The sequence below is a fragment of the Bombyx mori genome, chromosome 22 (assembly GCF_030269925.1).
Source record: "Bombyx mori chromosome 22, ASM3026992v2".
Lineage (NCBI taxonomy): Eukaryota > Metazoa > Arthropoda > Insecta > Lepidoptera > Bombycidae > Bombyx > Bombyx mori.
Window position 1 is genome coordinate 16,603,326 of NC_085128.1, and position 60,948 is coordinate 16,664,273.

General features: G+C 36.8%; 2 protein-coding genes across 4 annotated transcripts; both read right to left on the bottom strand.

Moving 5' to 3' along the window:
- Window positions 1–31,091: 31,091 nt before the first annotated feature.
- On the bottom strand, window positions 31,092–48,642 carry LOC101736173 (netrin receptor UNC5C). 3 transcript variants are annotated; one of them, XM_062675054.1, is made up of 14 exons: window positions 48,473–48,642; window positions 47,747–48,022; window positions 45,101–45,444; window positions 44,384–44,594; window positions 43,876–44,075; window positions 43,053–43,131; window positions 42,610–42,783; window positions 41,873–41,929; window positions 40,903–41,061; window positions 39,316–39,447; window positions 37,722–37,887; window positions 36,200–36,300; window positions 35,136–35,384; window positions 31,092–34,149 (listed from the first exon to the last, which is right to left on the bottom strand). In XM_062675054.1, the coding sequence occupies exons 2-14, from the start codon at window positions 47,823–47,825 to the stop codon at window positions 33,008–33,010; spliced, it is 3,093 nt and encodes a 1,030-aa protein (XP_062531038.1). In that variant the 5' UTR covers window positions 47,826–48,022; window positions 48,473–48,642; the 3' UTR covers window positions 31,092–33,007. The 3 variants fall into 3 exon arrangements, with proteins under 3 accessions (XP_062531038.1, XP_062531041.1, XP_062531040.1); XM_062675057.1 differs by having other exon boundaries at window positions 32,904–34,149; window positions 47,747–47,892; XM_062675056.1 differs by having other exon boundaries at window positions 32,904–34,149; window positions 47,747–47,939.
- Window positions 48,643–49,654: 1,012 nt separating this feature from the next.
- Window positions 49,655–60,387, bottom strand: LOC134201036 (antichymotrypsin-2-like). Its single transcript, XM_062675103.1, has 9 exons — window positions 60,369–60,387; window positions 59,696–59,823; window positions 59,236–59,379; window positions 58,310–58,513; window positions 57,537–57,635; window positions 55,215–55,346; window positions 52,577–52,789; window positions 51,845–51,986; window positions 49,655–49,869 (listed from the first exon to the last, which is right to left on the bottom strand). The coding sequence occupies exons 1-9, from the start codon at window positions 60,385–60,387 to the stop codon at window positions 49,742–49,744; spliced, it is 1,209 nt and encodes a 402-aa protein (XP_062531087.1). The 3' UTR covers window positions 49,655–49,741.
- Window positions 60,388–60,948: the final 561 nt, after the last annotated feature.

Here is a 60,948-nt window from a genome sequence, read left to right on the forward strand (position 1 = left end):
GTTGTTAGTCTTAAAGTTATACGATTGTATTATTTTATTATTTCCGGTCTTACGAATAGTTCACAGTTTTCAACGAACGACTGTGGCAGAGTCGAAGTGAAAATAATAAACGAGAGACTAATCCGTAGATTTATTAGGTAGGTAATATTAGGTTTTGAGATATGGTGCTGGAGGAAAATGCTGCGGACTCCCTGGACGGCGCATCGGATAAACGCATCAATCCTGGTAGAACTAGGCGTCTTCTCAAGACTCTCCGCCATTTGCTTACGTAGGATTTTAGAGTTTTTCGGTCACGTTGTGAGAAAAAAGGGTGACAGTCTCGAAAGACTTCTCATCACCGGCAAGTGGAAGGAAAGAGGCCTAGCGGGCGTAGTCCCATGCGCTGGTCCGATCAGATTAAAACGACTTTGGAATCCAGCATCAATGTCGCTATCCACTGTGCGGAGAACAGGAGTGAATGGAGGACCATAGTCCTAACAAAAGTGCTCCGTAAAGGTCACGACCTTCAGCACTGAGGAAAACGACGCACGGAGGAGGAATATTAGGTAGATTTAATTAGGTTGAACTCGTGAATCGATATTAATCTGTCTGTCCATTATCAGAGGACACGAATAAATGACAGCTTTTTTTTTTTTTTTTTTTTTTTTTTTTTTTTTTTTTTTCCCTACCTATGCTGATAGCCTTGAGAGGCTATTTCAGCGTACCCTAGCTTGTGTAGGTGAGCTCGCGGGGCTCAAACCGGAGAATTGCTAACACCGCCCTAGCAAGAGCAGTGCTTCGCAGAATCTACCACCGGATCGGAAGCGCGACCCACTGAGAAGATCCGGCGAGAAACTCAGTGGGCTGTGTCTGTGGGTTAATTCGCTCGTCGAGCCCTTCGTCGCAAGCGACGGGTTCGGCGGGGACGGTGACCGGTGCTTGTATTGCCTAAAAGCACCGTTAATGGATCAGGAGGATCCGTGATGACGTGCTTTGGGCGACGTCGACGGTTTACCAAACGGTCTACAGGATCGGGTATGTAGTTTCCGGCGGCCACGACAAGAGGGTTCTCATGTCGTGCCGCCTTCTCAAAGTGGCGCAGCGATGCCGACTGTAGATACTTACTGACGGGGTCGAGCTCCAGGTCATCGTGGAGGTCCACGTTCCTCTGGAACCATGGTGCTCCGACGGCTATCCTGCAGAATCGGGATTGACAATGACAGCGATATCCCTAACTACAGCTGCTGCAATTTCTGGTGTTTTCTCTCATCAATGACTCCATTGTTCCTTATTGCTAAATATTGGCTCGCCTTTAGTAATCGAATGGTTGTTTAGTCAAAGACTAGATGCCCTATTTCATAGATATTTTCCAACCTAAATTGTATTTTTAATGTTTGACAATTATATAAAGATATCTGTTAGATCTGTTCGCGGGTGTTTAGATTCCCACTGGACATTCTAAATAAATGAACTGATTTAACAACTAACTTTCTCCTACAAGGAGCCGGTTAGTGAAGAAATATTATAAAACCGAACTAAAGCAACGCGAGAGAGAAGAATCTGTGCGTATAAGTAACACTGGTAGACGTACTGCTGTTCCCCCGGCGAAGGTTACGGGGTTAACTGAAGGGGCGAGGTCGCGGGGCGCGCTCACAGCACTGTAGCACGCCACCACAAAGAGTTGGCGAGACCGGTTCGCGGTGTAACACATTACGACCTAGCAGGCTGTTTCTGGTCTAGCGCGATATTCTGGGACATCAGAGGCACAGCCTCACAGAGAACTGGACGTAAGAAACTTGCCCCAGACCTGTCTCAGACGGAATCGGCTATTAGGTGAGCCTACAGTGGGTGAGCTTCCACCATCTTCAGCGCTATCCGGCGCTTCCTCTAGGTGCGGGAACCACCATACCCCTACCGGAACCATATACAAAAGGTAATTATCAATTCCACTACTTACCGGGCTTTACGTCAGACAAATATTGAACACGTACGACTTTGAAAGTCTAGGTAATTTAAAAATATAAAGTACATACCATGAATCCGGCACCGTCCTTCTTGCAACTTCGCTAATTACTTTGCAAAATATTTACTTTGCCGAGATTCTGTTGTAAACTCGACGGGTCGAGCTATGTGGCAAAAGGGTACCGGGTAGAATGTTCCTCGCTAGTTTTCGCGGCGAATAGTTTTCATGAGCGCGGTATTACTTTTAAGTATATTTGGAGAATTTAAGTTAACTAGCTATTACCCGCGGCTTTCAAATCAAATCAAATAAAAAAAGTAAAAACTACATAAATGAAAGTACATACTTGTTGAACGTCAAAAAGAACTACCGCCAATTCACAAAAACTAGCCTCCGTCCTGAGAAGAACGGGCAACAAACTCAGCGGCCATGCCTTTTTTTTTTAAATATTAGATTACTTTTTAAATATTTATTTTTACCATGAGTATTATAACGTGGAGCTATGGAGAGGGCTATGCTCGGCAGTGGACGGCGATAGGCTGAAATGATGATGATTATAACGTTACAATTATTGCAATAATGAATTGCCCGGAGCGAGCAACTCATTCCCACTTTGTGCAATCGTCTAGATAATCATTGACTTTATAGTAAGCTTTATTGCACAGATGTTCTTTAATAGTTATCTTAAACCTACATATATGTAGGTTCTGAACATCTTGTGGCAATTTTGTTGTACAGGCGCACAACTTACTTAAGTTAACTAGCTATTACCCGCGGCTTTGTTAGCGTGGTCAAGGAAAAGTGTCAGCGCAGTAATAATGTCAATCCAATGCTTCGTTTCGACGTGAAAGAAGGACAAATAAACACACTTTCACATTTATAATGTTAGTATGGATTGTTGTGGTTTCAAAAACTTAGTTCATTTCTTTATTTCAATTAACACACCAATATCTTTCAGTATTTTTCATGATAACAGTAAATAAACAAGGAAAAATTGGCGCGTAACTACATACAGTTTAATGCGTTAATAGGAAAACAAGTTTTAAAAAACTTTGCAAACCATACAATGTTCAAAGTATACGAGACTTCTGCGGGAAGAATAGATTATATCTCAGAAAAACAAACAAAAATAAACTTAAAATTAAATTTACCTAATTTCACAAAATAAATCAAAACAATACAATATTATTAAACAATCAAACAATAGAATACGAATTTTAGATGAAACTTTCAGGGTCGAAAATATAAAAAAAAAAAAAAAAAAAATTATAAATGGACAGCATCGTAATTTAAATTGAACTTCGAATTCCCGAACAACAGGAGATTTGCTTTGTCCCCCATCACACAATCGATCAAACAGCCTAATTGAGTAATGGTATCTGTGACGCGTACTGATTGATCGGCGTGCTACGCAATACGCTAAATATGATATATCGTGAACTGACTGTCGCGGTCGTGAAGTTTGTGTCAGTCAACGAACATAACCTTTGCTTGCAATTAATACATATAACATCAGTACATAGTGTAAAACAAAGTCGCTTTCTCTGTCCCTATATCCCTATGTATGCTTAAATCTTTAAAACTACGCAACAGATTTTGATGCGGTTTTTTTTTAATAGATAGAATGATTGAAGAGGAAGGTTTATATGTATAATATAATAATAAGCCTTTATTGCTGTTTTACTAACTTAATACATTACTTAATAATAAATTAAATTTTAGTGCAACTTATAATCAATTATTCCGTTCGGCGTTCGGTGTGATTTTAAAAACAGCTTGTCTCTCGACAAAGGCCTCCTCTAAAGAATGCCAATATTCTCGATTTTTGGCCATTCGACTCCAATGCGGGCCGGCTACACTCTTTATTTCATCTTCCCAACGTTTTGACTGTCTTCCTTTTTTTCTACAGCCATCCCGTGGGTGTGCAGCCAAAAAACAATTAATGAACAACTTCCACAATCAACAAAAGCAAATATGTATAATAACGTACATTAAATAGTGGAGAAATCAATAATAAATTACAGTTTCCGAAGCGAAGCGAGGGCGGGTCATAGTTAATACATAAAAAAGCAGTTACCGACTTAGTCTCAATCGTGTCAAATACCTAGTGAAGTTGTAACTCTAATCCGAACAATCGGTAATCTGTGATGATTCAAAACTAATTATATTTAGTGTTTAAGGGAGTTGTGGCGGGTGGCATTCATACAAATACAAGATATTTGATAGATGTCTGACATTTTCATGATAAGCCTGCATATATACAAGTTCCCAACAACAGCATTCGGACCGTCGGTCTATCGAGCAATATCACTCGCTCGTTGGAAGATCTTCCCTTCGTCGTAAATCTACAGAGTGATGTATTATTTCCTATTATCATTGCACCGCTCGCCACTGCAGTAGAATTCATCCAAACCACCTAGAACTGCTGCTTTCATCCATAGTGCGTTTCCACATATATTTTTTACCACGTATCATCCGATTTTGGAATGAGCTTCCCTCCACGGTGTTTCAAACGAGGGCTGTGGAGAAATCTTAGCGGTAGACAACGGCTTGGCTTTGCCCCTGGCATTACTGACGTTCATGGTAATCACTCATCATTAGATGGGCCGTATGCTCGTCTGCCTACAAGGGCAACAAAAAAATCTAGACCACCACATCTATTAGAGGCTCAATAAACAATTAGTAAAGATGCTCAAAAATAAACACAGTTTAAAAAAAAGCATGGTGTAACTAGAACATGAAATTGTGAATAAATAGTATATTCTCATTGATTTTTGTGATTATTTTAGTCGTTTGGACATAAAAACAATAAACTTATTTACAAACTTATTTACAAAATAGTACATACCTTTCATCGTTTATTTTATTTAAATTGACAAAAATAACACCCAACAAGCACACAAAATTTACAGAATAGGTTGGTATCATCTGTTTAATTTCCTACCAGCACTATATTTCAATCAAAAATAAACACTCTGTTAAAATCCGATTTCGCGGCCAAATTACACGGCACTGCACTATAATTAAGCTTTTGCAACTGACACGTGTGTCGCTCCGAAATATAAATTAAAATTTATTACCATTCAATAAATAGTAGTGATGCGGACGCAACGCCGATCACAGAACAATTATCTGACAGTATTGTGACATTTAGAAATATGTAATGACATAAAGAATAATCTGAAGGGACGCATTAGTAGTTTTAATTATTAGCGACACTCAAATTATGATTTTCTTGGCTACGATTCGCTTGCATTCTCAACGGACATATGAATTTTGCAAATAATAAAACAGCCTAGAAATTGTATTTGACTGATTTATCATCGTCATTGAGATCGATAACAATATACAAATTGACTAGTCATCCTATAACAATTATTAGGTAATGATTTGATGAAAATAAATGCAATGATAAAAGTACATGTGGCTTAATTAAAATATCAATTTGAGCCTATATTTTATCTATAATGTGCCCTATCACTATATAACTACCGAAATTAATGATAATGAATTTGTAATAGCTAATTATTAAATTGTCGAAAAGAAAAAACAAATATGGTGGCAACAAAATGGCGGGACCGAAAGAAATGAGGTTACAAAATAGGCGTATTTTTTTAGGTAGGTTGTATTTTATTTTTAATTGTGCTGATTTGTTGAAAAATCAGAATTATTGCATTGAACTAGAGGAGGTGATAATTTTATTTAATTGAATCAAATGGACAGCTTATTCCCGATGATTTTCCAACAGCTAACAACCGCCAACATAATTTCCACACCAGAAACTTTTGCTCTTAAACTTGTCTGAAACTTGTTACTCTAGCATTGTCTATTTGACATTGGACTATAGGTTGGCTCTGATTTTATTTCGTTCTAACAATTCTAATAACTCTATCACATTATTTGACAAAAAAATTACCAACCAATTTCGGTAACCCAACCTATAAAGTAATATGTAATTGATAATAGGTAGGTACATATATAATTGATAATGTGGCTTCGGTAATGTCATGTCAATTTTGTCGATACATGTTATTGCGTTAATGCTTATTAAAATTTGTGTTAAATATCAATTGAGTTAAAACAAAAAAAAAACTTCGAATTGAGACGTACGAAATTTTTATTTACAGTCCAGGATTCCTTACTAAATTAATAATTACTAGTATTATGAGACACGAAATTTTAATGACACATAGACAGGAAGAAATCAGTTAATTTACATTTGTATATTCAAGTCTACCTAGTATTATATTATATATACGAAGTTACAGCACACTAAGGTAATTTTTGTACAAACATTAAATTTCATATGCAATTTCATATAAACTCAAAACTATTTACTTATACGGCTATTTTGTATGAACCAAGAAACAACAAAGAAACAATTTTCGTGTTGTTTTTCAATATGAGTACAGTAAATATTATCACGACTTTGTTATTTGGTTTCGCTTTGTCAAACATTTGCTCCAACGTCCAAGGCCAATGATAAAGGTGCTGTGATTGGCACAATTTTGTTAAAGCACGTTATTTCCTAGGGGCACGTCCTAATTGATTTGTGTTTGTTTAAATTGTTATTTAAAGTAATTGTAATTTATTTAAAGTTCAGTGAGCACATTAGTAATTAGTGAAAAAATAATAATTAGATTACAAGAACTATTTGGGAACAAATTTGAAAATAAGCATCTGACATTTTTAACTACATACATACTATTTTAAAAATATAATGAAAAAAAAATTATGTTGAATTATTAGTGAGGTTCATGGACAGCTTCAATACACTGAAAAGATTTTTCGTACCTCGTTTGAAGCAGAAGTGTTCCAGTAGCGACAGCTGCGGTGGAAAAAATGAGCTTACGGAACTTTATTACATAAGATAATCATAACCTAAATCATCCCTGGTATTAGTGTGTGTAGATTATAGAGATTTTTCTGCTAAGCTTTAAACATGGGTTAACCTATACTTAATAATAACGATGATAATGTTTCCAAGAGCTCTATTCCTTATTCGAATCTTCAACGAAATTTAGAAAGAATATCAGTAGCATTTTTAAACGAATTAAATTTCAAAGTTAGCACAAAAATATGTACGAGTAAACAATTTTATGTGCTCGCGGAAAACTTCTTCACCCTCCTTTGAATTAAGTGAATTCCACGAGACGGAAAGACTTTTAAACAAACATTTAAACAGGGCGAATTTGATTATGCCCGGGGTCTCGGATCAAAGACTCGACTAATCAACTTACTGCAGTAGAAATTAGTTGAGCTTAAGAAATGCAAGGCTCCGATGAAAGCCAACGTGAAACAAGAAAGACCGCAACATATTAATCTGTACAGTTGTACGTTGTACTTGCAGTAAACATGACATATTTATCATTCGCTAATTTAGTTATGGTTAGGCTTATGCGAAAGCAAAATAATCTTAGCCGATGATGTCAAATGCAAAGGAAAAAAAAAGCGATAGAAAATGGCACGCTCAACGCATTGTAATGTGATATAATTTTCTATTTTACAATTCCGTTTGTCACCGACAGATGGCGCTTGACGCAAAGGCTGAATCGCGCTATCGTTGTGCTACTCACGTAATTATACCACATTTTTGGATAGTACATAAATCGGTATTAAGACTTCTTACTTTGAACACTACACAAGCGCAACGTGTGAATGTGTTGAACGCGAGCTACATAGTAGGCGTAGTGAGGGGTGCAAGGTTTTTTTCGTTACGGAATTTCATGATTCCGCTCTCAAGCCGCGCTCAAGGCCCGCGATAAAATCTATGCAATAGCTTAAAAAAAAAAGGATAGTATGTACCTAAATATGAATTAAGGTTGTTAATAAAGGCTTCTTCATCTTTATCTTTATCTTAATTTAGTTAGCATTTTAAATGCAGTCGTAATTGTTGTTTCGTTAAATCTTCATTTTCTTGTTATTATCCGTTATTTGGAATCTGCGCAGCGTGTTCTATTTTCATGATGCATAGAGATTTAGCATGAGTTTTATAACAGATCGCCTGCCTCACATTAACTCATCTTGGATTATTTCTCCACAAGTTTTTTTTGTTTCCTCTTTTGGTTCGTTATTCCGCTATTTATTTATTTATATTTTTTATAATTTCATAATTTGTTGAGACACGTTTAGATCCCTTAAAAGATTAAGACTGGGTAACGTCCCAAAAATAGAGAAATATCCATACAAAAAACTACTAGTCGAAATTCGACTCATAGCGTCAGCCCGTTTATTCATGCTCATCATCATCATCTCAGCCTGTCCACTGCACTTTTTTTTCACTTTTATTTGTTTATTGCTTAGATGGGTGGACGAGCTCACAGCCCACCTGGTCTTAAGTGGTTACTGGATCCCACAGACATCTACAACGTAAATGCGCCACCCACCTTGAGATATGAGTTCTAAGGTCTCAGCACGGTGACAACGGCTGCCCCACCCTTCAAGCCCAAAGGCATTACTGCTTCACGGCAGAAATAGGCAGGATGGAGGTACCTACCCGTGCGGACTCACAAGAGGTCCTACCACCAGTAATAATCCAATGCGGCCGGTCCGTTGCCACCTGCGTCAAACGTGACCCAGCGATTTTCACTAGTTTTTCGGTCCATCTGTTAGATAGGTAGCCGTTCCACACTGCGTTTGTCAGTGCGTGGTCTCCACTCGAGGATCTTTCTGCCCCATCGACCGTTCGATCTTCGCGCTATATTGATTGTTTATTATTGCTGTATGTTATATTATTATTTTATTATTATATATATTGTAATCCCTTTGAATGTCTCGCTGGGTTTCCTCAGTGGGTCGCGATTTCGATCAGATGATAGATGTACTTGCAAATCATGCAATGCAAAAATAGCAATGCAGCTATCTTTAGGCCTACGAAAGCACCAGAGCAGTTGTTAGGAAGCCCTCCTGGTTCAAGCCCATCAGCTTTCGTGATGCTAAAAGGTTAAAAAAAAATATTGAAATGGTTGAAAACCATGCCCAATTCGCGCAGCCGGGTAATTCGGCCAACTTTATTATGATAATGACAGTTATATTTCGAATCAACATTATTATTACACTCCAGTTTTGTCTAAACTTAACATGTCTGATTAATATAAAATTCAGCAGACATAAGTTTAAGAATGACTTCGAAATGGCCAATAAAACCGAAGTCAGACAATTCGGATCATAAAAGTTAGAATTGCACTTTGATTATCTTTGATACGTCCGTATTGCTGCCAACTTTATATTGATATCACAAGTCAATATATCCAGTAAGTTCATTCACGTTATAATGGACCCAACCTCTTAAAAGTACTTAGAGCTAATTTGAAACGGTTTATAGTCAAAGGTAAAACCTTTTTTTATGGCTGTTTACATTTTCCGGTACGGAGAAATATATGTTTTTAAATTGGACTAGATGGATGTACGAATCTGAAGTTCAGTGGTCACTGAAGCCAATGCTGATGGTGAATGGTTACCGTCGCCCATGGACATCAGCAATGCCAGGGGCAGAGCCAAGCCGCTGCCTACCGTTGAGTATTCTCCACAAGCCTCGTTTGAAGAAGGACACGTCATAGCCCTCGGGAAACCCCGTGGAGGGGAGCTCATTCCAAAGCCTTGTGGGCTCATAATACACTCAAAACGTGGTAGTAAACTAAAATAAAATTCAACGCATGAAAAATACGGTTAGAATATAGCTGCGTTCCATTGCGATCGTTCCTATAAAATTGTCCTTTAGACTGGTTCTTTTTTGTGTAAAAAATGCGAAAAGTGAGTGAAAAATGAAAACATCACAAACAGGTTCACCCCCTTCGGCGACGCATTGTCACACTACCCTCCCGCCGAGCGGAAAAATGACAATCGACATAGAATATTAAGCAGATGCGTTACCTTTTAAGGTAACCTCAAAATAAGGTGCCGAGAAATTTCTATATCAGTTTATCCCTATCTAGTTTGGTCAACTCCGTCCATGAACACCTAGAATGCTAAATAGGTTTTCTGGCCAGACACTTTTCTCGCGTGGACTAAATCACATTATCGCATGGAGCGCTCAACATTGAAATGAAAAGTGGTCTATATTCTTTCCCAAGGCTCAAAATACTTCGATACGGAATTCTGTTAATATCGGTTCAGTGATCTGGTTGGTAAACATAACCAACCGATTGAGTTACTTTTTTATTCATAATGTTACTTACTACATTTCCATATCTTCTTAAATATCGAACCTCTAGCTCGAAAATATAAAAATTCTGTTTGGGATCATCGAGTTTACAGCATTTTGAAGTTTATTCGCGTTTTTCAAATTAAGTACACAATTATCAATTTCATTTCTCTATTAATGCAGCAAAAATAAGTGTAATCTTAAAATGTGATCAACAGACAGTTTTGTTTGTTGCCTTTATATGGAGACGAGCACACAGCCTACCCGACGATAGGTTGTTAGCGTCACTCATGGATATTACCAATGCCAAAGACAAAGCCAAGCCACTAAATACAGAGGACTCATCCACAAATACTTTTGATAGAGGCATATGTAACAAAAAAACTTCCAATCACGCATCTATTTTACTCTATGTCATTCGGGAAGGCCGGATATGGCGTAAATTTTTCAAAAGTTCGCTGTTTCCTGCTTGTTGATTGTATGCGCCCGAGTGAAAGAACGATTTTTTTGTGCTCATACTGAGTGTTCAAAGACTGACAACGTTGATAAAACGTTAATATGGACTATTTAATTTCATATCTATAATATATGAACGTGTTGGGGGGGGGAAACTGGATTGAAGGGAAGGGGGTGGATCAATTGGATTATTAAGCGAATTATCTTTCCACTGTTGCTCCAACTACTATGAAACTTGATGTACATAATATTTAGAAGATGATTTTTTATTTGCACTGCACTAAAATTCGCATGTCAAATAATGACAAAGCATATTATACGCTGCTTTTAATTTATGTAATAACTCATTTTCACTATGCTTGGCGAATAAATGATTTCTTTCTACTTCTTTCTTTCTTCTTTCTTTATTTTCAGCCCACTGCTGGGCATAGGTTTCCCCCTTTTTTATGTCACAATCGCCCGTCACGACTATGCCATCGCTGCACTAGGTCCATAGGTCTTTCAGCACCTCTATGACCTCATCTTGGCCACAATTTCTTCACTGTCTTACTCCATCTGTTATCTCCATATGTTGTGCCCTGTTAAGTGTTTAGCCCAAATCCATTTCAGATCTGTTACTCTCTTAACAACAGCTGTAACTTTTCTTTAGCGTCTAATCTTGGTGTTACGGACCCGATTTATCTCATTAATTCCCAGCATACACCGTTTCATCACTCGCTGTGGAACCCCCCTTTTTGATGTGAAGAAATATGATAGCTTCGTAGAATAAAATAAAACACAAAAATATCAATATTAGCGTTATTACTGCGCGTTTTTTGAATTTGTGTGATACTGCATTGATGTCAATCATAGTCAAGACCAGGTAACCACTTAACACCAGATGGCCCGTGAGCTCGTATGCTCAGCGACAACACATTACATAAATACGGCATAGCAGCATAAGAACAATAAATAATAGTTTAAAAAAAACAAAAAAAATTAGCTTTTATATAAAATCAGGCTTTGCTGCTTTCAGGCAGGTGCTTTTCAGGATATTACCAAAATAACCCTTCTACTCATATCTGTTCATAACATATTTATAACTACTGATACCAAGCACCCCACGCTTTTTTTACAATCAAATCATTTTTCTTACACTATTTTTAATTCAAATTTATTAAAATTTATTTTCTATTTTTTAGTTGGATTTTCTATAAAAGCGTATTTTTTTTGTTTTTTAAACTACTATTAATTTTTAATTTTTTAATTGAATTTCCATTTTTTTTTAAACATGGCATTGTCATCAGACCTTAATAAGTATGGCATTTTCGAGTTAATCCGACATTTTGAAGGGGGTCAAAATCATTTTCAAGGATTCCATTACAAGTCTGAAGCTAAAAAAAGCGTATTAAAAATAGGACAATAGTTACATTATTGTTCAAATCTCCGTTCACAAAAGGCGTTCGAAAAGACTCCTCAAAGTGGCCCTGGCATTACTCATATCCATGATCTCTGGTGACCACTTAACATTAGCTCATATAGCCCTCATATTCTCACCTCAACCCCTTAGAAAGCAATAAAAAGTGGTGGTCAAATTTTGCTCTTGACAGTTAGGCAATTGAACTGTTCTTATGCTCTGAAACAACAACAGTGCTTTAGCAGTTTTTTTTTAATAAATCCCGCAATTCAAATAAATTTAGAACGTAGCACGAATATGAGTATCATTTTATTTAAATAGAATTTTGCATATAAATCCGAATAGGCGCCACGTCGCCGCATCGCTGTGCAATCCCGGACATTTTCACGCCGTTCCCGGAATTTATTATCCTGGGATCCCGGGGACTAAAAGCATGGGCGGAACTCGTGTGCGCTGGCTGCTCTTTAATAAGACATGCGTTGTGTGCACTTTGTACGGATATTGCAAGTTTTGTAAGAAATGATTAAACATTTTTATAGGATTTTTGAGATCTTCGCAAACAGGTGCACGATCGGTTTAAAAGCAGCGAGACAGTTTTTGTACACCTCTTTACATAGGAAAGACACTTTATTCAAAGACTGTAGCGATCTAAATCTTCATATTGACAAACTATCTATTACATTGGTAATGGCTCTTGTTTTCAAATATTTGGTGGTAGGACCTCTTGTGAGTCCGCACGGGTAGGTACCACCACCCCTCCTATTTCTGCCGTGAAGCAGTAATGCGTTTCGGTATGAAGTGTGGGGCAGTCGTTGTAACTATACTGAGACTAGAACTTATATCTCAAGATAGATGGCGGCATTTACGTTGTAGAGGTTTATGGATTCCGGTAACCACTTAACACCAGGTGGGCCGTGAGCTCGTCCACCCAGCTATGCAATAAATAAATAAAGTTTCACCAGGACTCATGTTTTTAGATGTGGCCTGGGTTTAATGGTTTGACAGACTATTCTCCTAGTGTTAACTGGTCTTCGAAGCATCATCGTCAGTGGAGTGAATGTCACCCATCTTGGCACATGAGGTAAAGATCCCAATAGCATTTCAATACGGTTATCCTTTCATTCAAACTAAAATACACGAACGATTTGCGGGACAAATAGACACGAATATGGTAGGGTAATAGGAATCTTCAGTAACCTATTATTATGAGAAAATTATCATGAGAAAAGCATTTTAGTGTTGCTATGAGCTGTATTGTAAATTAGCGCGGGTAAGTACCACCGTATTGGCTATATTTGTCACGCAGCCATCACGTATTCAGGTTTGAAGGAAGTCATCAGTTACTGTAAATAGTAATCCGTAAATAAAATTGAAACTCATATGTCAAGTTGGGTGCCGGTATTCACGTTCTGATGTCTCCAATAAACCCTTAAGACTAAGCAAGTCGTGATATTTTCCCCCTGCCTATTCGCTGGTAGCCTGGCTATTTCAGCTACGCCCGGACGGGTAGGTGAGCTCACGGGCTCAACCTGAGAGAATTTGCTAACACTAGCCCTAGCAAGAGCAGTGCTTCGCAGAATCTACCACCGGATCAGAATCGCGACCCACTGAGAAGATCCGGCGAGAAACTCATTGGATTGTGTCTATGGGTTAGTTGGCTTACGTCGATTACAAGTTCGACGAGGAATGAGCCGTGAATTGCCTTAGCCATCCACTCAAAAGAAAAATATTAAGAAAACACATTTATTTATATAATATATTAGCGACCCGTCCTCGCTTCGCTTGGGAAACTGTAATTTATTATTGATTTATCCACTATTTAATAGATGTTATTAAAATCCGTTGCGTAGTTTTAAAGATTTAAGCATACATAGGGATATAGGGACAGAGAAAGCGACTTTGTTTTATATTATGTAGTGATAAACAAAAACGGCTTTAAAGTTCAAAACACTTGTGTATGGGTCTCGTTGTTTTCACATCCCCAGCAAGTGAGACTCTAGCCTTTTATTATTTATGAGCCCAGTTTTTGACACACGGGATGGAATTCAAATGAGGAGCAAATAAAATTTTGATGGGCTCCCGACTGTCGTTACCTACAGTGTACGAACGTTTTTTTTAGCACTGAACATTTATTATCGTTCACGGAATGTATTTAAATGCTATTCAAACAAATAAAAATCACACAGTTTTGATGAAAATAAGCGTCGGTGCTGTAGTGTGCAGCTCGCCTAACCTTATATTTGTAACTGCACACACTAAATTATAACAGTATTACACGAATTGTCGACTTGAACAGTTCTCTTTTATTTCACCTGCAACACTCCAATACATGGCGACCCTTAGCCAGCAGTTAAAATTTTGCAACATACATAAAATACGAGAGTAGCTGAATAAATTATGAACAATTACAATTATGAAGAATAGAAGTTTGTGAAGACGAGAAATAAGAGAAAAGAAGATTTTCAAATTATAGAAAATGAAAAAAAAGAAGAAAAAAAAAACCCTCACAGAAGATTGATTTGGATGAAGCGATGAGAACAATAGAAGAAGACAAAAAAGGGTGTTGCTGCCGGGAGCCGGGAGAATGCTCAAGCCTTATGATGAGAGGATATGCAGGGCGCCGGGAGATAAATTGTACAGGTCAACGAACTTCACATCGTAAATCGAGGTAAACACTCAGGCGATCAGCGCCAGCGTCAGCATTTTCGCGGACGACCGATGCATAATCAGCGTGTACAGCATAACACGCAAGAGTCCAATGTCCAAGACAACTTGCGCAACGATAACGCAAATAATTATGACAACTTAGAGTTTTTTCGTACCTAAACAGTGCACTCATTCGATTTTTAGTTATAGTAATTTTTGTGTAATTAAGTGTCAACTTAAAAATAGTAATATCGATCTTAATTTATTAATCGATAGTGGAGCTAGTTTATGTGTACTTAAGTATGAATGGTTGTCGCGACATAAGAATTTATTGAATTTAGTACAACAGGATAAGATAGTTATAGAAGAAATTAGTTCTAATTTAGAGTCTATGGGATATATTTATTTAAATATTATAAATAATCATGTGAATTTTGCACAACGCAGCTGCAGATGCATTGAGCCGAATACCTATTACATCCAACAGCTTAAAGGAAATGCAACAGCATGTAGTATCGTTCATGACAAGAGCACAGGCTCGTAGGTTACGTATTGACTGTGACAATAATAACATGACTACGGAGGTATCCTCTACTCCAAGGCCTGATCAACCTAAAGTAGTGGAAATCCTCAAACGACCAATTGACAGCGTTGAATTGATTCTATTTTGTAATAAAAATACATTAAAACAGATAGAAAAATTCAAACATTTTACTAGTGATAATGGTAACTGCAAATTCGTGCCTGAAAAATCAGCAATTTTTATAATTTCTCAATCGTTGTCTGCCGTAAGTGTGTTAATGAGAGAATTATAACGTTTTTGCAAGCAAATCAAAATAAAAGTGCTCGTAATAATTAAAAGCAAGCGCTATGAACGATTTGTAAACAATTTTATAAAGGAAATGAGCCATTTGAAAGATTTTCCCAAGTTACTTGTTATTAAAGATGTGACAAGAATTACTGACAAAGACACAAGAACTGTGATCCTAAATGACTTCCACCTGTTACCCACGAGTGGCCACGCGGGGGCAAACAGAATGTTAAATAATATTAGGAAGTATTATTATTGGCCAGGAATGACCAATGACGTATCAGAATACGTAAAGAAATGTAAAAGTTGTCAGATTCAAAAGCATTCCAATAGACATACAAAGGAACCAATGGTTATCACATCCACGGCATCCACTGCTTTTGAGAGAGTTAGTTTAGATTTAATGGGGTCATTAGATGTAGATAATTTTAATTATAAGTATATTCTGACGTTACAATGTGATCTAACTAAATATGTTGAAGCTTATCCTTTAGAAAATAAGGATACAGTTTCAGTAGCGCGATCATTTGTAAATAATTTTATTCTGAGGTATGGTATACCTACAGAAATAATAACAGACCAGGGAACAGAGTTTATGTCATCAGTATTTACTGAAATTTGCAATTTATTGCATATAAAAAAACTGCATTCAACAGCTTATCATCATGAGACTCTTGGAGGTTTGGAAAACACTCATAAGGTTCTAGGTGCTTATCTTAGGATTCAGTGTGATAATAATAAAACAGATTGGAGCAGTTGGCTTCCATTCTGGTGCTTTTCATTTAATACTACAGTTCACTCTGAGACAAAATACACGCCATTTGAATTAGTATTTGGTAAACATTGTAATCTACCATCTAACATAGAACAAAATTCATATATTGATCCCTTATATAATCCTGATTCTTACCCTTTAGAACTAAAGTACAGACTTCAAAGAGCACAAGCTGAAGCAAGAAACAATTTGTTATTTAATAAAAAATTAAGAAAAATAAATTTTGACAAAACTATTAATTCAATAAAATATAAGAAAGGAGATTTAGTATTAATTAAAAATCAAGTAGGAGATAAGTTAGATAAGATTTATTTAGGACCATACGAAGTCATAGAAGATGTCTCACCAAATGTTAAAATCTTAAAGAATAATAAAGCATACATAATTCATAAAAATAATACAAAGAAGTTTGTAACTTAAAATATTGTTTTATTGGATTTTTGTTAGTAAAGTATGAAATTTAATAATAATATGTGTAATTTAGTTTAAGTAAAAAAAAAAAGTAATTATGTAATAATATATTTTTTTTAAAAAGGGGGGAGGTGTAGTGTGCAGCTCGCCTAACCTTATATTTGTAACTGCACACACTAAATTATAACAGTATTACACGAATTGTCGACTTGAACAGTTCTCTTTTATTTCACCTGCAACACTCCAATACAGTGCGGAGAAAAGCTTACGTATGCGAGATCTGAACTTTAAAAGTAGTTTAAGCTTGTAGAACTATCTGAGCGCAGCTTAATCATCTATGACGTCGTGATGTGTTTATGTACTACATTAAGTACACAACAATTTGCCACATATGCTTTTCCAGTGGTGTTTATTTTAATAGGGAAGAGTGTTAGAAGCATTAGATCTAAACAAATTTTTATTTATTTATTGCCCTTGAAGGCTGACGAGCATATGGCCCTCCTGAGTGGTTACCGTTACCCATAGACTTCAGCAATGCCAGGGGCAGAGCCAAGCCATTCGCTACCTCGCCTACCGTTAAATGTCTTTGTCCTTTTACTGGTGGTAGGACCTCTTGTGAGTTCGGACGGGTAGGTACCACCACCCTGCCTAATTCTGCCGTGAAGCAATGATGCGTTTCGGTTTGAGGGGTGGGGCAGCCGTTGTAACTATACCTGAGACCTTAGAACTTATATCTCAAGGTGGGTGGCGCATTTACGTTGTAGATGTCTATGGCTCCAGTAACCACTTCACACCAGGTGGGCTGTGAGCTCGTCCACCCATCAAAGCAGTAAAAAAAGCCTTGAAAAAAGTGACCCTAATAATAGTTTAAAATTAACTAATATTCACTAGAACAAGTTTTTAGACACTTATTTGTGTTCCGTTGCCAATTTGCTATTGCTACACAGCCATGTAGAAATTTCTTATAAAACTAAAATTGAGAACATTTCAGAAATTCTTTAAAAAAAAGAAGCAGAATAATTCCAAAACATTCAAAATCACCTTGCCAATGGCCTTGGCTGCGAACTTAAGCAGAATAGAATTCGGGAGTGGTCGATTCGATCCATCCGAATTCCAAACTTGCCGACTAGATATTAACATAAAATATCAAAACTCGCATTAAAGTGTCCAAATTTCGGCGAACCACCCTTTGAAACGTTCCCCTGTGCTCCGTCGACTGTGCTCGAACCAGTACCGAGGAGACCGTTCGGCTTGTGGTACAAGACACAAGCGTGAGCATTTGAAAATAAATAAAAATGGTAAGCAATTAATATATACCACTGCCGCTGCACACGGGTTGTTGAAATTTCAACCTTATGTTGAAATGCGTTAAGATGAGAGCGACGGTAATTATGTTATCCCGACTCGGTCAGGTGGGGCGTAAACTTTTCTCTATTTTATGTAAAAAAGTAGAACTATAAAACATCTTTTTTTTAGTGTAGTTGGGCAGACGGTATCCAAGATTCCTTTTTTATTGCCTTTTTTGGCTGACGAACATAAGTTAATGCTCAGTCCTAAAAAACCATAATTTAATTAACCTCAAACTACAGCGAAACTTTAATGGAACTCTGTAAGGTCTGTGAATCAAGGTTCCGGGCGTGAAGAAAGGGCGTATACTTTTAAAAAAATACGACAAAAAAATTGGTAAATGTTCTATAAATACGTACATTTGAATAATAAAGCATGCCTTAGCCTAATAGGTAAATAAATAATAAACGACTTTTAAATAAATCCATATATAGATAATAAACACTAGACTAGGTTAGAGTAAACAAAGCTGTTCATCACACGAACATTTGTGTACCTACCCGTGCGGACTCACAAGAGGTCCTACCATCAGTAAAATGTATACTATAAATTTTGTTTAAACAAAACCCAATCCGCCCCTCCCTTGTTACTTGAAGAAATCACTATAAATTATTCAGCTACATCGCAATACTCGAACAATATTATAATTATCATTTATCGTTACAGGTTCTATGTTGTGGAAGAGATTGTGGGGTGCGAGTTGTTAAACTTTAGTTTTATCTCTTAAAATTGATTTATTATTTATTTCGGAACGTTGTTAATATAAAAGAATAGATATTTTTTTCTGTGTTTGTCAGTAAGCTCCTGCTACAAGGTTGGACGGATTTTTATGAACACTTTTACGTGTGTTTAAGTGAGCCTCTGAATGGTTGAATTTTCAATTGGACCCGATAGCTGGCGTTGCAATTGGACTCTGGATATTACTTATAAGATCAAATCAAATGAAAGCACAGCCAAACCCATACTAATATTACCACGGTCAGTAGCTTTTGTAAAAATTGACACCTTAGAACTCTAATTTTAAGGTGGCATTTATGTTGTGGACGTCTATGGGCTCCGGTAACCACTTAACACCAGGTGGGCTGTGAGCTTGTCCACCCATCTAAGCAATAAAAAAAAATTACTCTGAAGTCACTCGAGGGAAATAGGAAAATTATTCTGTTCACTCTTTTGAGCTACTCTGAACATTGAAGAATGAGTTAGAATTGCTTCCAATGATTTCCACGCAGAAGACGGAGCTCGTAAACTTTACGATCTACCGCATCTGCAGGAAGCATGCCTCTCGCATCACGGTAGACAATGGCAGTTCACGTAGAATAAATCTAGCAGATAGGGTACATCAAATTTATTTGATTGAACTTACTGGTGGTAGGACCTCTTGTGAGTCCGCACGGGTGAGTGAAGCAGAAATGTGTTCCGGTTTGAAAGGTGGGGCAAAAAAATTTTATTGCCTAGATGTGTGGACTAGGTCACAGTCCACCTGATGTTAAGTGGTTACTGGAACCCATAGACATCTACAACGTCAATGTGCCACACACCTTGAGATATAAGTTCTAAGGTCTCAGTATAGCTACAACGGCTGCCCCACCCTTCAAACCGAAACGCATTGCTGCTTCACGGCAGAAATAGGCGGGGCGGTGGTACCTGTGCGGACTCACAAGAGGTCCTACCACCAGTGTACCACCAGTGTATTAATTTCTAGTTTCATTTAATTATTTGAAAATTTCTGTCTGTAGTGGTAAATAAAATAAATCCGTAATAAAGGCGAATGTAGGCATAAATTACACTGTGATAAGGTTGCGGACTATTCACGAATTAAACATTTATATATTATTTGTATTATGATTATTGCTGAGCGCTTTTTATCAGTATAATGAGTAGACAAGCTCACAGTCTAACTAATGGTGAGTTCCTAAAGCTTGATTCGAAATAGTGACAGAATTTAGTAGGCTAATACCAACTCCGTTTGAAGGTGTAGAGATATTCTATTATCAGTACTCTAGACAGGAATTGAGCGAGCAAATCACGAAGTCGTGGTATGGTAATGAGGTAAAACAGGGTAATGAAGCCGACACGCCAAATCTCTGCTCTCAAATCATTTATGATACCCAGCTAAACGCTAAATAACACAAAATATCATTTAGCATTTTAAAACAGAAGTAATTGATAATTGAATACAGTGTGCTTAGTGCGAGTTTTTTAACGTTCTCGATAGCGTAAAAGTTAACTCAAATTTGTATGCAGTTGGACAGCGCCCCTAGCGGCAAACGTAGGCAAATGTTCCAAATCGATTCAATTTTGAGTTAACTTTTACGCTATCGAGAACGTTAAAAAATCGTCATTAACTCGAAACTCCTTCATTCGTCGGTATTTAATAATTACTTTATCCTTTCTGTGTCACACATTCTTTGTCACAGCAGACAGTGAGGAGACAGATCAACGTGTGTGCACTTCCGCGGAACACGGGACCTCATTGTGCGCCGGCCACTTTGTGTACTCATGTATCATAATGACAAGACGCGTGTCTCAAAATGACTTCCACGGAAAAATCTAGAAGCCTCTTCGATTTAGCTTTAGATGCAAAACGTCGTATATCCGTGATATTATATTTTGGAAAAACACAGCATTTTAGATTTTAATGGATTAGAATGTGTCAGAAATTATGTCTGCGCTACCTAGTTTTAAGATATTACTTTATTTTATTGAAATAATGTTGAATGTATCTTTCTTTCTACATACGCTAAGGATTACAGAAAGATAAATTAAGGCCTTGAATCAATTAAAAATCACTGGACTCACTATTGCCTACTAAAACTTAAATTAGATTTATAATTTTAGACTTTAAATTGAAATTTTATTTTGACTAGTGGTGCCGCAGTAGTCGAAATTCGACTTTAATCAATTGAAATTTTGTGTTTAAACATTATTATGGTTCTATTGTTAAATACTATCAAATACTATTATACTTATATAATATAATCACAGATTTCGCCAAAACTACACTATACATAAATAATAATAAAGACAAACCATATTAATGTATTCTCAATTTGACCACAGACTTTAAGCACTAACAAAAGTTTGAAAATTGACAATAAACAAAGAGTATATTTATATATAATAATATGTGTGTGTGTGTGTGTTTGTGTTGTGTCAAATACACGGTAGTGTGTGTAATGTTTTCTTTATTGATTTAATGTATCTTTTATGCATTATTTTAAAATAATATTAGCATTGTGCACTCCTTCTCTACATTCTCTATAAGTGTGAGAAATTTCATACTCCTCCGTCCGCGCAATTTTCATAAAAAGGGATACAAAGTTTTTGCTTCACATATTAATATTTTATTTTAATCCAATAAAATTGAAAAGAAAAAACGATATTTTACTTTTACTAAAGACCTAACAAAATAATACAAGTATTGAATGACATTTCAAATTGAAAGCCGGTAAAATACTTACCTAAGTGAAATGTATGATTTCGAAAAATTTTCTCCCGCCGATGCTTTTATCGATGATAAATAATAAACGAACGTACAACGAGCCCTCTTTAAGTTCTTCCATGTTTTAGGGAATCCTTTCGATTCGTTTTTCAGATCACGCAACTTCAATTGAACAAAAAACCTTATGTGTATTATTTTTAGTTTCTTTAAAATTCCATTAATACATAAAAGGTAGGACTACAATTCGAAAGCGACTAAAATAGCGCTTGTGTGAATATTCGTATTCAACATATCCGTTTTCTTAAATACATAATAATATTTCAACGTAAGAGAGAGACACTTTGGTTCATAAAATAAGTTTCCTAAAAAGAATCTTTCGATTGTAAAATAAATAGGCACTTTTTCTAATTTAAAACGGTCCTAGTTTTTGTATAATATTAATTAATTTAAAGGAAGCCGGTAGCTAAGGAAGGAATTCGTTCGTATATACTCAACATACCACGCCTTTCTCTTAATATTTAATATTTTAACTAGCAGCAATATAGGCACTCAATATCATCCAACTTAGATAAGTTAGTTGATATTGCGGGGCACAAGGAAACTAAATTCTTCACTTTAACTTGTAAGCATCAAAGAATAATTTCCAAAGAAAAACTTGATCCTACACCAAGTTTTCCGGTAAATTTATTCACCCTTTCGTTTCGGAAAATATTCAAGGAAAATTTTATGGAAGTTCAAGCGACTAATCCGAAGTAAATGCATTTCACTTAACACCGAAATTTGCATGAATGTGAACTATAATATATGTATGTATGAACTGTCAATTATGAATGAATGAATGAATGAATGAATGAATGAATGAATGAATGAATGAATGAATGAATGAATGATTTATTTTATTTCAGACAACAACAATAAGTCCATATGCATACATAGTATCACTGAAACATACTTAAAATTAACAAAACCAATCAAATAAAAAAGATATATTTCTTGAAAATAATTATCAGTTGAATACATTTAAAATATTCCATTCAACTCATAATTATTAAATATTTTAGAGATATCTGTGTACAGACTTTTAACAGATTTTTATGAAACTTCAAAATCTCTTGCTGGTTTCATTAATAAAAAATTCGAAAGCATTAAAACATAATAAATTTATTTTACTCAACTACAAAGTTCTGTCTTCGTTGTAATTTATTAATTTGTTTAGGTGGTTCCACGTAAGTTAAGATTATCAAATATTGCGAATTCACAAACCATTTTTTTTTTCAAATCATCTGATTGAAATAATTATTTTTTTACTGGTGGTTGAACGTCTTGTGAGTCCGCACGGGTAATGCGATTCGGTTCGAAGGGCGGGGCAGCCGTTGTACTGTTAAAAAGTGAGACCTTACAACTCATGTCTTGAAGTGGGTGGCGGCATTTACGTTGTAGATGACTATGCTCCGGTAACCACTTAACATCAGGTGGACCGTGAGCTCGTCGACCCATCTAAGCAAGAAAAATAATAATTTGATGTTCCACTTAAAGTAATTTTTCCCTTACGCAATGGTTTAATTTATTATTAAAACTAACTCAGTGATCTTCTAAGGTGACAAGCATAGGTTTTTAAATACTTTCACTGTTGCTTTAAAAATGATGGAAAGAGATAAAATATATCGCATGCTATGCATCGCAAAAATAAAAAGATGTAACTCAAAAACCACAACTTTTATGTAGTTTAAGGATCAGGTAAGTAAGTGTTCAGGGTTTGAATATACTTCGTCTTGCAACGCTGGCGTTCAACAAGACTCGTTCTCTTTTTCATCGTAATTTTCATCCTAAGTATCAATTAAAAAAACTGTTTTTATCTATCTGAATACAATAACACTTTAAATTTTCGATAAATCATTCTTTTCTTCAAAATAGCGTTTTATCTTTTACTTAAAGTTAGTTATAGCTGAAATAATTAAACTGCAGTATTATTCTATTTGAACACCCGAGAAACCTTTTTGGGTCACATAATTATTTACAAATTTATCGTGTCTGGTTGAAAAATCTCTTTTGATAAATAACTTAAATAATATTTTACCGACTAAAATCTCATAAACTATCACAAACTGAACACCCTTGATTGTAAAAACAACATGAACCATGATTCCCCTCTCAAATTTTCATAGCATGGAAAATCATGGGAAATTATTTGTAGCCGTCTCGCTGGCGTAGTTCCAAGCATCACATCGCATCGTGCACGCATCACCGGTTTGATGAACCGGAGTAAATCACAACCTACCATTACTACGAGGAATACAGAGTAAATGATATACAAAAATATCAGTATTTGTTATTCAATTATGACATAATAATCTAAGTGAAATATTTTAGATATATTCGTTTGGTCTCTGATAACTCGTAGGCTCATCATTTAACTATGTCTTCTTTTTTGTGTGTACATAAATAATTAAAAAATAAATAAATAAATAAACTATAATTTTTTTGTGTAAGATATTTCTGGATATTATAAATCGTGTATTATTCGCCCGCATGTTGTACTTTCAATTAGTTTTCCTTATAAAATATGTTTGTTTGTTGCTGATAGAAATTAAAGCGATTGTAGGTTTGGTGTGGTCTTTAAAGACATTACGTAAGACTGGTTATGATTGTTTCGGCCGTTATCAGTCAGCGTACCGTGTCGCCATCAGGGAGCATGTAATGGAGTGTCACCTTAAGCCTGCTCTATCTGTCCTATTCACTGAAATGGGATCGATTGACGTGAGAGAGAGATAGCTCCTTTCTTTGCGCACCTTATCTGCCACCATAGAGCCCAGACAGATGGAAGGTTTACGCTTCGCTCCAGTTCTCCAGTACGCGTCGCTCCGCTCAGAAAACAGACTCAACACCAGGTTGTGGTGTTAATTGCGGTCACCCCTCCTATCTCTCCCGGTCATCCATGCAGGATTCCGCTTTGGTAATAGAGTAGGGAAGTCTTTTAGTGGGTCACGTAGCAACTTCCGTTTGTTATGGACCTCGATCTGGCAGAGGGCAGTCCCACTTTCCAATCTCACACTTACACAGGTCAAACCTCCTTCAGATCTCCGTGCCACGAATGGTTTTCTAGAAGATCCGGGCTCCGGTCTAAAAAAAGGTCCCCAATTAAAATTATTAGTAAAAATTGGTATAGACGTGGCGAAGGTAGACCAATGAATTACGATGTTCGCATTGTAATGATTGTGTATTCTGATAACTGCTGCACCACTGGCTTCGGCAAAGCGCACAATCACTTACCTTCAGTCCACAGCTATATATAAGTAATACTCAGTCATTTCGCGCCATTTAATACTATCTATTTTGAATGGAACTATTTATTTAAAGAACTTACCCACTTGAAACTAATCTCAACTGTGGCATAGTGAGCGTTAAAAGGACTATTTGTTATCCCCTTTGTGTTTTGGATACATGGCCGTTAAAGGGACGGAGAAAGATTCTATAACACTTTCCGCGATGTTGGCAAAAAGAAATGGACGAAAATTTATGCTGTTATTATTTCAACAATATGTAATGGACGTTTAAATGTGAGGGAATGATTGTGTTGATGAGACGAATTTATTATATGCGAGTATTGTATTGCTTTATATATGTAGCTCTTATTGCAAATGTTAGGTGAAAGATCGCATGTCTATTTAATAGAACGATTGATTCTTATCAAGCGCCCGGATAAAATTTCTGCGGCAACTATGTACCAAATTCAAATACAAAATAATTACTTGGATGTCATGTGAGATATGCACTTTTAGTTATTAAATGTCAAAGTAGACTTTGTTCAGAAGAGATGGCGAAATTATCTTAACAGCTACAAGTTTTTGAGGAAAAAATTAATATAAATATGCGACGATAAAATCTAAGATTATTATCATGATAGACAAGTTTTTTTTTTTTTTTTTTTTATTGCCCTTGTAGACAGACGAGCATACGGCCCACCTGATGGTGAGTGGTTACCGTCGCCCATGGACTTCAGCAATGCCAGGGGCAGAGCCAAGCCGCTGCCTACCGCTAAATAATAATAAGTCTCAATTTGTGTTATAACTAGTCTGGCCATAAATACTGTTACATAAAAACTATTCTTTTTTTAAACTTTTTAATTGTTTTGAATTTGGAACACGTATATTATTTTAAAAACTTCTTTTGATTTTGCGCCATTCACGTCGAGGCGTCGGTCATATTCCAGATACTTCAAAAGCCTGCTATCAGCCGTACGTTCATATATCATACTATCAACAGATACAGCGACACTTCGCCTGTCGAAGACCAGAAAAGATTGGGGCGGCCGCGTGCTGTTAGAACTACAAAGTCTGTTAATTCTGTTAAAGCCAGAATTCGTCGAAACTTCATTAGGAAGCAAAAATTCTTATCGCGATTAAAGTCAATCTTTACAATTAAAGATAGTGGATCGATCAAAACGCCTTCTGTTGCGATACGCAGGTGAAAGGCACAGAAATATCCTCTTTACAGATGAAAAAAATGTCACGATTGAAGAACACTACAATAAGCATAATGATAATGTGTACGCTCACAGTTCTACAGAAGCTACTCAAGTAGTCGGAAAGGTACTACGTAGTCATCATCCTGCGACAGTGATGGTTTGGTGGGGCGTGTCTTATCACGGAGTTACAAAACTACATTTTTGTGAAAAAGAAGTGAAAATTTCAGCCAAAGTGTATCAAGATACAGTTTTGGATCATGTTGTAAAACCTCTCAGCAATACACTTTATAAAAATATACCGTGGACTTTCCAGCAGGACTCTGCGCCTGGTCACAAGGCACGAACTACCCAAGCCTTGCTTGAAACCAACGCTCCGAACTTTATGCAGCTGAAGGCTGGCACTCATCCAGCTCAGACCTCAACTCTTTAGACTTCAAATTATGGTCAGTTTCAGAGGACATGGCCTGCTCTACTCTAAAGGACACGGCGACATTGAGTCTCTTAAAATATTCTTGGAGCAAGCAGTGGCAAAATTTCCCTTGGAAACAGTGTGTAATTCCATATATTCGTGGCAAAACAGATTAAAGGCCTGTATAAAAGCCAAAGGTAGCCATTTCGAATAGGTTTTTTTTTATTTTTTGCTGAATCTTTAATAAATATGTAGGTACATTTTAATAATATTACAATACATACTTCATAAAAAAATATGCATTTTCATTTGTAACAGAAGTTATGGTAGGACTCAGTATAGTAATTAACCTACAATTTAAGAAAACCGTTTCACAATTGTTCCAGATATTCCTTCGTTTATTGCATCTCCATTTTATTTTCACACCGAGTAAATCTTACACAATCTTCAAGAAAAATAACACACTCACTAGTTCACACAAGGTACAAGACTCTTAAGAAAACCACAGTTTGTCGTCAAGCATCAAGTGTTGAGAAGTACCCTCCAATTAAAGCCCGTCCTTCTCACTACTTATACGCGAGTGTTCAAGCAACACTGTTTTTTCAACACCAGGCACGTTAACTGAGAAAAGGTCATTTGCCTTTAAGCAACAACAAACATGAATACTGAATACAGTTCAAACTTTTTTAAATTCTTAACAAATCGCCAGAAATATTGGAACGAAGCTCCTTATAGACGATGCGGAGGGATACCCTAACCGGGAAAAAACGACCGTAACGTAAGATTTTTATTATTTATGTATAGTCTTAGTATGATCGCTATACACTACTATACAGTGTCTAATGTATAGTCTACGCGATGACGATTCTTAATATTCTTATTCATATAATTAGCTGTTTCTTTGTATATTGTTATTATATATTTTTTATAAATCACTGTGAATAAAATAACTTTGTAAAGTTTTATTTTTATTTTTATCAATAAAAAAATCATATAAAAAATGTATACCCGGATAATTATTTTCTTTATACCTCGAATTAAAATTAATATTTTTATTCGTTCCTATCCGGTATCCCACGACACCACACATTTATTTATTTATTATAAATTCCTGTAATCGTAATTCTCCTGCTCTTCTCCCAATCACCTGGGGTCGATGCAACATGTTTTCTCCTTCCATACTCTTCTATCATATACCATTTCTTCGCTGACTCCCCTCTTACACAATTCAGTCTTTCAAGCAATTTTCATTTTTTCTTAGGTCTACCTCTTCCTTTAAAGCCTTTCACGTTCATAGTTAAAACTCTCTTAACAACCTCATTGTCATTTCGTCTCATCACATGACCATACCGTCCTAAAAATTCCTGTAAATGATAAACTATTTGAAGCTATTCCAAAATACAGTATCTGTTCCATGACCCGTGTTGTAGTTGTAGCAGATGTCAATATGCTGTATAATATTGTTTAAGATTGTATTCTTTTATAAAATACCTATAGGCTAATTTATAAGGTAGCAAATATCCTTAAAGGTTTTTGTGACACTTAATGTAAGAAACTCTAAATTTTTTTCACAAAATCATTTCGACAACTGTAATTTCGACAAAGCACACTGAGAGCAATTATTGTTCATTCAGTTCCACCCGGGCTTGGGTTACTGGTTCATTTATTTTGGGCAATAAACCAGAAACAGAATAACACCTTCATCTTTATGAAGGGTTTTTCTTTAACGGAAATGGGAACTGGAGGAATGGCCGTAAATCCAAGACATAAGCTGAAGCGATGGAAAACAATTCGTATCATATTTTAAATGTTTTTAAGCTACATGCTAATACATACTTAGAGAATAAATCACTAAAATTATGTAGTACGAAAAATCTCTACAATGATGCTTTATTGTTAAAAAGGATCTCTTTCCGAAAAAGGTCTTTGTGTTCAAAGATAAAGAGCCGTTGCAACTCTTAGAGATTGACTTCTTGACAAATACTTACCTACTATAATGAAGGAATAAAATAAGGAAGAATTGCCTCCATTTTTTCCAGAGCAAACAAACAAACACTAACCAAAAACATGTAGATGTAGATATTGGTTGATTTCGACTTAGGTAACACCTAAATTCAAATTATTGCTAACTTAAATCCTAATAACACCTAATTAATGGACAAACATATGTACAAACATATGACATATAATAAAACCAGTAGAATCCCATGTATTTGTCTATTGAGGAATAATTAACAAAATATAAGGGGATAATCAAAGAATTTAGAACATAAGCACTTTTTTTATATTCACTGGTTGTAGGACCTCTTGGGAGTCCGCACGGGTAGGTACCACCACCCCGTCTATTTCCGCCCTGTAGCAGTAATGCGTTTCGGTTCGAAGGGTGGGGTAGCCGTTGTAACTATACTGAGACCTTAGAACTTATATCTCAAGGTGGATGGCGCATTTACGTTGTAGATGTCTATGGGCTCTAGTAACCACTTAACAGCAGGTGGGCTGTGACTCGTCCACCCATCTAAGCAATAAAAAAAAACCTTTTTTATATACTTTTTCTGTCTGTTTGTTCGCGGCTGGTTTGCACAGGTAGACAAAGATTAATTTGGCTTTTTTATGATGTTGTATGATATGATATGACATGTCATGTAGAAAATGAGATTTAAATGTACCGCTATCTCTTATACTTCGGACCAAGCCGAAAACGAAGAACAGTGTCGGAACGCGGTCTCAATTATTAAGCAATGCAATCGCTTCCCTCGCTCCACACGACTCTAACTTTAATACTTGAATACCTAGTATTTGGGTCAGGGAACGAGAAACGCTATACAACCGACCGTGGAACGAATCAAATTATTTACAGGTTCCATCACTAATTGAATATTAGATTTGATACGTTAGCTCTTGGATTAATATCAATGGTTAGTGCGTCTCTATAGAACAACTACATAGGGAAGATCTTCGGATGCTTTCCGTAGAGCGACGCATGTTCGACTGTTGTTTAAGTTTCCTACATAAACTGGTAGCTTTGAGAGGCTGTTTCAGCGTAACCTTTACTGGTGGTAGGACCTCTTGTGAGCCCGCATGGGTGGGTACCACCACCTTATCTATTTCTGCCGTGAAGCAGTAATGCGTTTCGGTTTGAAGGGCGGGGCAGCCGTTGTAACTATACTTGAGACCTTAGAACTTATATCTCAAGGTGGGTGGCGCATTTACGTTGTGGATGTCTATGGGCTCCAGTAACCACTTAACCAGGTTGGCTGTGAGCTCGTCCACCCATCTAAGCAATAAAAAAAAATAGTAGGTGAGCTCACGGGGCTCAAGCCGGAGTGATGCTAACACTGACCCTAGCAAGAGCAGTGCTTCGCAGAATCTACCACCGGATCGGAAACCCGACCCACTGAGAAGATCCAGCGAGAAACTCAGTGGGCTGTGTCTATGGGTTAATTCGCTCGTCGAGCCCTTAGTCGCAAGCGACGGGTTCGACGAGGACGGTGACCTGACTGCTGTTGATTGGAGTTTGTAGACATGAAAAGTTTTGCTTTATCTATACTATCTATATACATAAAAATGAATTGCTGTTCATTAGTCTCGCTAAAACTCGAGAACGACTGGACCGATTTGGCTAATTATGGTCTTGAATTATTTGTGGAAGTCCAGAGAAGGTTTTAAAGGTAAATAAATATGAAAACGCTCGGAATTAAATAAAAATAACAATTTTGTTTTTCCTTTGATGTGTCCCCCGTCGGACGGATTCCTTTGGCTTGTTTTAAGTTTATTTTTTACAAAATTTTAGGTCTTTTGTTTGTCGATTGAGGCACTGCGAAGTGTGTCGGGTCAGCTAGTAATAATATCTAAATCTACAGTGGTTTTTACGGATGTTCCGTTATAACTACTGAACCATGCATCCGATTGACTTGAAACTTGGTATCCATGTAGAAAATATATGTACTTAATGGATAGGCTAATATTTATATGAGTGTTGGACTCCCTAATAATAATGACAATAAATAATAATGTTAATTTTAAATTCCCAGCGAAGTGGGCGAGTACGGCTAGTCGCCTATAAATACTGATGGCCTACAATAGTATCGGGAGCTCTTGTCCTCGTTTGTCAGGTGAACAGTATTCCTTACTATTGTACTATAAGGTGCAGAATTGATTGGCGGTAGATGGTATTATCTTTTTGACGGATTAGCGATTCGGGATACAGGTGAATGTGTTTCGGTCACTCTTAACACAACAGTATAACCTAACGGGGGGTCACAGAATAAAGCACGTAATATTTTTAGTGCAAATATATGACTAGGTATATTTTTATGGTGCTTTTGCGTGGTGCGAAATGTGCTTCATCGTATTATTGGAAACTTCATCATAGTACACTGTGTGTGTGTGTGAGTGTGCGCGTGTGTGTATGTGCGCGTGTGTGTGTGTGTGAGAGGTGAGAGATCACGATCTATCACGATCACGGTCTACCTTGGTGCTAAGTGGTTACCGGAGCTCATCCCACAGACACAGCCCACTGAGTTTCTCGCCGAATCTTCTCAGTGGGTCGTGTGGGGTGGTAGATTCTGCGAAGCACTGCTCTTGCTAGGGCCAGTGTTCGCAACACTCCGGTTTGAGCCCCGTGAGCTCACCTACACGTTAGGGCGAAGCTGATATAGCCTCTCAAGGCTCATAAACATGTAAATGTTTCCATCCATCTTAAGTCATGACTCCTTATACTTAGTTCTGTAGTATTTCTTTTTAACATATAGTAAAAACATGACGGTCACGCCATGTACAAATCCCGCATAACAGAGTGTGCTTGTGTTTTTTAATCAATAACATTAACATGCAACGAATAAAACGCATTAATCAAAATTCTCATTTAATTTTTAAATTTTTTTTTTTTTAAATCGCTACAATCAATTTAATAGTACATTAAATATTACATAAAATCTATTTGGTTCGTTATTTACATTTCATAATGTTTTACAAACATACTCTTTAGTTAAATGTTCACAAACACTATTATAATATAAAATATTCAACACCACGTTACATTGTACATTTTGTTATATATACTCAATTAATTATAATTATTAATAATGGTAGGTACGTAGTGGTAACGGAACTAACATGTTTTCTCGATCAAAAACCGCACAATTACGTTTTTAGATAGTTTAAAAAAGTCGCTATCTGCCTTTGTTTTACTCTCCTTACTTTTGCAACAACGCAAGCGATTTTGATACCGTTTTCACTAATCGAAATAGCGATAAGTGAGGAAGTTTATAATTTGTTACTGTTTTGGAGCTAGTAGGTGAAATAGTGTAATATCAAATAACCTTTTTGTACGCTTACATATCTAGCGTTGAGCGAATCTTAGAGAGAGAGAGAGAGAGAATATTCTTTATTGTACACCAAAAAGCAAATAAACAATTGTAAGTGAATCTTAATTGTAAGTGAAGTCCACACGGGCAATGCTGACGGCTAGTAAGGCTTAGAAAGCTAGTAAATAACATTATGCCACATTTTTTTAATTAACCAAATTGTGCTCTTAGTATTAGAAAACATAAATCTTTCGTGTTTCAAACAGTTGAAAATGAAACTCACGATATTAAGACACAAGAATACTTTTACGTTAACATTATTTATTTTCTAAACGAAACGCAAACGCATCAATCCTGGAAGAACTAGGCGTCTCCTCAAGACTCTCCACCACTTGCTTAAGTAGGATTTTAGAGTTTTTTGGCCACGTTGCGAGGAAAAAAGGTGACAATCTCGAAAAACTTCTCATTACCGGCAAAATGGAAGGAAAGATGCCTAGGGGGTGTAGTTTCATGCGTTGGTCCGATGTGATTAAACTTTGGAATCCAGCATCAATGTCGCTATCCAATGCGCGGAGAACAGGAGTGAATGGAGGAACATAGTCCTAACAAAAGTGCTCCGTAAAGGTCACGACCCACCGCACTGAGGAATACGACGCACGGAGGAGGGAAACCTAACACTTCTGTTTCATGAACCGCTCCAGCGCAAATAGAAAGATAGGTACATGAAATATAAAATCATTTTCGGAATGTCATTGCACCAAAAACACTATCTATAATGGCTAACTTTATCCCTTATTTATCACACTATGGATTCTGAGGTAAAATGCAAGACATTCAAAAAAACTACTTTACTTCTTTCTGTATTTAGCTATTTATTTATTTATTAATCTGCCTGTGTCACTTAACATTTTTATTAATTATTAATTGTTAACAATTACATCGCAATTGACACTATCCAAGAAGACTTTGCTTATTAAAATCTGCTATTGATATTCTAACTAATCTACTAACGAATAGGCACATTGTGAGCCTTGTACAAAAAGGTATGCTACTTATTTCATGCGTTCCAATTTGAAAAGTACTAAAGCCGTTTCATACGCAATTGTGACTTCGACTTTATATCTTACGTTGAAGTCTCTGAAGCCTAATAAACTCTTAAGTCTTCGTCAAACAGAACGCGTAATTAGCCCGCGTCAGAGCGCAACGCTATGACGCCGAGATGTGTTGTACTACTACGGTAACATACCGTCAAACAGAGCGCCAGCGCTATGAGCGCTATAGTATGTTTGACGGTATGTTGCCGTAGTAGTACAACACATCCCGGCGTCATAGCGCGGCGTTAGTTTAGCGCTCTGACGCACGCTAAGTACGCGTTCTGTTTGACGAAGGCTTTAATACAACGAATTGTTTTACCTCCGACGGTATAAAGTAAACAAAATGAGGGCTTACAAAACAAAAACGTTAATTCGAGAAGCATCTACGCTCGACAACTGTAGCACAGTCGATTCGTCCCATCTCCCTGAATATACGAGAAAGATCGACCAACATACCACCATCGTTATTCCTGCACAACCACAGATTCAAAACATTCTCAGTCGGGGAGCACGTATTCGAAAAATAATAATAAAAATATGACATTTTTAATTTTTCAGCCAACAACCTCCAATCGTTTCCTTTAGACGTCTGAGGATCTAACAGCTTACACAATATAATCCTATCCGATTTAGTTAAAACATTGATCCTGTAATTATTGTCAACGCTGTAATTCGATCTAAATGTGTTTTTAAATATGAAATCGTATCTGCAGTCGTTTCTAGTGAGCGAAGCGTAATTAAACGGATTCTCGATAACGTTCATCGTATCGGCACTGGAATAACTATATCTCTTACAATTCGAATTGATATCGTTCGTTTTCAAATTGAAATTGACCGAATTCAATTGTTTCTGCTTCTGGTATATTGACATGCTTAATTCCAAGCAGTTTATTGAATCCGTTTGCTGGAGTATAAAAACGCAGCTATGCGATTTTAGAGTCATATTCCAGAGATCGTGATGCGACAGTTCCTGGTGATTCCCCGAGGCTTGAACTCTCCAGCCGGTGCCTACATTTCTTATACTAACGCACAGATCTGAGCCGCTTTCCTGGAAATAGAAGGGTTTCGGTTCGCACAGAAGCTTACTGCCCAATCTCCGTTCTAGATTGAAGCACTCGTTCAAACAGTGAGGCGTATCGTTGAAGACGTGCAGTTTCAGACGATGATAGTTCTCGTCCATTTCGTAGATGAATAAGGCAAGTTTTAGGTTCTTGGCGTCTGAACCGGCAAAACTTCTTCCCACCAGGACGAAATCGCTCAAGAACTCGCCCACGATGTACACTTTGTTAGGATCGACTTGACTGAAGATTGGCGTGCCGGGAGTCTCTTGGCCTAGAGTCAAAACTTTACGCCACTCCCTCGTATGGAGATCATCAGGGCGCTGCAGGATGAATAGCAGCCAGCTGGTGTTCCTCAACGATGCGTAGTGAGGAAACGTTAGGACCACGCCCTTACGGAAGTGAAAGTTCTTAGGACTGCATTTGATGACCGGACTCAATTGGATTTCGCCTGTTAAAATGGAAATGTGCTGTAATTTTATGTTAGCTAGTGATGATGAAGTTAGTTGCACCGCCGACTAATGGGTTCCTCTGTCCCTTTAAAATCCGTGTTTACTTTATGGCAGAAACAAATAAGACAATGGACGATGCAAGCCTCAACTTCACCAATTCACCAATACTGAAGGTACGGATTAGGAAGAGTAGTACAAATAGTAACGAAGAAAAATAAGTTATGTATTACAACTGTTACCTATGGAAAACACTGAATGACTTAAAATGTCGCCCTAAAATTATTCAGATAATATTATAAACATCAAAAACCAATATCGAAAGCAATATTATTCTAAAAACTGACTGTTCCAATTCCAATATATTTAAAGATCTAAGATGGGAATAGTAAGCTTAATATAAAATTGATCTTCCCTAGACTGACCGAATCCTGTATGCGATGTTTAGCCCTATAGCTCTCGTAAGAGATGCTGGTATCGCGTGTATTGGTTTTTAGGTCATATACATAAGAATTCGGTGTCCACTATCATTTCATAACAGCTACATAACTTGGATCATAAGTAACGCAAATGACACATTATTTTTATTTTTATTGGCGTAGCTGAGGACCTTTTAGATTGGACTTTATAATCAATCGCTTTCACCGGTACATTATTATTGCTTGATATAATTACTGAAGTTCATAGATATCGCAACGTAACTGCTACACTGCGTACCTTCTGAAATATCCAAAGTCCCAATTGTATCGAAATTATTGTCATTCTATTCGTCAACAGGGTAAACGTGATTGCTCGACAGAACAGAAACGGAAGGTCAGCGGCACCTATCCGTTTGGGCATACTGAATGCTCTATGACCAATATGGAACTATTAAACTCAATTATAAAATTGTTTTTAAGGTAAACCAATTAAAATATGACTTTGTATTGTCTAATCGCTCGATTACTCGACCACCGATTCGTCACGCTAAAAATAAATAAGAACTTACCGTCTTGAAGCATGGGCCTATTCCATTCCTCGTCAGATACTTCAACAGAAAACAATTCCTCTCCTTTATCAACAACGCCGTCCGGAACAAACAGACTAACACCGGTTTTATCCAGATTTAACCAGTCGCCGTCGCTCGACACCATCTTGGATTTGGAAGTATCTAGATTCGTTGCGTAGTTCGAGTTTAACGATGCATTGTTTTTTAATGAAGGCGATATTTCTACGCTGTGGCTGTACGATGAACCGGCTGGAAGATTATTAATAATGCTAGTACTGTGCAAAGGTAATTGTTAATTAGTTTACTAATATAAATTTTCTAATAGCTAATAGTCGCAAAACAATGATATTTTAATGAAAATATTGCAACAACGTTACATACACAACAAGATCAAAATTCTAATAAACGTGCAAAATCAAGACAATACTTTTGATACATATTTCGGTGCAGTTAAAGAAGCGACACACTAAAATCGCCATTTTGTTCGCAAAATTGAAATTGTATTGTTTAGTAATATCGCTTACTGTGAACATATACGTATTAAGAGACCGAAAAATATAATAAAAAAAGATGTGTGGTGTCGTGGGACACCGGATAGGAACAAAGTTCCTTATTATAAAAATGTTAATTTTAAGTTCTATTCGAGGTATATAGAAAATAAAACTGGAGGTTTCGCAACAACCCACGGTCATTCGGTAACGTGTGAACTTATTGTGGTACACTTCATTCACGGTTGTTTGCATAAGAGTTAGTTAGTGTATTGCGCAAACGAACGCGCTGAGATCGTGGTCGATGAATGAAAAAAATATATATTATTTTCTGTACGTTATTACAAAGTTAAGTCGTACACTGTGTGAATTACTAATTTGTACGTTATTACAAAGTTAAGTCGTACATTGTGTGCATTACTAATAAAAATCTTACGTTACGGACGTTTTTTCCCGGTTAGGGTACCCCTCCGCATCGTCTCATAAGGAACTTCGTTCCAAAAATCAACTCAAACAAAACGTTACAAAAAGCTAACAAGCTGAAATAGGCCGCGCAGTGACTTGTGCAAGACTCACAGCTCAAAAAGCAGCTTGAGTCAGAGCGGTCTGACTCAGAGGCGTCCTTGTTGCAAGCGATCCGGTCGTTCCTTACCTCGTGGTCTATGGGTGCTATGTAACTGGAAGTAAACGTGATGGTTAGTTCTGTGTCCTTCATGATGATTGATATATTGACAGCTATCTGTCTTGGCAATAAGAAAAACTAAAATTTCTATAATATTTTTCTAAAATATTTTTATTTATTTATTGCTAGGATGGGTGGACGAGCTCACGGCCCACCTGGTGAGAGGTGGTTACCGGAGCCCATAGACATCTACAACGTAAATACTGCCACCCACTTTGAGACATAAGGTCTCACTTTTAACAATAACAACGCCTGCTCCGCCCTTCAAACCGAAACGCATTACTGCTTCACGGCAGAAATTATAATTTTGCGGGTTAGATTTTTCATATACGATGCTATTACTTCACCGTGGAAGTCAATCGTGAACATTTGTTAAGTACTTATTTCATTGGAAAAATTGGTACTTGCCGGCGGGATTCGAATACCGTTGCATATCTACATACGAGATCACTGGATTTGAGGTCATGATTTCAGTATCTATCACATTTGAGTAACGATGCAGAAAATTCATTGATGATCAACCCTTTTATACCTATTAAAATATCGCCAATTAATCAGAGGAATCAAGAGTACCTATATCAGAGGAAGTGTGAAAGTGGCTCCGGTAAGTAACAAATTAAGGAGCGGACGGTTAGCGTGGTATGGACATGTGATGCGTAGAGGGGACATGTATGGAAATGATAGTGCAAGGTTTTTTTTTTATTGCCCTTTTAGAGTAGAGTAGAGTAGAGGTAGAGGGGGAAGAGGTCGACCGAAGAAGAGATGGATGGAGTGTGTGAATGACGATATGAGAGAGAGAGGAGTGAGTGTTGAGATGACGGCTGATAGAAGAGAATGGAAGAGAAAAATTAGCTGTGCCGACCCCACCTACGGGGATAAGGTAGAAAAAAAAAAAAACTCTTTTTGTTTCAAAACGGCTTCTTCTACGGCTCTTCAAACATAACAATAGGCATTCAGTTGATCTCAATTTTTCTTTGACATGTAAGACCCTTTTTAGGGTCTACTACACACATATTTTTTAAGCTATTGCATAGCTTTTATCGCGGGCTTTGAGCGCGGCGACCGAATCAAGAAATTCCGTAACGAAAATAAAACCTAACACCACCCGTTCCGGCTACCATGTAGCTCGCGTTCAACACATTCACACGTGCTTGTATAGTGTTTGTGAATAAGCGCGTGGCGTGATGTCGCACTGCATGCGCATCATGAAAAGTCTGCTCATTTCTCTCTTGCGCGGTCTAGCTTATGAGTGTGAAGGGGACAGTTAATTATTTAATTAACTATAATAATTGCATAAGTATAAATTAATTATAATTGCATAAGTTGATAAAAAATGCTATGCAATAGCTTTACCGCGGCAGTCTCCGAGTGCTATACGTGTTTTCTTCTCAGAAGGTACTTAAAATATGTTCTTACCTATTAGCTAGCTGTGGCACTTCGTACAAATGCTCATGCCGTGCGTTAGTAATGATGTTAGCGTGCCTGAGCCGTGAAGAATCTATCGTGTGGAACTCCTCGTGAATAGTGAGGTCTGGTTGATTAGTCAAAGTCCTTTTTATAACGTTTCCGAAATAATTGCCACCTGTAGAAATTAATTTATTAATTTTCTGTCCGAATTTACAAATTTGTTCCAAAAGTATATTTCAACTTTTCTTGAAATTCAGACTTTGATTGATTTTATTGATCTTCTAGTTTTATACAAAATGTTCTATAAATTATAAAGGAAACCACTTTTAATTCTACATTCTCTAAAAAATCATTTTTATATTATAATCTATGCATAGTCAATGCATATGTTTGTTGTAATTCGAAATAGTTATTGAGAAACACCTATAATAAGTTTTTGAAATTATTGCGATTTTAACGATATAGTATACGAATACCGCGTACTGCCATGAGAACTAACTAGTTCATTCTAAGGCAGCTAAATATCCGAAAAAGGGTCTCTACCGTCTGCCGGGAACGTGTTATGAGCTTCTTCGGACACATCATGCGGTCTCCCAGACATGAATTAGAGAAGCTCATAATTGCGGGTCGCATAGAGAGGAAGCGCGCCGTGGGAAAACCCCAGCCAGATCATCAGATCTAGTAAGAGAAGCGCTTGGTGGTAGTCTGTACCATGCGGTCCATGCCACCCATGATTGAACACTGTGGAGGAACGTCACATGTGGTCGCGATCCTCAGCAGTGAGGGAACGATATAGTAAAAGAAGCATCGGATTTAATTAAAATGCGTCATAAAATACATCTGCTTTGTTGTGATCTTCTGCTGAAGGTCGTTACTAATTAGACATTTCCTAGACCAATTCTTGCATTAGTCTTTCCTTGGATCCCTAATTTTTTTCTTCTTCGTCTCAATCGTGTTACTCTTGACATAGTGGTCGTGTAGTGTAAGAGGGAGCACACTTGATGCGTCTTACGATGTCCCGCCATCTCTCCCTGCTCGAAGTCATTCTACTGCTCTTATTTAGGGGACTTCCTACTGTAGTTTTAATTTGGTCCATCGCATTGGTAGCCTCCCGCGCTGTCTACCATCAACCCTTCTCTTTACAACGAGGCGTTCCGAGGACCGGACATCTCGTCGCGAAACGTGTCCGAAGAAATCCACCATTCGAGACTTAACTATGGCAAACAGACGCTACTTGATGCCGAGTTTTTTAAGTATCAAGACGATACTCGGTCCTGATTTTAGCATTAAATTATTTACTGCACTTAATGTTTAGTTCTTTTTTTATTGCTTAGATGGGTGGACGAGCTCACAGCTCATCTGGTGTTAAGTGGTCACTGGAGTCCATAGACATCTACAACGTTAATGCGCCACCCACCTTGAGATATAAGTTCTAAGGTCTCAGTATAGTTACAACGGCTACCCCACCCTTGAAACGAAACGCAATACTGCTTCACGGCAGAAACAGGCGGGGTAGTTGTGCCAACCCATGCGGACTCACAAGCGGTCCTAGCACCAGTAAAATGTTCAATAGTGTAGAGGGACATTAAAAGAAGCATCCTACCTGTGGGCGGTTTAGCGTAAGGCGATGTCTCAGTCGTCTTGAACTTCATGTATTTTATTCCGAGAATTACTACGACTATAAACACGAGGGAGGCTATTGATAACGCTACGAAAAGGGGCCAATACGGAGTACCTGCGAATCAAATGAGATTTTATCGAGTACACAAATGATTATTAGATATATTATCTATGTACTATTGATACGTAGTATTTTGTGGAAGCTTTTTGCGTTAGAGACATTATCCGTTACCAAAGCTGACAATTTTCCATCAGCTGAAACGTATGCTCGAATGATTTAAAAAACCAAAACTAAACAACAATATAAATAGAACATCGTGATGCGCCCGCCTGTGAGCTTTTATTGTAATTTGTAGCCAGCCATTTATGTCGGTCAGTGGCACAGTGAAGTTCGTGTCTCAGTCTCATGTCCAGATACTCGGACACTTTGTCACTCCATCTTTTAACGGTAGGCAGCAGCTTGGCTCAGCCCCTGGCATTTCTGAAGTCCATGGGCGACGGTAACCACTCACCATCAGGTGGGCCGTGTGCTCGTCTGCCTACAGGGGCAAAAAAAATATTCTGAGCGACAACATGAATAGAACTATTCGTACAGTTTGATGCCGCGTTTATAATAATATTTCTCAACATTTCGAATATTTTATAGTTTACGAGCCGTAGCCTTAAATCTTCAACAGAATTTACATTTTTTTTGTAATTTATTATTTAATGAATATCCATTTAATGTATATTTGCTGCAAGTAGTATAACATGGGATACAGTAAGTATCGGATTGGATATTTGGTTCAAATATTATGACTTGCTTCAGGTAATGTAAGTAATAAAGTTGGAATAATGATGGTAAAAATAAAAAAAATAAAAATCATTGACTATATTATCTATTCGAGCCATCGGTGATATAATCTGCTGATCCGAAATTGGCTTACAGCGTACTTTTCCCGGCGATTCAGTTGGAATCATACGAGCTGATTCCGAAGCTATGCTGTGACCTTTCAAATTGTATAGCAGAACTCATGTGAATCTCAGATTCAACATTCAACAATACTGCACGATAGTCACATTAATTTTATACGCACAACTATGACTACAGAAAACAATGCCTGTAATTCACTTAAGCCATAAATTAACACTTCACAAATGCTCTGTCTCATTTTCTCGTGGGATATATTTTAAGGATGTACATAATATTATGTATATATTTGTTTCTTTTTAGTGTCGATTTACCGCTTCACGAGGTCAAACCTTAAACAAATTTCATATACATAAATAAATATAAATATTTACTAACAATCACGTCACGTTAACTGGTCCCATGATAAGTTCGTAAAGAACTTGTGTTACAGGTACCAGATGACGGAAATAAGTGTAAGATTTTTATTATACACGTACATATATTTAATATACATCCATAACCCTATAAAAAACATTTATATTTATCATACAAATATCTTCCCATGGCGGGATTCGAACCTGCGACCCCCTTGTGTAGTGACCATGTCACTTACCACTACACCAGACGGCCGTTTACATATGACACTTACCTACGTATTAACATTTTTTTTCCACTTACCGTCATTAATTCTTTCAGATTTCGACGTGCGCACACAGAGAGGACACTGGGCGACTTGGTAGTCTTTCCCCAGACACGAGCTCGTGAGACACTTTCGTCTTCTAGTTTGAAGGCAGTCGGAATCACATCGCGACCAGTCTGACCATTGCGACCAACGTCCTAACAAATATTAGGATTGTGTTATATTATTGAATCTCAAATGAAATGCTTTTTTTTAAAACCACGTTAACTGGTCCCGTGCTAAGTTCGTAAAGAGCTTGTGTTATAGGTGCCAGATAACGGAAATAAATGTAAGATTTTTATTATACACATACATATATTTAATATACATACATAACCCTGGAAAAGACATTTAATATTTATCATACAAATATCTTCCCATGGCGGGATTCGAACCCGCGACCCCCTTGTGTAGTGACCGTGTCACTTACCCCTACGCCAGACGGCCATTGAACTGAAGTTTCATTAACTGAGTAGAAGGAGAGAAATTTAGACAGGAGAGAAATTGTATTTTCTTTTATTCGGTTCATGGAACTTCATCGTCCAGTGCCAACTTCGACTGAACGATAACGTTATTGGAACAAAATGTGTTGTTTTTCCTTTTTTGCTGGTAGCCTCTTAGGCTATTCCAGCTACGCTCAGACGGGTAGGTGAGCTCACGGGCTCAACCTGAGAGAATTTGCCAACACTAGCCCTAGCAAGAGCAGTGCTTCACAGAATCTACCACCGGATCAGAATCGCGACCCACTGAGAAACTCAGTGGGCTGTTGTTTGAGGGTCTTAAAAGCACTGAGAGTGAATCCGGGGGATACGAAAAGACATGTTTTCGGACGACGGTGGGTCGTTGCCCCGTCGCGATCAGATAAGACAAAATTTGTACAAGTACAAGTAGAAGTAAGACAGTACTAGTAAAGTTAATTTGAATTTGAAACTAATCCTAAAAGAAATAAAAAAACGATGAAACCGTTACCCAAAACTATGTTCGGTGATTCATCAGCCAGCTCGTCGATATTATCGAGATACAAATCTGTGGGGAGATTTTAATTATTAGTCTCGGTCAAGAAACAACTTGTTTACTATATTACACTATACGTACTCTAACTATGAGATCTTTCTCAAAAAACTTATTCCCCCATTTCAAGTTTGTAAAATGCAAGGTTGAGCGAAAACTCAAATTTATTATATAATATATAAACTTAGTGGCGGAAGACCTTTACCGGTGGTAGGAACTCTTGTGAGTCCGCGCGGGTAGGTACCACCGCCCTGCCTATTACTGCCGTGAAGCAGTAATGCGCTTCGGTCTGAAGGGTAGGGCAGCCGTTGTAAATATACTGAGATCTTAGAACTTATATCTCAAGGTAGGTGGCGCATTTACGTTGTAGATGTCTATGGGCTCCAGTAACCACTTAACACCAGGTGGGCTGTGAGCTCGTCCACCCATATAAGAAATAAAAAAAAATTTTTTATTAAAAAATTAAAATGAGGTTGGTAAGAGAATGTTAACTATGAATGTGGAAGGATATATAGGAAGTGGTAGACCTAAGAAGAAATGGACGGATTTCGTGAAAGACAATATGGGTAAGAGGGGAGTGAGCGAAGAAATGGTATATAATAGAAGAGCATGGAAGGCGAAAAGATATTGCGCCGACCCCAGGTGACTGGGAGAAGGGCAGGAATGATGACATTATTATTAATTCATGCACTTACCTATGTCACACTCCACACAATCCTGAGTCTTCTGTAGATTGTTGCCAACGCAAGGCTGTCCACCGTTTAGAGGTCGCGGTGCCGTGCAAGTTCTCTCTCTCTTTCTGCCCGTTCGACCTTCTCTTGTTGGACAACAGTCCACCCACGCTGACCATGTACTCCAACCACCGTTAACTAAGCAATTGAATTTAGCGTGATTGATTGACACTACTCAATAGTCTGTTTGCTTAAACCGATCAAATGACTAGTCCAAATGGTGGTCACACGAGTAGTGAACTGTAAAGTGCCTAATATCAATGGAAAAATATTCGGTCTCGGCCCAAAAAAAACTGGTGACGAGACAAGTCGAGATTCTAAATAATAATATGCAAAGCTACATTCGAAACTGAATATTTTTCTGTTATATTCCAATTGAATACTGAAAGCATTCCGATGGCACTTACCGAATACTGACAGCAGAGCCGGTTCTGACATGCGCTTCCCGGCTAAGTTTTCCGCAACACATGTGTAGTTAGCCATGTCCTACAAATTCCTTCACAAATAAATTTCATCATAGGGAATAAAGACATGAGGCAAATTCTAAGTTATTACCATAACACGTAAACATGAGATATAGGTTATAGAAGTCTCTGCCTATCATTAAATACTCGATTTTAATCGAATGTTCACCGGATTAATGGAAACAATGAATGTCATTTTATCAAATTAAATTAACTACCATAGTGTTATATAAATGGTTAAATTAACTGTTATCTATTCAGATAAAGATAATTCAACATTTCTGCTATAGAATATTTTTAACAAAATAATTTCCTTCAGTTTTGATTTTAAACATCTTTCAAGTTATTAAAGTTAATTAAAGTGAGCTAAGATGTCTGGGCAGTCTATAGTTACGAAAGAGCTACTAATTTACATCGTAGGTAAAAAATGAAAGTACAAAATAAAGGCTTACAACAACTACTAGCTTTTGCCCGTGACTTCGTCCGCGTGGAATAGTTACTTGAGCATAACGCTAAATTTTACCTGCGACTTCATTTGCGTAGAAAGAAAACAAAACCGATTTTGAAACATTATTTATTGGTGCTCCGTTTGTATTGGTCTTAGCGTGATGTTATATAATCTATAGTCTTCCTCAATAAATGGGCTATATACCACTGAAAGAATTTTTCAAATCGGACCAGTAGTTCTTGAGATTCACGCATTCAAACAAACAAACTCTTCAGCTTTATAATATTAGTAAGTATAGATTTATATGGTGCACCTTACCAGCAGATTAGCTTGCTTAATGATAAGATTTCCGTCGGTTGAAACCTGAACGTTATCATCAATAACAACGGGAGCACCATTCTTCAACCAGTACAGCTGGGCGAAGGGCGCCGCTGGTGGAGGCTCGCATCGGAAATTGACTGATGTGTACTGTTTGACCAGTTGCGATTGCGGCGCTACAGCGAATTGCTTCTTTATGTCTTTGGAAAAAGAATGCATGTTAATTGGACATCATTTGATATTTGAGACGTTCACTTTTGGTCACTTTTACAAATATTAGTACAAGTTATTATGAAAACTATACTTTGGAAACGCAATCCGTTAGAAGGAGCATCAGGAGCCTATAGCAGTCCACTGCTGGACATAGGACTCTCCAATTGGATGATCCTCGGGTTCTCTCACCCAGTTCTTGCCAGTTGCCCTGCATAGATCGTCACCCCACCGAGCATGAGAGCGCCCTCCCTCCATACGTTTGTCTACGCTAAAAACTAAAGAAATCTAAACTTACATGCGATTTCAATTGTAGCAGGCTGACTTCTAATCTGTCCTCGACTGGTCCAAGCGAAGCAGGAACATTGGTACTTATCACCACCAAAGTATTCTTCAATGTTCTCTCTAGTTACCGATTGTTCACCTTCAATTATCCGCACCCCGGTTTGTGGGTCAACGAATTCAAAGTTCGCACCTTGTGTTTTGATTCCATTGCATTTAAAGTATACCTAAGGGGTAATGAAAGATACATTGAAGTAGGTTGTGCTTGCAGAATAAGGAGATCGCTTAAATTTACTTTTTATTATTGGGTGAAGTATTTTAGAGGGTGAAGTATTTTAGATTGTCTTAGCAGACAATCTCGTGCCGACCAGAAGAAGAAGGGACCAGAGCGCATCATAAGAGTAATTAAGGCGTCGCGGGAGGAAAACATGAACTATAACAAGAATATGAATAATTATTATTTTGAGAAAGACAAGATAATACACTTTCAGAACATAAAGTGGTAGAAAAAATCTTGGGTTGATATTTATTAGAATAAAGTTTCTAAATGACAAATCAGATCTAAAATTTTTTTCAATGAAAATATTTAAGAACAATAATTTAATATTATGGTTCTCATGAGGGTATCAAAATGTAAATCCAGAAAAGCTTTTTGAATAGAGTACAATTTATTACTATTGAATTCCAGTCATTTATTCATCACGGATAATAATTCTTTGTCAACCAGACTTACCTCCAAAGCATTAGCAGCGCGACATTTCAAAATAGCGGGTTTATTTTTAACCACATACGTATTCTCCGGCTCTAAAAGAAATACAGGTAGATTGTCTTTCGTCGTGTGTAATGGTATTTTATCTTCGGTTTCTTGTGTGTCACTGGGAACTGTAACTAAATCAGGGGAATCCTTGTAGTTCGTTCCTTTATCGTAATCGTAATCAGCGTAACCTTCATCTTCGTCTTCCTCCTCGTCATCGTGATTGAAGACCGGAGGCAGGAAGTAATCCTTAATATGGGGTTGATGATGAACCGGTGATAATTCATCTTGATCATCTGTTTTTGCGTCGTGATGATTTTGATCTAGAATTTATAACACGCTCTCATTGACTTCATCCGATCGGTTGCATGAAGCTTATATAGTTTTGAATTCATTTTTCATCCATTTCCAAAGGTAAGGTTAGACGAAACACCACCCTAGTGCTGCCGCAGGTACCACTCTATTAACCAGAATGTATTACTGATTCGCGACTGAAGTAATCAGCGGTGGTACCTACCCGAGCGTACTCACAAAACGCCCTACCGCTCGTGTAAAAAATTAATATTTCTTTCTCCATTATAAATGTGCAATTCTGCATGTTTGACTCTTCATGCAAAAATGGCTGAATGAGTTTGGGTGAAACTTCGCACAAAAATACTTTATAGTCTAGATGAGCACATGCTACAATAAATACTGCTTTAATGATATGTAGTGCCTTTCGGTTGGCGCCTAGTAGACTGGTCGTAAAAGAAAGCAAAAACTATTAATCTTGCTTCGTTGGTAGAAAAGATGTTTCTTACAAAACGATTTTAAGATAATGAATTAAGATACGAATTTAGGGGAGTACTTAACTGTTTATTGAGATTTTAAACGAAAACATTGAAGTGCTATTGTTAGGCATTTATGATGCACTGATATGATGATTTTATATGATTTATAAACATATAAAAGCATGTGTTTAACTATTTATGCTAATACAGTACCTACACATCAATTTTTTTTATTATAATCATTATTATATTATAATACATTGTGTATTAATTGTATATATACATATTTACGGAGATATGTATGTGTGTATGTATGTGTATATGCATGTGTACATATATGTATATGTATTTCATTGGAATGGTACACCGCGCGTAGTTCGTTTCCAAATGATTCTTGTCCACCTGATGGTTGTCTGGAAGAGATCGCTTTTAGCGATAAGACCGCCAATTGTACTTTTTTGTGTTCAATGTATCGCACTGTTTATTTGTTTTTTGGTATACAATAAAGAATAATCTCTCTCTCTCTCATCATTTAAATTAAAGACACTCATTATCTATCAGGAGAAAGCAGTTAAAAATCGGCCATTAATCCAAAGAACATTAAAATGAAGAAATACTTTTATTAATTTAATAATATATAACTTGTGCGGAAAAATAATGGGACGCGGCTTACAATCGTCGATCCTAACATTAGCAAAAATGTTTTCGATAGGCACTCGCCTTACACAGTCTTCAAACTATTGTCTTCCACATAACAAGAACCGGTACTCTGCCTGTAATTTTAAGTGGTCAGTTCCGACTCTTAGACTACACGTTGTAGATTGAACTAATATTTACTAAGTCGTTTTTTATTCCTGCAGTTGGGTAGACGAAGATGATGAGCTCACATCTATTGTAGTGGTTTTTGGAGTCCATAGAAAATACAAATTGATTCTGACATGAGGTCGGATTCTCGGTTTGTATTATATAACGGATGTACCACTACCAATCACCATTTACACCAGAACGCCTAACTGTTTCGCGATTGAAATAGGTGAAATGATACCTAAGTAGTTGTTGCCACATTATAACCCATACTCAATACCGTCTTTACCATAAGGGCACACGGGGCTCGTGCCCAGGGCCCCCATTCTCAGGGGGCCCCGAAGGACCGACAATTTGGTTACTAATTGTAGTCGAGAGCGGTCATTTTCGCAGCTTAAGAGAATAAAAAATGAATTGCGAACAACAATGTTACAAGAACGGCTGAGTAATTTGTCAATTATGGGCATAGAAAGTGATATCCTTCAAAAAATTGACTTTAAAGATATAATGGAATATTTTGCGCAACAGAAATCCCGAAAGAAACCATTATCGTAATCGTAACCAAAAAATCAGCAGCATTCTAATATAATTAATATTATTATATCATAATGTATTTGATTACCTATAATAAATGGTCATACTCAGTAAAAAATTGTTTAAGGTGGGTGGCGCATTTACGTTCTAGATGTCCATGGGCTCCAGTAACCACTTAACACCAGGTGGGCTGTGAGCTCGTCCACCCAACTAAGCAATAAAAAAATAATAATTATAATTCGCTTTTTTTACTTTCCAAAGGGGCCTCAAATTCTTGTGTGCCCAAGGGCCCCTGCCTAGTTTAAGACGTCCCTGCCCATACTTCCTACAACTAAAGCGTCTATTAGATGCATCAATATTGCATTTACATTAAATTAAGTATTCTCAATGTTGATCGATTTTAGTGATATCTGATTTACATAAAAGAATATTCACATGGATTATGTTCTCTATTTTAAATTTTAAACCGTATATTTTACAAACTGACTTGTTTTGTAGAAATATATTTTGTACTTACTTTTCAATTTCTGTCCTTTCCCATAAAACGAAAATTGAGTATGAACTACTAAAAGGCAAACCCAAAAGTTCACTTCCATTTATGAATTTTATATTTATGTTTCAAAATAACAATAATACTGTTATATTTTAAATGATTTTCCATAACTGTTTCAGGTTCTCTCACATTATAAGATTGTTTAAGCCGATAGAATCTCACATTTTATTATAATTTTATAGGGTTATCAAATCACATTATTAATTCAAAAATAGAAAAAAGAAATGTTTATCATTTGAGCTTTTTTGAAAATCATTGAATAAAAAGTCTTTTAATTTAAAAAATGTGTGCGTGTACTAGTGTACACACGTAAGAAGTGAAACTTATTTATGGCCTTATTTTTCGAAAAATGATCTACATGCAACTTTCTAGAAATTGGTTAAATAAAGTTAAATTAGATAAAGTTTAAACAAAAGGATTTTATTATCATAGACATGAATACAAAAAAGTTAAATTAGATAAAGTTTAAACAAAAGGATTTTATTATCATAGACATGAATACAAAACAGATGGCGCGTAACGGAAAAATGTGACGCGTAACCGAAAAATGTGACGGTAAATTTTTTTCCAACGCCGATAAGGAAGTTTCACTTCAAAACAACTTCTAAGCTATTCAAAAACAATCTCAATTTATTGGTGTAGTATTGAAAAAAAATTATCAATTAAAAAAATGCTAATACACTCCGCAACCTTTTGCTTGTGTCAGTTAATTTATTGAAAACAAATAAGTGGTTTTGTCCAATTTTGTTATTCAATCACCGAAACGTAATGTATAACGTAAAAGTTGCAATATTTCTTTTTCGCGGCAAAACGTACACACCCCGTGGAGGTTTGCAACGTACTAAATAGGAAAACTTTAGGGCTAAGGGATGAATGGACGTTTCGAACCTCAGACCAGATATTGTTCGGTGGGACCTAATACGCATGCGCGGAAAGTATTGCTCAAGTTTTAAAGACTGACAATTTATTTCTTAAATTGTATATTAGCCGACTTAACCTAATAGGTGTATGGCTCTAATAAAGAATTAAAAAAAGAATTGTATATTAATTTTTTATGACTTAATATACTTATATCGTAATAGCATTGTTGTATTTTTTCAATACATTTCAAATTTTTCTTTAGATGTGTGCGCAATATCGAATTTTAGAATTTACTAAATATTCTAAAAATTTATCTACAACGTAAATGCGCCACCCACCTTGAAATATAAGTTCAAAGGTCTCAATATAGTTACAACGGCTGCCCCACCCTCCAAACCGAAACACATTATTGCTTCACGGCAGAAATAGGCAGGATAGCAGGATACTTACCCGTGCGGACTCACAAGAAGTCCTACAACCAGTAATTTTACAAATTATAATTTTGCGGGTTTCATTCTTATAACACGATGCTATTAATTCACCGTGGAAGTCAATCGTGAATGTTTGTTAAATTGCACCAGTGCATCGCACCCGATGCGGTGACGTTTTACCCTTTAGACCACGTCGACTTCTTTTTTATTTCGTACTAGAGACAAACGGGCTGATCTGATGTTAAGTTTGAATGGTCTCCGGAGTCTATAGATACTGCAACGCCACCCACCTTGATATGTCAGGTCGAAGCCACAATTGTAGTGTTTAACGGACAGGATTAGTGCGGAGGTTCATGGTATTATATCCCACGCATATATGTATCACACTTAACAGATATTCAGGTAGAAAAATGTAATAAATTAACTAATATCTTGCATGGCTGATGCGTTGATGCCATTTGCTCATTGGTCATAATGAAATTATAGTATAGGTACTTACCGATTATACTTCGTAATATAAACAAGGTTAAATAAAAATGCACGGTATTTGATTACACATTCATTCAATAATACAACAAAAAACAGTGCATACGTCAATAGAAATTTATTGAAAATCAGATACAATTAGATGTTTGCCTCATTGGCGTATCATTTATTTATTTATTTATTATTGTTCGGGGTCATTTAAAACGCCAGCAAAAAGTGCATTCTTATTAACTTTAACAAGGAACAAAAACGGGCAGTTCACTTCCACGTGTAATCGTTCTACGAGCGACAGCTTTGTTATTACCAGTGCTGTAAAAAAACAAAAAAAATTATAATTAAGCACATACCTACGTAGTGATCTAAACCAACGTTTTTTATTAATTATAGTTGACCCGGCAGACTTCGTAGTGCCTCAATCGATAAATAAAAGACCTAAACTTTTGTATAAAATAAACTTAAAACAAACAAAAGGAATCCGTCCGACGGGGGACATATTAAAAGGAAAACGAAATTGTTATTTTTATTTAATTCCAAGCATTTTCATATTTATCTACCTTCTAAGCCTTCTCTGGACTTCTACAAATAATTCAATACCAAAATTAGCCAAATCCGTCCAGCCTTACTCCAGTTTTAGTGAGACTAATGAACAGCAATTCATTTATATATATATAGATTTTCTCAGGGTTAATTCCTTAGGGTTATTAATTTTGTTTTAATACAAAAAATATTAACATTTTCTATTTTATACCTGACTGTACGGTTTCAACGTCTGCTCACTTTGCAGTTAAATCAATTCCATACAAACAATAAAAATACTTATTGGCAAATTTTATTTATGTTTAGAAATCTAGTAAGCGTTTATCACTGGAAGAATCTTACCGAATCTACAGTTCATTAACGGTACCAACGAACAACTGTTCTTTGTTAAGTTTAATTAAAAACACGAATGGGTGCTCGACGTAAAATGATATGTCATCCAGATACAACGCTGTTTGTGTGAGGTCTACCGCTGCAATGTCACAACGAAATCAATGAATGTATTATTATATCGCACATTTAGAATTGAAGTGGATTAACTAAAAAAATTAAGTTTTTTTTTTTTTTTTACTTTAAGCGACTTATAAACTTGACAATGTATTCTATAAGTTTATAAAAAAAAAAAAATTGTTACATAAGGACAAAGTACACTTTCCGTCACTTTTAAATCAACTTAAGGCTTAAAGTATTAAAATCAAAACTGAAAAATTACAATTCTTCTATAACCTTTTTGGCGTTGACCAGAAAATATGAATATTGGCCACTCCAATTCTAAAAGAGCGATATGTAATATATTACACCCATGGCCTATAATAATAACTAGATGATGATTTTTTTTTTTATAACGCCATCTTATTGTGTCTTTAAAGCGGTCAGTTGAGGGTTCGCCAATAGGTGTCGGGAAGATTTGATTATTGAAAACACGAATAAAACAACATTTTCTGAAAATAAATCGTAGCTAGATCGATTTATCGCCCCCCAATTATATAATAATATATATACAAGAATTGCTCGTTTAAAGGTATAAGATAATATTGTTATTATAACGTCTATATCGAAAACTAAACTTTTGATATAGTGTATCCCAAGCCCTAAGCGAATGCAGTCACTGAACTTTGAATTTATCTCAGAGACACTGAATATTTTTTAGTCGAGTCTCTTTTAAATATATATTTACTATCTTCCTATTATAAAATAAATTTTCATTTTTAACTTAAGACTTACACGACTAAAACATTTTGTTAACAAAAAAAGAGTAATAATTTTGTAGAAATTTATAATAAAAAAGACTCATATCCTAATAGCATTCAGTATTGATTACTTTGTTTGTTTGTTCACCCTAATTTTGGGTTTTATATAGTGTCTATATTATTTTTTCCATCATTTATTGTGGAAAATATTTTAGATTTTACTTATTCCATAGAAACATTCACTAAAATACAACATACCTTTAGTATTTTGCACCGTTTGCATTTCATTAAAAAATATATTCGAGTTTTGAAATCATAGAAAAGACAGTCGTATTTTTATTTTAAAAACTAGATGGACAAAAACTTTTCGGGTTTCATTTCCATTCGCTCCGCGATTTCTCATGCAGTGCCTCATACGGTACAGCATATATTAACACTTTATCGGTTATTTGAAGAAGGACGTAAATGCTATTTACGCAATAATCCATGCTCAAGTAACATTTGGCATGTCGAATACCACTCGGAAGCAAACGCAAAGAATCCAAATGTATCTTTACCTGAAGCTGCACTAGCCTCCGTTCCCATCTCGTTTAGGTCAATGACGGCCTTTTGTATTGCTTTACTGACAATTAAATTTTCACCTTTAGCTATTTTTGTTAGACCTGAATTTTCACTGTCGAAAATCGAAGTTACTCCTATCTGGAATCACGATCCCTTAATCACTAAACATTAAGCGTTATAACATAAATTCCACCCAAATAAAGTTGAAATCTCAAATGTATTTGACAACTGTTGTAGGAATCAATCAAAACGGATCCCGTGACTGCTTCTCGGCAGTGATTGGCAGGATGTATTGTACCTAAATTAACTTATTGTATAGGATTTAGCAAATATAATGCTTCGACTTCTTTAAATTTAAATTTAGCTTTAAATTTACCATGGCATCACAAAAAAAATATATAGCAAAGTTAGTTAAGATTTTCATTGACAAATTTGTTTCATAAAAGAAAAGTCCTATGCCAAATTGTTATAAACCTATGATTATGCATATTAGATACCACATGACATTAAAAGTATATGAGTTCTTTACAAATCACCTAAAAACAAATAAGACTTGCTCCTATTGATTATATCGACTTGCATCAAAGCTCTGCTTGTTGAATACCAAAGAAATTGTGCTTTCTAATAATGTGATCAAGGATATCTTAGGCTGTTTCCAAATCAATTCTTTCTGATTCCATGAGATAACTAAATCTCAACTAATAAAGTTTATTCCCTCCCGTACTCACCTTGGTATACAAAGTTTTTAAATCGATTTCACTTTGCATTTTGAATTTTGGCATAACTAATATAGCGTTCGTAGCTTTCATTTTACTCATCTCGGTATCGAGCAGTTCTGGAGCTAGTTTCAGTTCTTTTAGTAGCAATGGCAGACCCTGTTTATCGTGTGGTAGGATTATGACGAACGAAGCGTTCCTTCCTTCGTAAGGTAGCTCAATTATCTAAATTTAAAATTATTTAGGCAGTAAGTTTTCTGTAAGAGTATATTGAAGTCGTCGTGGCCTAAAGGATAATACGTCCGGTGCATTCGTGTTGAAGCGATGCACCGGTGTTCGAATCCCGCAGGCGGGTACCAATTTTTCTAATGAAATATGTACTCAACAAATGTTCACGATTGACTTCCACGGTGAAGGAATAACATCGTGTAATAAAAATCAAACCCGCAAAATTATAATTTGCGTAATTACTGGTGGTAGGACCTCTTGTGAGTCCGCGCGGATAGGTACCACCGCCCTGCTTATTTCTGCCGTGAAGCAGTAATGCGTTTCGGTTTGAAGGGTGGGGTAGCCGTTGTAACTATACTGAGACTTTAGAACTTGTATCTCAAGGTGGGTGGCGCGTTTACGTTGTAGATGTCTATGGGCTCCAGTAACCACTTAACATCAGGTGGGCTGTGAGCTCGTCCACCCATCTAAGCAATAAAAATAAAATAAAAAAATACAGTTTATAAATAAACGATCACACCAGAGGTGTTTCTTTGAGCGGCAGGCTTACGCAGTTAATAGTTCAAAGATTATTTATAGAAAATCAGCGTATTGAAAGAAAAAAAATGGATTAACCGATTTTTGGGTGTCTTTGAAATTTAGTTTTAACAGGGACATGTGTGTCAAAAATAGCGAAACTTCACCTGATAAAATAACTTGTTTGACGGAATTCCTTATGGGAATGTATGTCTTTGGGAATGGATTGTGAGTGCGGTTCCGACAGTGTATGGTGCTGCAGTACTAGAAGTGGGATGCCTTCAACTCGAACTGTTCCTCAGAGTACTCTCCCATCGACTTACGGTAACGAGCATACATAATTCAATAAAAACAATCTTTGTGTTATTTAAAAATCGCAAACGGTCATCTGTCCTCAAACTTTATATATTTAAATAATAGGTTGGGGAAAAAGTATTTTTGCATTATAGTAGGTATGTATGAACTTGTAATAAAATCTCTTCGGCTATATTATTTGTATCTGGCTGGTTTTGGTAACATTAAAAGTTTAAAATTTAAAGATGATAATTCCAAATTCAAATTAGGAAAATGTGTGATTTTTATTTATTTTTCGTACTGTCAAGATGAGTGAATTTAATGAAGAAATTCGATACATTTTAAAATTTTACTACAAAAACGGCAAAAAAGCAACGCAAGACGCGAAAAAAATTTGCGATGTTTATGGACCTAGTGCAGTGTCTGTTAGGGTAGCACAAATTTGGTTTAAGCGTTTTCAATCCGGAAATTTTGATGTCAAAGATGCATGTCGCTCTGGTCGCCCTATTACGGATAAAATGGATGCCATTTTTGAAAAAGTAGAGCAAGATCGGCATATCGGTGGTTACGACGTAGCTGAAGAACTGGGAATTGACCACAAAACAGTTTCGGCGCATTTGAAAAAAACTGGGTACACAAAAAAGCTCGATATTTGGGTACCTCACAAGCTCACTGAAAGAAACCTAATGAACCGTGTACTCATTTGTGGTTTTTTATTACGACGTAATGAAACCGACTCATTTTTGAAGAAGCTAGCATTTTAGAAGATAGCTGGTGATGAAAAGTGGATCACGTACGACAAGAACGTGCGAAAAAGGTCGTAGTCAAAGGCCGGTCAGGCTTCACAGACGAAACCCGGTTTAAATCGCAACAAGGTGATGCTGTGTGTGTGGTGGGATTGGAAGGGCATTATTCATTATGAGCTGTTACCACCGACCATCGATTCTGAACTCTACTGCGAACAACTGAACAGATTAAACCAAGAAGTTGAGAGAGCGGAGAAGCGGTCGGAATTAATCAACAGAAGGGGTGTGGTTTTTTATCATGATAACGCTAGACCTCACACATCTTTAGCCACTCAGCAAAAATTAAGAGAACTTGGCTGGGAGGTGTTAATGCATCCGCCGTACAGTCCTGACCTTGCACCTTCAGATTTCCACCTGCTTCGGTCTCTTCAGAATTCTTTAGGCAGTGTCAGTTTAACATCACGAGACGACTACCAAAACCAATTGTCGCGGTATTTTGATCAGAAGCCCCAAAATTTCTATAGCAATGGGATCATGTCCCTACCTACAAGATGGCAAAAAGTTATCGAACAAAATGGTATCTACATACTTTAGTTAAATGTAAATAAACTATATTAAAAAATGTTGTGAATTTTCTTAAAATGCGAAGAAACCTTTACCCCAACCTATTATATGAATATATATAATGAGCACCAAAACAGCAAACAAACTTGTTCGTCACACGGAGGTTTTTGTCGAAATCAAAATTACGACCTTTAGCTCAGCACTCACGGGCGCTATGTATCCACCGAGTCAGTCAATTATTTTAGCGATACATTTAACAGGCCTACATCCAGCAACATCTTATAACACCCCAACATCCTTACCTGGGATTTTAATACGTTACTCTTAACATAATTGTACATATTGTATTGCTTGATCATCTTAACCTTGCGATGCCCACTCGGGGAAAAGAACACGCCATCCATGGTCGTTTCAAAAGGATTTTCCCACTTACCCTGTAATTAATTAATAATGATCAGTTGTGAGACATCCGTCTCATGGGTGATTTTAGAACAAACAGAAATTGAAAGGTTTTAATAACGGAATAAATTCGTTCAACTGATTACTGCTAAATAAATCTTATATATAAGTACATATAAAAATGAATTGCTGTTCGTTAGTCCCGCTAAAACTCGAAAACGGCTGGACCGATTTGGATAATTTTGGTCTTGAATTATTTGTGGAAGTCCAGAGAAGGTTTAAAAGGTAGATAAATATGAAAGTGCTGGGAATTAAATAAAAATAACAATTTTGTTTTCCATTTGATGTCCTCTCCGTCGGATGGATTCCTTTTGTTTGTTTTAAGTTTATATTATACAAAAGTTTAGGTCTTTTATTTCTCGATTGAGGCACTACGAAGTCTGCCGGATCCACTAGTATAAAATAAACTTTATTCAGCATAATATCATATTATTATGTTATCACTTAAACAACTATACGAAAATAAACCTACATAGAAATTATATACATAAAAAGTAGAAGCGTAAGATTGGAATTGGTTGTTCGTATAAGGTTCTAATGCCCCTAGATGTAGCAGGGGGTTTCAAAATTCTTTCGCCATCCCTATCGATGTTTCAGTACAGCTTTACTTCGGACCGGGTTAATCAGAATGTCTTCTTCTTCACTGCCACAGTGCTCCGCCAGTTCGGCTTGGGAAAACCCAACTTCCGCGCTTTCTGAGGAGTTCACTCCAAGGCTTACCTCGGGCTGTATGTGATCTCTCTCCTGAGAATATGGCCTAACTATGTCAATTTGTGACACATAATCTGCTTGCCAATCGGCATTTCCCGACTCGCCTTCCACCAGCGTTCGTTGGAAATCTTCTCAGGCGAGAAAATGCCAAGTGTTTGTCACAAGTAGTGGTTGATGAAAACCTGAATCGGCTGCGCGATTTTTTTGGTTTCCTTTCATGCTTCATCCCTTACAGCAAGATAAAGAACATGGAGGAGAAATAGAGAATCATAATTATTAGCCCAAATAATAAAAAAAATATTGAGAATAGAATATGCAGAATATTGAACAGAGTACTGCGAAAAGAAAAGAAAATGTGTACATCCAACGTCAGAATTCAGATCTGATTACTGCAGCTTTCCAAATATCTCATGCTATTCCTTAGTATTTTTTTTTTTTTATTGCCTTTGTAGGCAGACGGGCATACGGCCCACCTGATGGTGAGTGGTTACCGTCGCCCATGGACTTCAGCAATGCCAGGGGCAGAGCCAAGCCGCTGCCCACCGCTTAATACTCTCCACAAGCCTCGTTTGAAGAAGGACATGTCATAGCGCTCGGGAAACACCGATGAGGGGAGCTCATTCCATAGCCGGATGGTACGTGGCAAAAAAGATATCTGGAAACGCACTGTGGATGACCGCAGTGGCTCCAGGTAGTATGGATGAACTCTACTCCGGTGGCGGGCGGTGCGATGGTAAAAACGAGATGTTGGTATCATCTCGAACAATTCCTCAGAGCACTCCCCATGGAACATACGGTATAAAATACAGAGGGAACCGAAGTCCCTCCGCAGACCCAGAGGCTCCAAACGATCCGAGAGAATGGGATTATCGACAATCCGAACGGCCCTCCTCTGTATGGAGTCAAATGGAAGAAGCTGGTATTTGGGAGCCCCGGCCCAGAGATGGGAGCAGTACTCCATGCGAGGCCGGACTTGTGCTTTATAAAGCAAAAGTCTTTGTCCAGGCGTGAAGTACCGCTTCGCTCTGTTGAGGACTCCCAGCATTTTGGACGCCAACTTGGCTTTGCCTTCCAAATGACTCCGAAACTGGACATCGCTCGAAACGTCGACCCCAAGTATCCCGATACTCTCGGAAGGTTGCAGGGATACTCCTTGGAATTGCGGCGCCATGACAAAGGGGTCACTTAGTAGTAACTGTTAATATTGTTAAATTATAATAAAAAATATAGGTATGAGTTACAGTACTAACGCACTGCCTATTTCTGTCGCGCAGTAAGCTTTGGATGGATTTTCACATATTTTCGAATATTTCTGTTTAAAATTACGTAAGGACTACTTTTTAAGTGGAAGTCATATAATAGATTATGGTGTTTTAATAATTAGTCTTATTTCTAAGCCTCAAGTTTTAAGATAAAATACGAGAGTTCAAAAATTATTAAAATTTACTACTTACAGAAAAATAAATTGCGTTGACTAGGATCATAGAAGCTGTCGGAGTTATGTCGGCAGGTGATATTAATGATCCTATGATTCCATGTGTCGTATTCGAAATCTAAATCATTACAAACAGATCTTTTAAAAGTTTAAAAATAAAATACATCGCTTGCTGTTCAATCTTTATTAAATTTGCAAGCGTATCTAGAGGAGGAAACTGTAAAACGTATTTATAGTGTGAACATCAATGATTTCCAATGAAATCTTACTAAGGTAATGACTGACCTCTTGAAAATAAAGTCGGAAATTTGGAAGTCGTCGTGGCCTAACGGATAAGACGTCCGGTGCATTCGTGTTGGGCGATGCACCGGTGTTCGAATCCCGCAGGCGGGTACTAAATTTTTCTAATGAAATACGTACTCAACAAAAATGTTCACGATTGATTTCCACGGTGAAGGAATAGCATCGTGTCATAAAAATGAAACCCGCAAAATTATAATTTGCGTAATTACTGGTGGTAGGACCTCTTGTGAGTCCGCGCGGGTGGGTACCACCACCCTGCCTATTTCTGCCGTGAAGCAGTAATCCGTTTCGGTTTGAAGGGCAGCCGTTGTAACTATACTTGAGACCTTAGAACTTATATCTCAAAGGTGGGTGGCGCACTTACGTTGTGGATGTCTATGGGCTCCAGTAACCACTTAACACCAGGTGGGCTGTGAGCTCGTCCACCCATCTAAGCAATAAAAATAAAAAAAATTAATATTAATAAAAGTATTACGTCCTTTATCTTACCCATTTATTGATTTCATCAGCAGTCTGTTCCGGGTAGTCAAAAGAAACCTTTTGGACGCCCGACTTGAAGATATACTCGGAATCTGATACGAAATTTGAAGAGATTCGAGTATTTTTGGAGACGTACAGACTGCTTGCTATATCCAATCTTACACCGGACACATTACGAAGGGATTTGATGAGTTTTCGTAGGTTTCTTTGAAGCTAAAAATTGTTTTCCATTAAAGACTGACTAGTGAGAAGTGCGCAGATTAAACTATTTTAAATCGGCCCAAAGTTTGTTGTTGTAGTCCTAGGGTACTTCACTGATACGTAAGACCCTCATAAGTTGTCTCCACTTGACCCTGTCTTGCGGTTGCTCCTCACGCTTGACATCACTCCAGGTCACGTCGGCAATCATATCAAGGTTTAAAGGTAAGATAATATAATATAATTGAGACTTCAAGAAATACAACAGCCCGACAGAAATCTGTCTAATATACTACGGCTACCTAGGTCGTGATACGTTCTGTGTGACTACTTCAATAAATTTATATTTCACGAAGCATTTGAGAAATTGACGAAGCATTTTAAACGTAGGACATACGTTTTTATAGAACAATTGAAATATCGACCATGTTTATGGCACTAACGAAGTAAATTTTATGTTTAAAATTAAGCAGATTTTATTTAAAATTGTCTTCATTGTCTTCATATTACATATTACAGGATGACACTTTTTCGGCCCAAAGACGTCAAATGCTACATATAGGCCTCCCCCAAGATTTCCTATAGGAAGCGGTACTGCGCAACCTGTATCCAGCAGATTTTCATGATCTTAAGTAGGTAATCGTTACACTACCTAGAAAACCTACGCAGGCTGCGCAATCATTAGTCGAGAACTTTTCGGCCCCAGTTAAATAATTAATTATGACAGTTAAACATACTTTAATTTTACTTGTCACACCTATAGCATTCAATAGTTCTTTGGCAGTTTCCTTTTCAGCTCCTAATGCTAACTTTCCCAGTGGAAACAAAGCTGATATTGGCGAACAAACCATGTTTGCATTTGGATCCATAAGTGCTGCCTCCTGAAAAGTCCACAAAGAAAGAGTTGTGCTGTAATATGCCCAATGAAGCTAAAGACTAGAATTAAAATATTAATCTTTTTTTAAATCTGATTAGTTTATTATTAATAGTAAAAAACGGCCATGTTTCGATGTAAAAATTATCTTGTATCGGAAGTTCTTTGTGTTTTATTCCAAAAAAGTAAAATTGAAGAGCCAACAATTCTTAACGGACGAAAATACTGTACATTGGTTTTAAAATAGTAAGTTTCTTATTTCCTCTCGACTCTTCTTCTTCTTCTTCTCTCTCTTCTCTTGGTAATATACTTTAATACCTTACCAGGGCAAAATACTTTTTCAGATTTCCCTTCATTTCTAAACTGGTAACTTTGTTGTGGCTTTCATATTGTGCTGTTTTCAGTATCCGCTGCGGATACATTATTGCCGATGCCATAACGGGAATACACACTGGGGATACACGAATAAATCATTCATCTAAAATTTCGATACCAACCAAAATGAACAAATAAACCTGAATAAGATTGAAGCCGAATTGAGCTGTCCCAAAAATTAGTCAGTTCCAAATAATTTGTTTCTAAAATTTGAAAACCGGTCCGGTCTGTGAAGGCGATCGCAATACATCGATTACTCTGTTAAATTCTCCTTCTGTTTCAAAATAATTTCGAAGTGTAAATTTTAATGCAACTCTTAATTTAGTTAAATTCTAAATCGAAACGTCTTATCGAGAATTTAAATTATACAACCAGCTCGCAACAATCAAGTGAAATATTTGTTTGTCTAAAAATCAGGACAGATTTATTAACAGATTTAAATCCAGATCACAATAGAACTTGTTGGCATAAACCGCCTCATATGCGCAAAATGATTTCCCAATCCATTAATACAAATAACACTATTGGGTACAATATCTCATCGAAAACCTGTACATATTCGTGTCTGCTTGAAAGAAAAATAGTAATTGCTATTGTTCAAAATCAAATTTTACCACTCACAAACATATAGTATCTTCATGTTTAAGTTTCATAAGATTTAAATAGAACGGTTTGTACGTGTATCAAGATTTAATAAAAAATAATTCTATTTGAGCATTGAGTTGATGGCGCGGTAATAATGTTTTAATGAGGCATGTGATTACTTTTTAATTAGGTACAACAACACGTAGTTCTCCAGTATCACAATATCCTTTCTATTATAAAATCATACTGTTCGTTTATATGATTACCTATAACCTTTTTTATCAACCTTTATTTACCATACTTATCATCACTCGCCATAGGAGAAAAGGTCTTTCCTACTTTCTGGAATCAGTTAGCAGATCATTTTTGCCACATTTATTACTGATGCCAGGGAATCTTGTGAGCTGACACGGGTCGGTACCACCACCCTACCTATTTCTGTCGTGAAGCAGTAATGCGTTTCGGTTTGAAGGATGTATTAACAATGACATGCTGTCATTGTTAATACAGTTAATACAATTCAACTTGGTTCAATTCAACCCGTTTGGGCGTGCACTACGAAGAAGGGCCCTTGTCATGGCGCCGCAATTCCACAAGAAGTATCCCAGTAACCTTC

Bases quoted from the DNA above. Each gene is read 5' to 3' on its own strand.
- LOC101736173 (XM_062675054.1), bottom strand. From the start codon at position 47,825: ATGGAAGTGAACTTTTGGGTTTGCCTTTTAGTAGTTCATACTCAATTT. The intron at 44,076-44,383 runs GTAAGTTTAGAT...CTTTTTCCAAAG, and splicing joins TGCTACAATTGAAATCGCAT to ACATAAAGAAGCAATTCGCT. The intron at 39,448-40,902 runs GTAAGTGGAAAA...TTTGATTCGCAG, and splicing joins ATCTGAAAGAATTAATGACG to GTACTCCGTATTGGCCCCTT.
- LOC134201036 (XM_062675103.1), bottom strand. The intron at 59,380-59,695 runs GTAAGGTATTAA...TGGACTTTTCAG, and splicing joins TGAAAAAGTATTTTGCCCTG to GAGGCAGCACTTATGGATCC. The intron at 57,636-58,309 runs GTAAGATAAAGG...GTAATGATTTAG, and splicing joins CTGATGAAATCAATAAATGG to ATTTCGAATACGACACATGG.